This window comes from Sycon ciliatum, chromosome 5 (assembly GCF_964019385.1).
Source record: "Sycon ciliatum chromosome 5, ocSycCili1.1, whole genome shotgun sequence".
NCBI lineage: Eukaryota > Metazoa > Porifera > Calcarea > Leucosolenida > Sycettidae > Sycon > Sycon ciliatum.
Genome location: NC_088647.1, coordinates 37,245,485 through 37,317,573, shown reverse-complemented (window position 1 = coordinate 37,317,573; position 72,089 = coordinate 37,245,485). Strand labels below are relative to the sequence as shown.

Sequence of the window (72,089 nt, the reverse complement as noted above, 5' to 3'; positions counted from 1 at the left end):
CAGGAGCACGTGACCGCTTGTTCAACCATGTTCGATTGGGAATAAAGGAGGAACGCTGCATCGCAGCCTTTTCGGGCCAAAACCAGTCGACTCAGCGTCCAAAAGACTACAACATACGGGCCAATCGCGGTCATCCGTGCTTTTATAAGAACGAAATGGCGCTTTTAGTGACATTTTGCATACAAATCCCCATCTAGTAGGGCGCAGTCACCCAGTTTCGGTGGAAGTGCGCGAGTTCGATTGGGATTCAAGTAGGAAGGGAGCGTCGCAGCTTCCTCGGACCAAGACAATTCGACTCAGCACCCAGAAGACTACAACTGGTGAAAATTTGATTTTAGGGTATACTTCCCCTTTAACAGGCATAAGGCCATGGTAAAAAATAAAGTTGATTCTCAGGTCATGAGCCTGTGAAAATCGGTGCGAGCGAGCGATTTTTTATTTTAATTCCCACAATTTTTTTATTTCCAAAGATAGGGTCACACATGTGTACGTCACACGTTCATAATTAATTTATAATTATTTTATTATTCAGGCCATGGAGTAGAAAAATACCGGTATTTTACTACTCCCGGATTCATGCCTTTCGCATTGACCGTCTTCATGCACGCATATGCATGCATAGAAATAAAAAAATCGTCGGTGCGCCGCCAAAAATCGATGCGCGCGTACTTGAGAATCAAAGGTATTTTTTACCATGGCCTAATATACTTCAACTAGAAAGTATGAACCCTGAAAAGGTGGCAGATACAACATTACACCTTCAAGAAACCGAGCCCATTGGCAACAGAACCAACACAATCAGGCATAAGTGTACCCACCAACCGGACTAGCTGGCACACACACACACACACACACACACACACACACACACACACACACACACACACACACACAAACACACACACAACACACACACAACACACACACAAACACACACACACATACACCAGGTAATCGGAGCGTGTGGAGTGCCACTAACTGGAAAAATGAAGACGGAATACTAATCAGGATGTTACATGTATGTTTGAGTAAAACTTTTATTTTATCTTATTTCAAATTTCTTCCACACAATCAACTTACATGACATGTACTTACTTCCCATCATCTCAGTTTTCTTTTCTATCCATCCATCTGTACTCCATATCACTCCGTATCACTGTTGTAGAAATATTCCTCAATGTGTGTACTAGTCTCCACAGCCATGTGATGACACTTTGGGACATGTCCCTAACACCATAGCACACTCCAGTTGGTAGTTTTACATTTGCCCACATTATCTGTGACCACAACACGAAATGCATAGCGGCAATCAATGGATGAAGTGTTCATTGAAGAGAGAGAGAGAGAGTTTGTAGATACACGTATCTTTCCACTTTTTCAGCAGCTTACCGTCTTCAGCTCACATCCTATACGAGATCTCTCACGCTGGCTTGCACCTTGGCTCTGTTGACTTTGGATGCGACATCGCAGAAAACATTCTACACTACAGGAGCTGCTAATGCAGAGCGTTTTTTCACGCTCGATCCCGGTGCTCCACCTCGTTCCGCCGTTGGTGACACTGACCACGGTCACAAGAGATGTCTCAGTAAGGTAACGAGCACCACAACACTGTCGAGATCAATGAGAAAGAGAAAACACTGAAAACAACAAAGAAGAATCAAAGTCAAGTACCGTACTGGCAATATATGTTGCCGCGTAACGCGTAACGCAGGGGGGTGCGGCGTAACGCGCGACCAGGCTAGTGCGACAAATTTTCGTTGAGTTCGTAACGCGCGTCCGGCGGGGTGCGGCGATCTTTTCATTGCAGTTTGCACTGAACAAGAAAAAATGATGCGGCAAAAGCAAAAAAATGATGCGGCAATAGCAAAAAAGTGATGCGGCAATAGCAAAAAAAAGGACTGCGGCAATATAGAAACCTGTGTAACGCCTACTAACGGCTCCTGTGCGACTTTGCATGTAACGCCCTGCGTGCGGCAAACATGTGCCAATGTAACGCTTCATGGCCTCACTGCGGCAACATATATTGCCAGTACGGTACATCTGATCTATGCGACTTGCATGTGTTGCCACTGGCAACTGGTTCGGTGGAGAGGACGATTTCTTTTGCGATTTTAGTACAGTGTGCATGGACCGTTGCTATGCGCATCGAAGGAACCGTGACCATGGTGACGTCGGACGTCCTGTATTTTTCCGTGGCGCTTGATCTCCAGCCCAGACCACTTGGAGTCGGACTGGGTCTGTCGGTGCCCGGCGGTGGATTCACCATGCATGTAACTCACTCGTTGAGTCAGTGTTGTCACGGACGTGAGGCCTTTGGCTTTGGCTTTGGAGCTGGTCCGAGATAGTTTTTTTTTAGTTTTCTGTCTTGGATTCCTGTCTAACTGATAAGAGTGGTAGTCGTCGGTCTGCAGGCCCCCGCAGAGTTAGGAACTCATTTCGTTGCACGCTAGCTCAGTGACTTCTAGAACCAGTTGAACAATCGCCAAGTAGAAGCCCAGCCACTGTTTGAAACTTTGAACGCGTACTTTGTAATTGTAACTAACGTTCCTTGCGCAGACCATCGCTCACCAATACTCCAGGCATTAGTCCGACTGTCCGTATACGAGTTGAGCGGACACTGCGAGTCTTTTGGACAGTGCTAGCGGATCAAATCGAACTAACTAACTTGAATGAAGTTTAGTCTTCTACATGTCCTGGAGTAGATTCTAGCCTCGTTGTTCTTCCTACACACGCTGTCAAAGTTGATTACCTGTATCAGTATACTGCAGTGTTGAGTGGAGACGAGTGTGAAGGTTAGTACATGGAGCCGGGGACCGACTCATCCATGCAGTGGCGTATGAAGATGTTTTGGTTTGGGGGGGGGGGGGGGGGGCTGACTTGCTGGCAATGACCTTGATGTATGTTGGGCTATGCTAGTACCTATTGTGCGTATGTACCTGTGTACCGGTAATCCTTCTACGGAGATTTGTATGCTTGTGTAAAAGTATGTGACAACACATCATGATATAGGTGCTGCACTACACTGGACATGTACATAATATGACTGTGTGTGGAGCAATCGTGAAAACCCAGTACTGCACTACTACTGGAATCTGGACAAGAATAATGAAAATGCTGTACATGTCGATGTACATGTACGTTGAACACCAGGGATTGCACACAGCCACCACTGGATATGTAGCTCTGACTGACAGCCTGGCCAAAGTTCAAAGGGAAATTTACTGGAAAGCGTAATACCGGTACATCGGTAATGGTGAAAGAGAGTCGACCATAAAAGCAAAACTTACTGGCAAAGGCAGAGAGATACTTGTAAGCTGATGTTCAAGACTTCCCTTATTTTGGCTATTGCAAACAAGAACCTCGGACACTTGAAGGAATCTTCTCCTGCCAGTGATAAGAAGTATTGCAATGTAGTGCCGTATTTCCTCGATTAATAGACCCGGTCTTTTGTTTTTTGAAGAGGGTTGGACCCCCGGTCTCTTATTTGGGCATGGTCCATTATTTGAGCACGGTCCACTATATTTTCATCGGCACATCGCTGGATATGCTGGATTTTTAACACGTCATAATATAGAATATAGAACTTGTGCAACGCTCACTGCTCTTGGAGCATTTCGAGCACTCTTGGCGGGGTTTGCAGCTCTTTATAAAAATGCTTTGCTTTACGGGAACGTATTTCATTGCGAAGAGCTGCGCTTCGGTTCTCTGAGCTGTGCTGATGAGCTCTTACAGAGCGAAACAGTTGCTGTCCACAGACTTGAATATAGAACTTCTATATTATGACGTGTTAAAGGGGAAGTTAAGGCAAAAATTGAAATTTCACCAGTTGTAGTCTTCGGGGTGCTGAGTCGAATGGTCGTGGTCCGAGGAAGCTGAGACGCTCCCTTCCTACTTGAATCCCAATCGAACTCGCGCACTTCCACCGAAACTGGGTGACTGCGCCCTACTAGATGGGGATTTGTATGCAAAATGTCACTAAAAGCGCCATTTCGTTCTTATAAAAGCACGGATGACCGCGATTGGCCCATATGTTGTAGTCTTTGGGACGCTGAGTCGACTGGTTTTGGTCCGAAAAGGCTGCGATGCGGCGTTCCTCCTTTATTCCCAATCGAACATGGTTGAAGAAGCGGTCACGTGCTCCTGCGTACACCAGTCACCTGGTCACCGTGCCTGCAGGGTACAACTTACTAGCCTGTTTGACCTTTTTTGGGTGCAGTCCTGTCACTCGAGTTGAACCCGAGTTGAACCTTGGTGTGAAAGTTGTCACCTGCTGGCGTGGTGACCAGGTGATTTGGGCACCCAGGACCACGTGACCGCTTCTTCAACCATGTTCGATTGGGAATAAAGGAGGAACGCTGCATCGCAGCCTTTTCGGACCAAAACCAGCCGACTCAGCGTCCAAAAGACTACAACATATGGGCCAATCGCGGTCATCCGTGCTTTTATAAGAACGAAATGGCGCTTTTAGTGGCATTTTGCATATAAATCCCCATCTCGTAGGGCGCAGTCACCCAGTTTCGGTGGAAGTGCGCGAGTTCGATTGGGATTCAAGTAGGAAGGGAGCGTCTCAGCTTCCTCGGACCAAGACCATTCGACTCAGCACCCCGAAGACTACAACTGGTGAAATTTTAATTTTTGCCTTAACTTCCCCTTTAAAAATCCACCATTTCCAGCGATGTGCCGATGAAAATATAGTGGACCGTGCTCAAATAATGACTTCTATATTACAAAATTTAATAATGAAAGAATGCACTAGCCACTACAAAAATTGTAGTTGCGCAACCTAAAATCGTGTCCTTTATTGATCCACCACGTGCTTTCTTAGTGCGCATGCGCAAAGCGATGAACTCAAATAAGAGACCGGGTCTCTTATTCGGGCATGGTCTACTATTTTTCCGTGAGGCCTCAAGGAAGGTCTACTATTTGAGCATGGTCTATTATTCGAGCATGGTCCATTAATCGAGGAAATACGGTATGTTCCACTGATAACAGATTTTCCACAATGACTAATGTGACCCTGGTGAATTCTTTAGGAGGTCATTGAATTATGGCTGCAAGCCTCGATCGGGCTCAGTTTCTAATGAAAATGTTGAAATTTATGACCACCGCCCAAGAGTTTGGTGGTCGTATCTTGCAATCTTTGTCTCCGAGAACTACTGTGCTTATAACAGTCAGTCTCGAAATCTTTTCTGGAAAGTGGCTTTCTTCAGAACGCTGCGGTATAGCAATGAGAAGCACTGACTCCGAGTAAAGGAAAGTTCTCTTGCCTTTCCGATTTTGAAGAAAACTGCCCATGAAAAACAACGCTTCATTAGCTGCTACGATGCAAAAACAACCAAGGGATGATCTAGTGAGTGTGCTTCACGCCGGTGACACGCACATTCTTTTAGATCTGAAAAAGTGGAGACTTATGACTGTAGTGATGTCACTTCTCTGCGGTTGATGTCACAGTATAAGAATTAGCAGAGAAGTAGTGTTCTCTGTCCTCCCAGGAACGGGTATGAGGGAGCACGGTGTGGGATAAAAGGAGGTGACGAGTGCAGGGTCGACTTCTTTTGTCTTTGTGCGGAGAGTTGAGTGAGAGTGCCCACCCACCCACCCCAGTGATCATCATGTAATTTCAGAATATATATATCATCGCTTTTATTTTTCTAGAGTTGTGTGGCTGCATAAGGCCACACGTTTTTATTTCTATGTTTCTCGTCACCTGAAAATCGAAAAACGTATGCGAGAGGTGGAAAAAATTAAAATGACCGAAAAATAAAAAAAAGTTTATTAGACCTTTGTTGACACTAAAATCCACCAATACACCATGCAAAATAGCATCCATAGTTAACACCTAGTATGTGCTCTTTAATTCTTGCATTATCCCATTATGACCATGCTTAAAGACGCAGCGTCTTTTCAGAAGTATTTTGATCTTCTTTTCAGCAAACGGCCTCATTGATCTGCATCGCTTGTATTGTAAACCTGTGTTTACTGCTTACTGCTTACTGCTGCTTTATTGTTCCAAATATCAGTTTAGTTTAGTTTAAATATCTCTTATTATTATTATTATTATTTTTCCTCACCCCACACCCCTCTCAGTACTCAGTTATTGGCCCTCTTAAGAGTTGTGTTCATCACTGTTGAGGCTTCCGATGGAAAATAAAAGAATACTACTACTACTATGTGGTAGGAGCTTCTGTCACAATCTGTGCATGTGCAGCTAGATTGCGCACAAAAAATGGCGACCTCGTATCATGTGTCGCGCAGGCCAGGCCACATTATGTCCATGTGCATGAGTGTGCTGGTCCCCACATGCACGGTCAATGCAGCACATGTTTTTATTTTTTCCTCCAGACTCCTGAATCGTATGCGCGCGGGTGACGAGAAACATAGAAATAAAAACGTGTGGCCTAATGGTCTAACGTGTTGGGAGTTTTTTGTTGGACTAAGCAATGGTTTTGTATAGTCCTGACCACGGAACTGTGTGCAAAGACGATAAGTTGGGGCGATGTGCGGTGGTGGCACCCACTGGCAATATGGACGTGTTCAATAGTGGTGTACACGTATGAGTGAATGTGCGGATGTGTGCGAAACGAGTGGAGTGCAGGGTGGAGAGAGAAATGATTATGTACATACATGTACATGAATGACTGCAGGGTCAGCTCTGACTACGATTGATCTGAGTGCATGACCACTGACTGATCTGCACTGCATACATGATACTCACTTGCGTGTTCATCAAGTTTAGGGTCTTTGGCCCCACATCCACCAAAAGGTTAGGGGAGGGGGGGGGGGGGGGCGGGCGGCTGGCTCCCCCTTGCCCCCCGCCCCGATTCCTACACCACTGCCATGATCCGTGGAACATTTGGTTCGAAGCACGATTGTACTGGTAAATGATTTGTATTCTCTCTTCCCTTTTCTCAGACTCAACAGCGCACTTGTGATCATCACGAAGCGCTCTGACTCTACTTTACAACATTGCAAGCAGAGAACTGCGGATGAGCAGTGACGGCGAAAAGTCACCAAGTCGTCGCCAGTTTCAATCCCGGATCAAGACTCAACACACGCTGGTGTGAGTTAGCGCACCCTTCACTTCAGCTGATCACCGCAGCTTAGCGAAAGCTGACGCCGCAGTTCTGTTGGACCGACAGCAGGGTGGCCGACAAAAGCTACTGGACACTGGCGTACGCATGCACAGTATCTTCACTGTTGCCGAGGTGCTGGCTGTACTGCAGAGCAATGGACGTATTTCTGACGCCCAAGTAGACTCTGTCAAGCAATTTGTCAAGGACAATCAATTTTAGTCGTACGTTCTTGTTCTGTTTTGCTGATACCCGTACGCTGCTGCTGCTGCTGGTTATCTAGAGCCTAGAGGTTACGTGAGTGATGTGAGTGATGTCATCACATGTGCTTTTGTATGGAGTGCATGACGTCGTCCCATGTGCTTTGTATGGAGGACATGCTGTGGAAACCAGTGCTGGTTTTGAATTGAGTAGCGAACAGTTTATATTGAGATTTGAACGGCAAACAGTTTGTATTAAGTGGCAAACGGAACAAACAGTGTTACGAAAGTAGCAGCCATGTCACTGTGGCTAAGCAGCAACATCGCACTGCTGTTTCCCAACACAGTGTCCTCCTCCTTGTTTCTTGCTGTCAAGCTGACAACAATGACCTGTGTGTGTGTGTGTGTGCGCGCGCGCGTGCGCGTGTGTTTGTGTGTGTGCATGTGTGTGTATACGTGTCAATAGTAAAACAGAACAAAAAGTAACAAATAAAAAAATATCGGTACATGCCATGATGCCAGTGACCAAAGGAACCATTGCCACTGCACGTAGATCTACTGTGGCAGACGCTGTGACAGGCACTGAAGTCAAGAGACTGGTTTATGGTGAAAATACACATATGAAGAATAATTCTACAATCATCGTGCTCATGTAGATGTACATGTACCTCAGTGACAATACCTGTATGCCTCTCTACGTCTACAGCTAGACCTCATTGTTGTTAGCTCTTGACAGCATGAAACAAGGTGGAGGACACTGTGTTGGGAAACCAGTGACCTTACTACAACCATCCACGGTTGGCAGAGCCCCGGTCCGTTGGAACCATCTGAACCATAAATTGCATAATGGGTGTTGATCCCGGTTCTGACTAGGCGCCGGCGGATTATGCCGGCAGAAAAATTGGCAGAATTCGCTACTTTTTCTGGTAAGTTTCATGCATGTTAGGTATGTGGATAAAGAAATGGAGCAGAATTCGAGGAATTGCCCGCCATTATAGGCGATTCACACGACAGGCAAATCCACGTTTACAGGAAAGTCACCATGGAGATATTCCTGCGGGTGACCAAAATTTGCCCGCGGGAATCAAAAGTGTCCATGGCCTTTTTGCCCGCGGATGCACTCATCTGCGGGCACTTTTACAGTTATGAGGCTGTGAGGTCGTACTATCGTACGGTAGTCTTGAACCCTGGTTGTTTGGCCTTCGTCTTTGGGTACTCATTCCAAATCACCACAGTAACGCCGTATACTCACCGGATACTCGCGGGAGCTCTGGCCGCCACCCGCGGCCGTGTGAACTGCAGCCTCACGTTTCACTTCCTGCGGGCACCTGACAAACGTGGATTTGCCTGTTGTGTGAATCGCATATTAGGGACCTTTCGCATTTGCTACGAAACGAATGCGAAACGAAAGTTTGATTCGGCTCGTAATCGTTTCGTTGAAAACAGATTTCAGGTTTCGCAAGTCGTCATGCAAATGTGCATGGCAACTACGAATACGGCCGCGGGCGCCGGTAGTTTGGCGTACGGGGTTTTACACCCACACGTGCATGGATCATGGAATCAAGGGAAAAATGTGTACCTTGCAAAACATGTGTACCTATCCAAATAAATGTGTACCTGACGGATTCGGAGCGTGCCACGAATGAAGAGGCTTCCATTCGTGAAAACGAGTTCTCCGCAGGGACTCTGACGAATCCTCGAACCCAGGTGACGAATCAGCATTCGTTTCGTATCCGTACGCGGGGTGCGAAAGGTCCCTATGAAAGGGGAAGTTAAGGCAAAAATTAAAATTTCACCAGTTGTAGTCTTCGGGGTGCTGAGTCGAATGGTCTTGGTCCGAGAAAGCTGAGACACTTCCTTCCTACTTGAATCCCAATCGAACTCGCGCACTTCCACCGAAACTGGGTGACTGCGCCCTACTGGATGGAGATTTGTATGCCAAATGTCACTAAAAGCGCCATTTCGTTCTTATAAAAGCAGGGATGACCGCGATTGGCCCATATGTTGTAGTCTTTTGGACGCTGAGTCGACTGGTTTTGGTCGGAAAAGGCTGCGATGCAGCGTTCCTCCTTTATTCCCAATCGAACATGGTTGAACAAGCGGTCACGTGCTGCTGCGTACACCAGTCACCGTGCCTGCAGGGTACAACTATTACTTACTAGCCTGTTTGACCTTTTTTGGGTGCAGTCCTGTCACTCGAGTTGAACTCGAGTTGAACCATGGTGTGAAAGTTGTCGCCTGCTGGCGTGGTGACCAGGTGATTTGGGCACCCAGGAGCACGTGACCGTTTGTTCAACCATGTTCGATTGGGAATAAGAGAGGAACGCTGCATCGCAGCCTTTTCGGACCAAAACCAGTCGACTCAGCGTCCAAAAGACTACAACATATTGGCCAATCGCGGTCATCCGTGCTTTTATAAGAACGAAATGGCGCTTTTAGTGACATTTTGCATACAAATCCCCATCTAGTAGGGCGCAGTCACCCAGTTTCGGTGGAAGTGCGCGAGTTCGAGTGGGATTCAAGTAGGAAGGGAGCGTCTCATCTTTCTCGGACGAAGACCATTCGACTCAGCACCCCGAAGACTACAACTGGTGAAATTTTGATTTTTGCCTTAACTTCCCCTAAGGTTTGTATGGTTCTGCCAATTTCACTGCTTTTCGAGCAGAATCTGCCACCTTTTCGAGCAGAATCCGCCGGTCCCTAGTTCTGACCCTCATTATGCTAGGGGAGTTTAGAGTTACACATGGGACAATGTCATGTAACTCTTGGGTTACCATGGTTACCGGTACGTGTTCTGAGGGTGTAGTCGGAGGCATCTTTATATAATAATAATAATAATATTCGCGGGATCCGCGTCGGCATCGCTTGAATGTTCAGAAACAAACAAACTAGCCTTCGCATCCGCAGGCCACCACTATGCCTATTAACCTTAGTGGCGAATGCAGACCTCACAAGTGAGTCAGGGGAGAGGAGGTTAGTCTCTCAACCAATCGGGCGTGTAACGGCCCATAACCCTGTAAACTGCATCCTTGTTATTCTCACTCCGAGCTGTGAGTACCCAGTTGACCGTGGGTGTCGGCGCAGTTCAGCACGCGTAAAAAGTCTTTTTACACGCTCCCTGCTACCAGCGCGGGTCTTGAACTCGGGACCTCATGATTCGCAGGCAGGCCTGCAAACCAATCGGCCATATGCGTATCTTTATATACAAGTATAAAATGTTTAGTTATGCCTTATGATAAGACTAAGATGGTATAAACTAACGGACTAAGACTAAGTCATGTAGCATAGCGTAGGCCGCATGTTTATTTATTTATTCAAACAGTAGTTTGGAGGCGGTGGGAAAACAGTTTCGTAATAAGTATTCGCATGCAACGACGCAAATCCACACAATTCAGTAGACACTTCTTTTCTATCAAACGTTTTCTTTCCCTTCTCTTCAGGATAGTACAGGGAATGTTGTAAATTTGAAAAAACACATGACTATTATAGAGAATGAAAGAAAGAAAAAAGTCAACACTTCAACATAGGTGTTAAAATGATTAAAGTGTTAAAAACTCAAAAACACACAGCTGCAAGTTGTAGACAAACACGTTGAACACATCAGGGAACACTTGTCACACTTTCACGAGGTGTGACACCAAACAACTGCAACGATAACACATTCTCCTTCTGTACACATAGTTCTGGATCTAGTTTACGAATATACAGAGCTTCTAACACAGCAAGATGTAACTTAGACCTTCCACGAGTCAAAATCGAAAAGATATCATCATTATACAACTTACGACAACTAGCGCTGCCCGACAAATGACGCTTGATGGACGATGTCCGATCACTTAGCTCTGTCACCTTCGACGCCTGCTGTTGTTCTCTTCCGTTGGGCTTGTTTGGTTGGTTGCTCCGGTCCACACCTCCAACGTCCGTTGATTTCATGTCCGTTTTTGTTGATTTCATGGCCGTTTTCGTTTCACTTCTTGGTCTTCCTCGTTTCCTCTTGTTGATCGTTGTTGTCACTTCCATTATCGACGTATTCAAATCCCCAGTACTCCGTCTCTTCACCTTGCTTCTGGTGAATTTTCCGGTGTCTATGAGCTCCAGTGTCACATTGGGTGGTTTTCGAGACGGTCTCCCTCGCTTCCTCACGCTAGTCTGAGATGGGCCAAGCTCCCCGCCCGTCGAGGCGGAGGCGCGCATGCGTACATCTACACTGGACGCAGACAAAGGCGTTCCAGTATCGGACTGCACAGCACAATTTGGAGGACGGCCACGACGAGGACGAGTACCACGAGCGTCAACAGGGACAAGACCTAACGGCACATGTTGACGGATGCGTGCGCCCAGGTGTTGAATCAACGGACGTTGGAGGTGGAGCTGGTCCGAGATAATTTTTTTTGGTTTTGTGTCTAGTACTAGTAGTACTAGTAGTAGTAGGGTGAGTTATTTGTAGGGCTCAAACGGTCACGGTTTTACCCCCAACGGTTAACTGCTAAGCTAACGGTCGGTTTAACGGTTATAACCTATAAGCCACGGCAATCAGTCTTCCAGTCGCAAGAACAAACGCTGGCAAGTCGAGGTACGCCTTCAACGCTACAGGTAAATGGAACAGATTACCTGGAGACGTCCGCTCCAGCACAACTCTGGAGACCTTCAAAGCTGCAGCAGTACCCTACGCAATTGCTCGTTGACTACATGGAACAGTAGCAAATGCCATGTTTGACAATGGATCCGATTTCCAGCTGACTATCATTTCCAGTGCATACACACTTTTTTCTTTCCTTCTTTTTTTCTCCCTCTCTCTCTCTCTCTCTCTCTTTTTTTCTCCCCTCTTAAGATCTTCGCTACCTTGTCATTGGGAAGAAATTCCCGTTTGGATTTTGCGAAGTAAAACAAAGTTAAAAAAAAAAAAAAAAAAAAATCCTGCGGACTCTTTTTTAACCGCATATTATTTTGACTATACTTATTCAAAAAATGTACCCTATTCAGTACAACGCACACATGTATATTCTCTTGCATGCTCATTCATAGTCAATCATACATACTCTCACACGAAGAGACCAGATATGACCGAGTTGACAGCCCAGAAATAATTGGGTACGCGTGCGACAGCCTGCGAAAGTGCATACTTTGCAACGACCTCATACTTGAAAATTTGACTGAAAAGTTACTGCGTAACCGTTATCTTTATCGGTTAACCGTTAATTCTTCGTAACCGGTCTGCAACCGGTTAATCGGACTAACCGTGTGAGCCCTAGGTATTCCGTCAAGGCCTAAACTAAAGGCGTGAAAGCGACCTGACCCTGACCCTGACCTGCTACTAGTACACTGTAAAGTGAGAAACTTTCGCTAGAGATTAAATTTAGCTATTTTCGTGACCATCACACATTCGCAAATACATGTATAAACTATAAATCGCCGCAAACCTCTCCGTACATTGATGGTAGACAGTACAAGATCCGACTGAAGAGATAGAATCACAAAAGTTTCTCATCGTGAACGAGCCCAATTTATGAAAACGCTAAATTTGCGCGCCGCGAAAGTGTGTCGCTTTACAGTACATGGTTGGGTTGAGCTGAGTGCAACCTCGACGACGTCGGGATCGGCTGGATCGGAGGCTGGAGCCGGTTGTCTGGCGCGGCCGCGGCTTCATCGTTTTTTCCGTGGCGCGTGATCATGGTGATCTCGACCACAGAGCTAGAGGCACAGACTGCTCGATCGATCGATCGCCTCACCATGAAGGCATGATCACAGTGCCATCATATCAGTGCCTGAGCTGATGCTACAGCCTAATACAGGTAGTAGATCTACGTGAAGCATTGGCTTTGCCCATGCCCATGCCATGGTCCCTGCCTGGCCTTGGCCTTGGAGCTGGTCCGAGATAGTTTTTTTTGGTTTTGTGTCTAGTAGTAGTAGTAGTACTAGTACTAGTAGTAGATTTATTTATTTTATTTATTTATTTCTGCACCTCGTGGCATGTCAAGACAGCCAATTGAATTGAGGAGAGGGTGAGACCAACCACGGAAGAAGAGAAAAAAAGAAAATTAAGAGCACGTACACAAAGTGGGAAGGGATTAGCAACTTACAAAGCAATGGGATGCTCAGCGAGCTATGCAGCGGAAGTGGTGACTGTGACTTTGTTTACTGGGAGATACTGAAGTGCTGTCTGACGAGGGTACGGAATTTGGGCATATCTGGAGCTTGTCTAACACTGGGAGGCAGTTGGAGCCACGTGGAGTAGGAGGAAAAGAAAGGGGAATTTACGAATAGGGTAGACCTAGCTAGGGGGAGACGAACGCAGCTTCGGGTGGTGCCACCTGAATTGAACCAATTAAGGGACTGTAAATGAGCAGGGTGCTGGTCAAGGAAAATTGAATGCGCCAGGGTGCACTTGGAAGCATCAAGGTAATGTTGCAGAGTGGTAGTGGATGCAGCAGCATACAAGTCTAGATTTGAGGTATAACGATCAGTACGGAATATGATTCGCAGTATACGGCGATGGAGAACTTCTAATTTACCTATGTGGGTTTTGTTAATGGTGGACCAGGCAGGGAAGCCGTACGTGAAGAGGGGAAGAATGTATGATTTATAAAAATTAATCCGGCAATTTTTGGGCAAATGGGACAAGTGACTTGACATTATGCCGACAGATCGGCATACTTTGGACGACACATGATCAGCATGGTGAGACCAGGAGAGGGCGGAATCTATGACAATGCCAAGGTGTTTATGGTGGGGCGCTACAGAGATAGGGTGACCGGGATCATCGGGAAAGTGGAAGATGGGCACTGGATCTGTGGGAGGGGGAAACAGGAGGAGCTCGGTTTTGGTCACATTTGGCTTAAGGTACCAAGTGCTCATCCAGTGAACAATGTCGTTGATACAGGTCTGAACTTTGGGGTACAGGGTGGCGTGAGATGGGGAGGAAGCAAGGACAGTGGTATCATCTGCAAACAAAGAAATATTGGGAATTGAATAGGGGAGGTCATTAACGTATGTGAGGAAGAGCAGGGGACCTAAAATGGAGCCCTGGGGCACTCCGGATGTCACAGACTCGGGGTCAGATAAGGTTCCATTTACTGTGACGCACTGATTTCGGTCCAAGAGGTAGCTAGTTATCCAGGCGAGTAGGGAGCCGGAGACACCATGGGCACGAAGTTTGGCGATCAGGCCCTTGTGCCACACGGTGTCGAAGGCCTTGGAGAGGTCGAAGAAACAGATGCAGGAGACCTGCCGCTGGTCTTTTAGGGAGCAGAGGTCTTGGATTATGCGGGATAATTGCAGGGATGTGTTGTCCTTACGACGGAAGCCAGATTGTGCGGGGTGAAGAAGAGGGGAGATATGGTCGTACAAGCGGTCGTACACTATTCTCTCTAGCAGTTTGGAGACGCAGGACAGGAGGGAGATTGGTCGGTAATTAGACGGGTTGTTCTTGTCGCCTTTATTTTTGTACACTGGAATGACAGTGGCTGACTTCCATCGTGACGGGAATGTGCCGGAGGAGAGGGAAAGGTTAAAAAGAATGGAGAGTGGGCGGGCAATTGAGTAGCTCAGTTTCCTGAGGATCTCATTGGTGATCCTATCAGCTCCGGGGGATTTGTTCAGAGGCAGTCTTGCAATATACTTGTGAACAGTCGATGAGGTGATGATCAGGGAGTACAATGTAGTTGCTGGTGGAGGTAGAGAGGAAATAGTGGGAATAGGAGCATCGGGGTCAACCTGTAAGCCAGCACTAACGAAGTGGCGGTTCAATAAGTTACCAATGGATGCCGGAGAGGTGCTTGTTCGACCATTGGGGCCCACCATCTTCGAAGGTATAACCCGGGCGCTGGTAGGATTTCGCAGTTGACGAATGAGCACAGGGAGGGATGGGAGGCGAGGGTTTGTGGGAGATATCGTGGCACGGAGGTTGCGGATGTAGCAGCGATGGCAGGATCTGGAAAGGCATTTTACATAGTTACGTTGGTGTTTGTATTTGTTGAAATTTGTAGGGGATGGGTATTTCCGGTAGATGCTGTAGAGATCGCTCTTGACTTTAATAGCTGCTTTCAGTGATGGAGTCATCCAGGGGCAGGGTTTGTGGCGTGATTTCTGACGAGGAGGTGAGGATCTTCCTATATATAGGTCCAAGGCACCTTCAAGGATGTCAGTGAATGCGGAGACAGCCGTGTCGATGCAGTGGGAGGCAAGGACCTGAGACCAGGGTACAGCTGCGAGAAAAACATTCATGGCATTCCACATGTTATCCGTGGCACTCAGGACATTGTATTTTTGTGTAGATGGTGGGCTACGGCAGGTGCTGGCTGCTGTGGGGGAAGACTTTGAGGAGGAGAACTCAGCCAGCAGGACGGCATGGTCTGATGCGCCAAGAGGAGCCAGGTGTTGAATGTGGTTGAGTTGGTTAGGGATGTTGCTCGCGATAAGGTCTAGACAGCTGCCAAGTCCATTCGAGCGGAGGTGGGTGGGAAAGGTTACCGATTGGGTCAAATTATAGCATGAGAAGAGGTTGTCAAGACTCAGACCCTGTGCATCCGTTTGGTCAGTTGAGCACCAGCCGGAATACCTACAGTTGAAGTCGCCTGATATCACAAGGGCTTCGGGCTTCCTTTGTGTTGATTGCAGGGCTATTTGGAGGCGGTCGAGAAAAGTCGAGAAGTCATCCGTCGACGGGGAAGGAGCACGGTAGATACAGGCTACTGTTAGGTGGGTTGTTGGCAGGTCAGAAGGTGAGACAAGCTTATGTTCAGCGAGTGTAAGCCGAAGTGCTAGCGCTTCCAAGCCCGGTTGCTGAAAATCCGGTAGCTGATCAATGGAAGTGCACAGACCTTCACGAACTAAGATTAGAACTCCTCCATACCCCCTGTGTGGGTCACGGTTCTGTCTATTTTCTAAAACAGGTCGGTCTCGACGGAAGCATTCATAGTGTGGCACGTGGAAAGCTTGTGTGGGAGTTAGCCAGGTCTCTGTGATGCATACTACGCTGGGTGTGTGATCTTCACAGATTTGAATGAGATCTACTAGTAGTAGTAGTACTAGTAGGGTGAGCTATTTGGGTTCCTGTTACCATGGTTACTTGTTAGTCCGCTGTAGCTGCTGCATGCAGTCAACCTCAGAGTTAGGAACTCGTTTCGTTGCACCCTATATCAGTAATATGGCCTAGCTCAGTAACATCTAGAAACAGAAATAGTTGTACAGTATAGAAGCCCAGCGGCTGAGCCACTGTTTGAAACTTTGAAGGCGTGCTGTGTAAGTATAGCTAACGTTCCTTGCGAAGACACCATCGCTCACAAATACTTCATTCAGCAATGGGGCTGTTAAGGCGGCAGACTACCCAAAAATTCGCTGAAAAATCGAATTTGTAAATTCATATTGAGTGCTACGTCAGTTAAAAGAGCATGAATAGCTGCAAATTCTCTGAAAATTGTGTCCCTATCTGACCAGCCGTTCAAGAGTTATGGCCGAAAATGTGCCCTTGCAAGGAAAGATTTTTTTGTTGCATGCTGTCATTTGTTGGCAGCACTGTATTTGAATGTGAGCAGACCGTGCGCAACTTGTCGTATTATGGAAACACGCGAAAGTGTGCAGAATTTTGCCCCAAGTCCAAAAAAGTCCAAAAAATCACGTTAAAAAACCACGTATTGGGCTGCACGGCGGCGGGCGAAGCCCGCCGCCGTGCAGCAGGACTTTTGCCAGCACCCTCGTGACGTTGCAGATATGTGGCTTGATTATTGTAGTTGACGTTGATTTAGTGACTTTGGCAAGTTTGAGTCGTGTCAAGAAGTCAGGTAGGATTCAGTACTAGGCAGTAGTGAAACGTGAGTGGCAGTCTTTGCCGGTTTCTGAGGGCATCCTGGATTTGGTGTGCAGCGCTGTGGAAATGGCTTGCTGTGGAGGTCCCAGCACTGGATGTTGTATCAAAGGTACGACCTCGTAGCACACCCTAAACCTAAAAAATTCAAAAATTGACTTGGGTCTGTGGGAGTCCGCGAGAGAACGCCCACTCGTTCCGTTGTGACAGATTCCAGGGCCACGTTGAGGGGCCCTACCCCACCACCCATGGCTGCTTCTGGACTTGTTTTAGGTTTGGGTCCCGCGCACGGACAGAATGGGCACGAAAATGTGAAAAAATGTAAATGCATTTGTTTGACTCCTGGGTGGCTCGCACACCGTGGCACTATGCCGGAAATTTGAGTTTTTCCGGCCTGGAAAGCCTGTCAGTGAGGCGCAAGAACTTGTAAATCATGTCCTGAGGGCCAGCATAGTGGCAGGAGTGTGTGGTCAAAATTTCACTCAAATCCACTGAGAAACACCAAAGTTACGGTCAATTGAATGCCATATGAAATTTATGGGTAGGCTGCCCCCTTAAGTGATGACGTCACAGTTCCTTCGATACGCATAGCAACGATCCCACTGGGGACAAACAAAACTGTCAAAAGTATCGTCGTCTCCACCGAACCAGTTGTCAGTGGCAACATATAGGAATCGTGTACATTTCTTCGTTTCTTCTTTGCTGTTTTCAGTGAGTGTTTTGTTTTCTCTTTGTCCTTTATCTCGACGATGTTGTCGTGCTCATTACCTTACTGAGACGTCTCTTGTGACTGTAGCCAGTGTCACGGAGGATTTTATTGGCGTGACAAGGTAGATCGCCGAGATCGAGCGTGAAAAACGCTCTGCATTAGTAGCTCCTGTAGAATGTTTTCTGGGTTGGCGTATCCATGGTCAACAAAACCAAGATGCAAGACAGCATGAGAGATCGTGTAAACGATGTGAACTCCAAAAGGTAAGCTCCTGCACAAGTGGAAAGATATGGGTATTTACAAACTCTCTCTTCATCCATCGATTGCCGCTATGCATTGCATTTTGTCTTCACAGATAATCTGGCCAAATTTATTGTAACTAGAGAGTGCAATCGTGCTTGGGGCCCACCCCAATGTCATCACATGGCTGTGGTGACTAGTCTATATCTGGGAGAATTTTTCCTCGACTGATACGGAGTGCAGGTGCATCGATTGTGAGAAATGCGAACATGTGAAGTAAGTAATTAGTTGTGTCGAAGAAATGTGCAATCAAATAAAATTTACTTTACACTCAAACATACACTGTAGATGTACATGTAACATCATGATAATGATTACATCTTCATTGTCCCGTAACTGGTACACCATACGCACCGAACACATGGTGTGTGTGTGTGCGCGCAAGCGCGCATGTACATGCACAGACTCTCATGCGTGGCCGAGTCGGCCAGATGAACAGACCATGCATTTGCACGAGGTGTCCGTAATGTCATTGGAACGCTGTACTTTATGACTTTATTCCAAAAGAGTATGTCTTGCCCCTGACGAATGGAGTTGTGTCTGTGCTCAGCGGGTATCGGGCTATGACGCAACACTGCAATCAGCGCTGCAATTAAAAGAGCACTGCATGCATTATTTTGACTAACTTCCTTCGCGTTTACTTGGTTGAGCCCGTGGTTTCATTTCTGTGTTCTGTCATGATTGGCCTCTGGAAATAATCAGAGTGGATGTCATTTTGCCATATATGTGTGCCCTGTGCGACAGGCTCAAGGCTAGATGCACTTCACATTCGGCGGGCGATCTCAGCGTCTGGGACCTGATGAAGTCTTGGTTGGATGATTATTCAAGCCTGATACTACTCGACACACCAATGTTCATGTCTATGTAATTTTTTCAGAGCTGCACTATTTACGTGTTGATGCTTACTTCGGTGTTAGCGTGTTTCCCCCGGATTGTTTCTATCATCATGATCGTGTGTTCTTGGGCTGAGCGAGCACATGCACAAGTGTGCAGCTATAACCCTGTGTATCTTTGGTTACACTTTGTTCTGCAATGCATGTACCTTGTAACATTATGTGCTTGCACTGCTTTTTCTGGCCTGCGTATTTCAGGACTATTCAGTGCATTACTTAGACCCAGGTTTGTTCGGGTGCCGGATTATCTCTTGTTGCGTCGCTCTGTATTTGTATTCATCAATTTTTGGGCTTGAGAATTGAGCTATTGTGTGGTTCTCAATATGAAAACATCATGCTGGTGCTCTGTGTTTCGATTATCGACTGTCGGAGCAGTCATGCATTTATTAGCAGAACGGTCAATACTGTAGTCTTTTCACGTGTTTGTCTTTTTGTGTTTTCGCCGGGGGTACATGTATTAGCGGTAACGTTGCACACAGAACTGCAGTGTTGCATCACTGGACGACCCTGCCTCTGCATCTGACTTAATTTCCCCAGGATCTGGTGCAGTTACACCAGACAGCCACTTCCTGTAAACACGCAAACAGCAAAAGAAGAGATCCCGCAAATCAGGAAAAACCATTGTGGAAAATATAGATCATACAACATTCAATAATCTGGAGTAATTACAGTGAGACAAACACTTCAAACAGTGCTCTCTCTCTCTCTCTGTCTCCATCCTTCCAAAAATACCCTATGACAATTCCCTAGAATTATTTTATTTTATATTCTTAGGACATCATTCTGAACACAATAAATTCTTCCATGGGTCTTCAATCACCACGGAGGGCGAAAATATATCTAAGTCATACAGTTTACGGGAGGTGCGAGCTGTCATGGATATAGAGGCTGATATTGTGCCAGCGTGAGGGCAGAGACAGAAAGAAGACACTGATTTCTTGAACAACTCACCTATATTATAATCGAATCCACAAGGAGCGCTCATACTTTGATCCATCAGGTCGCGAAACATCTTCAAAGCACTCTCAAACACGGAGTTTTACTGTGGGCAGACAATTTCGCAGCCATCATGAAGGCACTCGACGACTACAGGAGTTTTGTAGAGGAAAGAACAAGGAGTAAAGAGCGACAACAATCGCTTGAAGAAAAAGCAAAGAAAAACTGCTGTCTCTCCAGTCATTTAGATGCTGTTGCCCTTGACATCTGGTTCCATCCAAAGGACGCGACTTTTGTTTGTCCCCAGTGCTCTCCGTTGCTATGCGTATCGAAGGAGCCGTGACGTCACACTTAACAGCCCCATTCGTCCCACCGTCCGAGTCAGTTGAGTGGAAACTTGAGCTAGCGCACCCTTCACTTCAGCTGATCACCGCGGCTTAGCGAAAGCTGACTGAGTTAGCCCCTCTGCCAGCCTCAGTAGCACGGTGAGTTTCAGAGATGCTTCATGTCTCGCTGCTAAAACATGCATGCTGGTTTACTCTACTAGGAGAGTTCCAAACATATCCAGGGGCGTAGACGTTGGGGGTGGGGTGAGGGGTGATTTGAGTGCCAAAGCACTCAAATTTCCGATCTTGATTGGAGAGACACCATTGTACACTGTCCGTTCATCACACGTGCAACTCTGCAGAACGAACACTGACTGTTTAGCTGTCCACAATATTCTCAATTGGATCAATTCAATTGCATCCACAAGGCCGTAGATGCATGTAAGCACACAATGCTGCTGTACAGTATAACAGGGTTCTAGCCAGGTCAATATACATGTAGTAGGGGGGCGGGCAGGGGAAAAAGTTACCCCGTGACCCATTTTTTCCATTGAACAAAAATTGTCTTGCCATGCAAAATGCAACATACAGGGTGAACCCCGACTTCACCCCTCACAAATGTGCCTTTATGAACCCTCTAGTAGTGACTATCGACTGTATTTTCGTTGAATGGCGTGAAAAAACACAAAAATCGGAAAATGAGTAGGGGCGGCACTTTTTCACAGGGGGGCGATCAAACGGAGTAGGGGGGGGGGGCGCTGCGCCCCCCTACCCCCCTTTGGCTAGAACCCTGGTATAAGTAGTAGTCGACATGTGGTGCCTTCCTGCTGATCATGCACATGCGGCAAGTTGGCAACGACGCATGACCTATCCGCACGGCACAGCGTGAGCTTAGAAAGTAAGAAGACTTACTGCCTAGTAATATCACTATAGCCGGTAATAGTGTACACATAGTGCTATTTGTGTTCCAATATCGCTTTAGCCGGCATACATGTACTAGTATCCTTATACCTGGTCACTCCATAGCCGATGCTGACTGTACTAATCTTATCCATATTGCCCGATAGCACACTGCGTCAGATAACTATGCAGCAAAAGAGCTTTGGAGCTTTGGAGCGGATATACACTGAAGCAAAGTAGGTTTCAACAGTATGGCACTAGTCACAATGAGGGGAGTTACGAGGACGGTTGGGACACATAAAATAAAATAAATTAATGATGATTTTAATATGGCAATAAGTAGGACGAGCTGAAGCGACATGTGGACTACTTTATTAACAATGTAAGCGATGGAGACGATGCAAGAAACAACCTAAAGGGTAAGGAAAAATACATGTAAGAAGAAAAAGGGCAATGGAAAAAAAATGATTCGAACAAGTTTTCGTACAACACTCTTCAGGAATCACCGTTGTACTGAAGAGTGTTGTACGAAAACTTGTTCGAATCATCTTTTTTTTTTCCATTGCCCTTTTTCTTCTTACATGTATTTTTCCTTACCCTTTAGGTTGTTTCTTGCATCGTCTCCATCGCTTACATTGTTAATAAAGTAGTCCACATGTCGCTTCAGCTCGTCCTACTTATTGCCATATTAAAATTATTGTCTCCTCGTCGAATTTTTAATGATGATTGTTAGTGATTTATGCATGGTGGAAAATCACCACCAATGGCGATGATATTGCTTTCACAACAATGGCAGTAGAAGCAGTGACACAGCCTTATTGCTCCAAGTAGGATTTAGAAGAGAGATAAAATAAAGAAATAAAAAATACCGGTACATGCCATGATGCCAGTGACCATGGGAACCATTGACACTGCACGTAGATCTACTGTGAGAGACGCTGTGACAGGCACTGAAGTCAAGAGACTGGTTTATGGTGAAAATACACATATGAAGAATAATTCTACAATCATCGTGCTCATGTAGATGTACATGTACCTCAGTGACAATACCTGTATGCCTCTCTACGTCTACAGCTAGACGTCATTGTTGTTAGCTCTTGACAGCATGAAACAAGGTGGAGGACACTGTGTTCAGAAATAAGGTGATCTTACTACCCAGGTCCGTTAGCACCATCTGAACCATATGGGTGTTGAACCCGGTTCTGACCTCATTACTATTAATTACTATTATTATTATTAGTGAAGAGATTATTATTACGCACACACTCATGGCCAAGGCCAATCAAGGAGGAGGTGAGGGCGATTATAGCCGGCCATGGCAAAAAAAAAGAAAAAAAAGAAAAACAAGTACAAATCATGCTAGGGGAGTTAAGAGCTACACAGGTACAATGTCATAATATTACTACTTGTATAGTAGAGTAAACTTTTGGGTTACCATGGTTACCGGTACGTGTTCTGAGGGCAGGGTCCAGCGGATAATGCTCCGAAAATGTTCGTATACCGTATTTTTCCGGTTGTAAGTCGACCTTTTACGACTTAAAATCGAAGGAGAAAGGGCGGGGGTCGACTTACAACCGGGATTCGACTTATAACCGGGAACTATCAGTATCTTACAAAAAAATGACCTGCACTGCATGCACGAGTGCACCATGTCTACACATTTTGCCAGTTTATTGGCCTTTTTCAAGGATTGGGACGTTATATCCTCCAATAAGGAATGTTTACATGATTTGTTGTTGTGTTAGTAGCAGGGAGTGGTTAGTAGTGCTTCTTTGGGTGAAAACTTTAAAACGCAGAATTGAGACCTCCAGATAGGGGGGTCGACTTATAACCGGGGTCGACTTACAACCGGTAAAATACGGTAATGCTAGCCATAATGCTCTAAAAACTGCTTTATAATGCTGATTATAATGCTTCAGCAAGGGATATAATGCTCTTGGTTTGGGACAAAAATGGAAGAAAGCCTGCACATTGTCAAATTTCAAGGAAATTACTAGCCTGTTTGACCTTTTTTGGGTGCACTCCTGTCACTCGAGTTGAACTCGAGTTGAACCTTGGTGTGAAAGTTGTCGCCTGCTGGCGTGGTGACCAGGTGATTTGGGCACCCAGGAGCATGTGACCCGGCTTGTTCAACCATGTTCGTTTGGGAATAAAGGAGGAACGCTGCATCGCAGCCTTTTCGGACCAAAACCAGTCGACTCAGCGTCCAAAAGAGTACAACATATGGACCAATCGCGGTCATCCGTGCTTTTATAAGAACGAAATGGCGCTTTTAGTGACATTTTGCATACAAATCCCCATCTAGCAGGGCGCAGTCACCCAGTTTCGGTGGAAGTGCGCGAGTTCGATTGGGATTCAAGTAGGAAGGAAGTGTCTCAGCTTTCTCGGACCAAGACCATTCGACTCAGCACCCCGAAGACTACAACTGGTGAAATTTTGATTTTTGCCTTAACTTCCCCTTTACGTTATGCCTTTTAAAAGATCTGGCGTCACAGGTCATCAGTAATAATAATAATAATAAATAATACCACAGCACGCGTAATAATATAATTATGTGGGTATAATTATACGTTCCGCTTCTGTCCTATCTCCTATGATCAAATTCCATTATCAAGGTAATTATTAACACGGCGCACTGATGACCTGTGACGCCAGATCATGGATTGTCGGCCAGATTTCTCCATGTAGGCTTGTCCAGAGCGATGGCCCTCACATTCCCCAGCTGACTGCTGCGCTTCAAGTCGATGTTCCTCCTCTGTAAGTCGCTTGTGATGCGCGTCGCAATGGATGTCCTTGGACGTCCACGCCCAGCCTTGGCATCTCTCGCAAAATAGCCCGTCAGCGCGATCCATGGCGGCGCATCCCTGTCCATACGGAGAATATGGCCGGTTAGCTGCCATCTTCTCCTGTCCACGATGTCAGATAGTGGTTCCGTGTTGCACCTCTCATACAGCTCAGTATTTGATATCCTGGCTGGGTAGACTATGCCAATGAGCCGTCGGAGCTGCTTCCGGTGGAAAACGTTAAGCGATTCTGCTTGTGCTGCCGTGAGCCCCCATGCGCCGCAGTTATACAAAAGAACGGGCAGAACCAGGGCATTATACAGGCGGATGCGCCTCTGCTCACTGACCTTCCCACGCCTCAGCCAGAGGCTATACATCCTGCCGTATGCACTCGAAGCGAGGTCTTTCCTCCGCTCCAGGTCCTCACTGTCGCCAATGAGGGACCCTAGCTGCCTGCTGGACCGCCAGGAGTCTGAAGTTGATGTCAGATGCAAGAATTCGGTCTTGGTCTCGTTTACTGTAAGGGACCAATCCCCGAGTTCTGCGCTAATGATGGGGAGGCTTCGCTTCAGCCACTCCTCACTGGTTGAGTACAATGTCACATCATCGGCGTAACCTGTTTCTCCGGGTATGTGACGGTCGGCGAAAGGGCGTTCGGGAAGGTTTGCTCTCACTTGGCGCAGTGCTGCCTCCAGGTAACAAATAAAAAGAACAGGGCTCAAGCCATCTCCCTGGGGGGTGCCGATGGTGCTGAGAAACGGATTGGCAGTTGCCTTTCCTACTTTCACTGATATTTGTGTGTGGAACAGTAGGTGCTGGATCATGCGCACTTCATCGGGGCCAGTCACTAATGCCATGACGTCTAACAGTTTGGTGCGATCGATCGTGTCGAACGCACGGGACATGTCAATCCCCAGCATGTGGCATTCCCAGTTGTATCGAGTCGCCTTGGCCGCAATCCATCGCTGTGTCCATACCACATCTGTTGTACTTCGGCCTTGTCTGAAGCCAGATTGAGTTGGACCAACATAACGAGCAACGTCCTTTGCGATTCGGCAGAGCACTACAAGGGAGAAAACTTTTCGGATGGTGTTCAGGAGGACAATGGGACGCAGGCTAGTCACGGGTCCTCTAGGTTTTTTTGGTTTTTGTAAAGGAATCAGTGTGCCAAGTCCGATGAACGATGACATGTCGGCACCCTCTGCTACGCTTTGGTTGATGATGTCTGCCGCTACGATGGATAGCTGTGATGTTCCATACTTCAGTAATTCTCCAGGGACTTTGTCCGGCCCACAAGCCTTTCCGTTTTTGAGTCGTTTCATCGCTGTTTCCGCCTCCGCTGGAGACACTGCCACACTTAGCCGGTGAGGGACTGGCTTCTGGATAGCAGCTGATTGATCTCTACAGGTCATCAGTGCGCCGTGTTAATAATTATCTTGATAATGGAATTTGATCATAGGAGATAGGACAGAAGCGGAACGTATAATTATACCCACATAATTGTATTATTACGCGTGCTGTGGTGTTATTATTATTTTAAAAGATGATACGTCATGTAACATAGCATAGGCCTGACGATCAGGGACTAGTCGTCAAATACCGTATTTTCCCCATTAAACGTACACGTCTCCATTACTAGTACGTCCCCAATTGTAGTACATGTTGGGTGTGGATCGAAAATATAAAAGGACACGTCTCTAATAATAGTACATGCCGGAATGATATGATGGGCACTAGTGGGGTACAGATACCAGGGTCCACCTTACTTCGTTTTTCTTACCCGTTCATCGTCATTCTGTGTGTCTTTGTACACTGATTCTTACCATGGTTGGGTGTATTTACAGCCTTACAGCATCATTATCGCGGGTTGTTTGCCACTCAACCCAGGTAATCAATCTTCCCAGAAATAATAAAAGTACACGTCTCCAATACTAGTACAGTCTCCTAGGCTATAGTAGCCCTCATCGAAACGTGGAATCAGCTCCCACCTACCCTTCTGCAGTCTCCCCCTTCTCGCAGAGGCATGCACACGTTCAAGAAAAACGTCAACGACCACTTGCGGCGCAGCAAGTGGGAGTGGGCCACAGACAGGCTATGATCTCTGCCAACACACCAGCCTAATTATACTGACCGCACTCCAGCTCCCTTCTACCCCTCTTTGATCCCCTTCGCTCAGCCTTAAAACCCGATTATCAGTTCACTCCATCTTCCTACGGTGCACTGCTTTTACTATTGTTTTGTCCTATCCCAATCTCAAATTCTCCCCATTATCGTTTGCAAAGCCAGTGCTCCCCTCTTGGATGCACATGTTTCTTCTCTCCTATGTATCGGCGCACAGGAGTAACAATGATTCCGAGACCTTTGGTCGGAGGAGTTACTTTTGCCCCGCCCCCACTTCCATCCAATATGCCACCGCCCCCGCTGTGCAGCATCTGATGGTACTGTGGTATTCAGTAAAAAAAAAAAAAAAAAAAAATAGTAGTACAGGTCTGACCACCTTTGAAAAAATATACGTACTGTACATTTATTGGGGAAAATACGGTACTCCTATAATGGATGTTTTGGCGACGACTGCAGAGTGCAGATCTACATGAGGTAGGAAGGCGTGAAAACGCCCTGACATGACCCTGGATCGGCTGACCTGAGTGCTACTGCAACCTCGATGACGTCGGCTGGCGGCTGGAGACGGCCGTCTGGAGCGGCCGCGGCTTCATCGTTTTTTCCGTTGTGCGTGATCTCGACCACAGACTGCCATGCTACCCCGGCCCCCCGATCGTCGACAGGCTTGGCCGTAATTGGCCATTCCTAATCGTAGTGCCGCTCATGTGACTAACGCGGGACGGGTGGGTCGACTGGGTCGACCTACGCTACGTGACATGAGCGGCACTACTACAAATGTACGATTGTAGGATTAGGAATGGCCCGCCTAGCCAGTCGACGATCGCGGGGTAGCATGGCAGTCTGTGTGGTCGAGATCACGCGCCACGGAAAAAACGATGAATACAGCCAGTATGCTAAATGTACGCCATGACATCTACACGGCCCCGGGCTTCAATCGATTTGTCTCTTGCCTTGGAGCTGGTCCGAGATAGTTTTTTAGTTATCTGTCTTGGTCCGCTCTTGTAATCCACCAGTCCGGTGTACAGTAGATCCTCCCGACCGAGAAGTATCAACGTTTCAACGGTTTGTCAAGAAGGGAAAATCGAAGACAGGCGTAGTTACCAGCGTAAGAGTACTAGTCGCCCATCTTCAGTCCACCGCAGAATTAGGAACTCGTTTCGCTGCATGCTAGGCTAGGCCAGTACAAGTACTTGAAGTAGCTAAGACCCAGTGACTTCTAGACTAGAACCAGTTTTTTTTTTTTTGTTTTTTCGATAGCGAGGAAAATGTTATCAACTCCAAAGCACGAAAAAGGCCAAAAACTAAACCAAGAACATATGCAATAACATGTTATTTATAAAGACAGGACAAGTGAATAATTAGTCAGTCCATTGTTCATGATGATCTCCGACGGTTACGTCGGCAAGCGAGCCTCCGCCACTGCCAAAGCAGCGTGGGCTCCGCAGGAGGGTGCAAATTTCAAACCAAAATTTAAACGCCTACAACCGCGAATGCACATGATACAGGATTTCAGAAGGCTGAAGGAAATCCTGCATCTAACAAATGCCATAACATGAGAGTAATGCTCACCCCTCTTCTCCGCCAACAGATGAGCAATTCGTTTGTACAGTGCTGTTGATGCTGGACCCATTCCGCCACTGGCTGACATGACCGCCGGAACAAAGGAGGCTTGCTCAACCTGCCTCACCCGCTCCTCATAGTGCCTTCTCTTTTCTTTTTCATGTCGCTGATACACAATAGTATGTGGTGCAGATCGATTTGAGCGTGAGTGAGGATTAAAAACCCGTATATCAATAAGTGTACGCTCAAAACGACTGCCCCACAAACCATTGGCAGCGACATCCAACCGGGCACGGTCTTCCACATTTGCGGTCCGGTAGCGAAGACGCTCCCCCGTCAGCGGTTGCAGCAAGGGCTCGATGGACACACTGGTGCACACCTCGTCCAGCAGCCGGGCCGTGACGTCCCGAATACCATTGTGTCTAATGGAGGGAAACCCTCCATAGGGGCACGACAGGGAATGCGCGACAGTTGCCTCTTGGCCGCAAGAGCAGTGTGACGGTACCCTGGCCGGTGTCCATCCGTAACGGAGGCAGAGTCCGTCCCAAAACTCTCCCTTTGTTAAATTAAAATGATATTTCTTAAGTGGACGGCACGTCAGCCAGCTCGACGACCCTTTCTCCTTCGCGACGTCTATGACATGTCGTAGCGACTCCGACGCACTGCCCGATATCGCGTCGAATTCCAGTTTCTGATGACGTCGAGAAGATGCCTTGGCGTCTCTCTTGGCCGATCTGATTAACACTACCGAGTCACCGATGGAGCCATCCCCTGACAAGATTCTCCGAGACAAAGGGTTGGTCATCCGAACCGACGAGTCGTATTGTTGGCATAGGGACACAGGGTTAATCAAACCGAGCCCACCCAGACGACACGGCAAAGCCATAAGCCGTCGGAGGGTGTCGCCTGGGGTGCACGGCAAGTTAAGGCGGGAATCAGTTCAGACTTCACAATGTCCTCCAGCGGTTGGAACATGAGTTCGGGTACCTTCATGGTACGACAGAGGAACGCCCATCTACCCCTGAGGCCCGTCACATACGCAGAATACGCAGCCTGCGGCTGGGTTTGTGCAAATACTGCTAGCTTCTTCAGTTCCCCCATCCATTCGTCCACCTTTGTTTTGATATAGCTTTGAAGAAAGCTGTCCCTTCCGATTGCTGCGCCAAGATATCGTGATCCCTCGTCCGTTATCATTACACCAGTGTCTCGAAACAATTCAGTCGCCTCCAGGTAACACCTTTCCTTGACGACAAGGACCGATTTCTTTGGGTTTACGTAATATCCATATGCCGGTCCTCTCTTGTCCATTATGTCCCACCATAGACGGAGTCTGCGAAGACGAGCAGCAGCGGATGAATCGTCCGCGAACCATGACTGCACCGCACCCGCCTCATCCGCCAAACGTATCAAGGGCATTATTCCCAACGCGTACATGTACATTGCAAGGGGATCACCCTGTGTTGTCCCTTCTTGCGACAGGATACTTTCACCGTCCACGTAGAGATGAGCTGGATCACGGTAGGTATTAATAAGAACGGTAGCAAGTGATGGACACAAGTGCCGAACATTTCTTAAGCAAGTCTGTCGATTTAGTCTGTTGAACGCATTACTTGCATCCAGTTTGTAGAAGCCCAGCCACTGTTTGAAAACGTTGAAGGCGTGCTCTGTAAGTGTAGCTAACGTTCCTTGCGCAGACCATCGCTCACCAATACGTTTTAAGACTCAACACACGCTGGTGTGAGCTAGCGCACCCTTCACTTCAGCTGATCACCGCGGCTTAGCGAAAGCTGACTGAGAGTTAGCCCCTCTGCCAGCGTCAGTAGCACGGTGAGTTTCAGAGATGCTTCATGTCTCGCTGCTAAAACATGCATGCTGGTTTATTCTAGGAGAGTTTCTGGATTCATTCCAAACATATCCAGGGGCGTAGACGTTGGGGGGGGGGGGGGCTGAGGGGTGATTTGAGTGCCAAAACACTCAAATTTCCGATCTTGGTTGGAGAGACAGCATTGTACACTGTGCGTTCATCACACACGTGCAACTCTGCAGAACGAACACTGTCTGTTTACCTGTCCACAATATTCTCAATTGCATCAATTCAATTGCATCCACATTGACTCGATTGCATCCACAAGGCCGTAGATGCATGTAAGCACAGAATGATGTACAGTATAAGTAGTAGTCGACATGCGGTGCCTTCCTGCTGAACATGCACATGCGGCAAGTTGGCAACGACGCATGACCTGTCCGCACCGCACAGCGTGAGCTTAGAAAGTAAGGAGACTTACTGCCTAGTAATATCACTATGGCCGTTAATAGCATACACATAGTGCAATTTGTGTTCCGATATCGTTTTACAGTCCATTCATAAAAAAATGGGTCCTGGCTCTGGCGAGCTCCCGTATTTGGCGATTTTTCGTGATTTCATCGTACACAGTGCAGTGCTGCGAACTTTGAAATTTGAAAAAGGGTCCAAAAAGGGTGCCTGAACTGGGGTTCGAACCGCAGAATGCACTGTTGCAGGCGGGGTCAAACGGCCTGGATTTTGATGGTTTTTCCCAATTCAGTGCTTTTGGGGCAAAACCTGGCCGAAATCCTATTCTTGCTATGGCTTGCTTTTTGGACAAAAAAACTTCAGAAACATAATTGGAAGAGGATTCCATATGGGATTGCAGAAAAAAATTCTAAAAAAACTCAACGTTTGACCCATTTATGGCCAAAAGCTAGAAGTTCATTTTTTTCTGAATGGACTGTAGTCGATATACAGTCATGTACTAGTATAGTTATACCTGGTCTTATACCTGGTCTTATACCTGGTCTTATACCTGGTCTTAGGGCCGTTTCACACGAGGTACAAAATCGCGTACATGTCACGTTTCCGGTTATGTTCCCTAGGAGATGGAGCACTTTTGGCGCGAAATGTGAAACGCATCGTGTACGTTTTCAGCAAAACCAGGAGGGGTGTAGAAAGCAGGATATACCCAGCGTTCTACTGACAAACTTCGTTTTCCTTGCATTGTGATCTGTCGTCGTGTTTGCTTTTTTTGCTTCTGTTTGCTTTCATTGCTGGTTGCTGGTTGTGCCTTCCGTTTCGGGCAATGCCTCGCCAAATATTCTCTGATGACCTGGAGGCTAGACTTATTGAGTTGTGGGCCGACTATCAAAAGTCAAAAAGTGGCCAGATGGTGAAGCGTATTGTGAGGGAAAGGGAGATCGCCGAGAAACTCAATGCTTTTGCCAAAGAGAGCAATTTGGACATCGAGATCACCCCCTTGATTGTCCACAACAAGGTGGACAATTTGAAGGCAAAGGCGAGGGACTTGTACCGAAGATTTCGGAGATAGACTGCGACTGGTAGTCAAGCTGACAAGACACCTGAGTGGACTCGATCAAATTGAGGAAATCAAACCTTCCGCTCAGGATGGTTGAATCCAGAGAAAAACTTGAAATTACACTTTGAACAAGCGAGGGCAATGCAGTCCTTCTACACCTCGCCATCCTTTGCAACCTCTCTCGTCCGTTCATCTTTCTCTCCTTGTGGCGATCAAAGAAAACGAGAATCAGGGAGAGAACGTCTCCTTGCCAAACTAATAATAATTATTATTATTTTGTGTTCAAAACTCCCGCGTTCGCGTGCGGATTCCGTATTTTACGACTTCTGTGCGAGGCAGGTCAAAGCTGCCATGGCAACTTCTGCTTGAAAAGCATGTTGCGACACTCGTGTGAAATCACGCGCTGTGTACTGTGCCTAGAACGCCTATTCGTGAAAAGCCATGTATACCTCTTGTGAAACGGCCCTTATACCTGGTCTTATACCTGGTCTTATACCTGGTCTTATACCTGGTCTTATACCTGGTCTTATACCTGGTCTTATACCTGGTCTTATACCTGGTCTTAGACTAAGGCTGTACTCACACTACTTGAAAAACCGCATACAAGTGACTTACGTGTGAATGTTGCCACGGTGACGGTTGCGAAAATGAAAAAAGCCCTTGAAAGCCGCTTGAAAGGTTTCAGCGGAAACCGAACCCTCTTCTACGAGGTTTTTTGCTTTCAAGCCGTTTGGAAAGCTGTGTGAGGTCAGGAGGCCGGAGTACTATTGTACGTTGAAAGGCTCCGGAATATTTTTTCATGCTTTGTTTCCTCGTGGTCGTACTGCTCCTGTACATATACTTGTAGTTTCCTTTTTTGCCTGTCATTTCTGAATTCTGTGGTGTTTTTCCGAGTATTTTCCGTCTTCTTTCTTCTAGTAGCTTCCCGTTGTTTTGATTGCCGTTTCTGTCGCATTTCTTTTGTACCATTGCTTTTGTACCGACATCATGCCTCGCGTAGTATTTTCTGACGACTTGGAGAAGAAGCTCATCAAGCTTTGGAGAGAAACCTCTTCATCCGTCGACGTCGACGATGTCCTACTTCTTCGCGAGGCATGGCGAAAGAAATCCACGATCCAAGCAAGATATATCTGTTTCCATTTTTCTCATGAATTGAAAATTTCAAATAAGTTCATCGAGCGCAAAAAAATTGAAGGAACGCAGCCTCGGGATTTGCAAAACTACCACATGACAATCATGTTTCTCCATGGTAATTTGCTGACAAAAATGTTTCAAGTCGTCACTGGAGTGCAGTGTGCTTGGAAACTCTTTTTCAAGTACTTTTGTCTAGTTTTGAACGCGACATTCGCGTCAAACTTTCAAGTAGTGTGAGTACAGCCTTAGGGCCGTTTCACACGAGGTATACATGGCTTTTCTGTCCCTCCAGGAACTTGCGATTCCGCGGCCGCGTTGTTTTCCGCGATTTGAACAAAAGTCCGTGATATCCGCGATATTTGAAAAATCATCCGCGTTATTGTAGAAAACTGTCCTTGATACTTGAAAAGCACCGCGATATTTCGAAAAGCAACCGCGATATTCGGGTCTTTCTTCGATGTTGTTTAGTTCTTCAAGCTCATCAGTAGTTTACTTGTGAGATCGACACCAGAATGTCGAAGTTTCTGAGCAAATCAGCGGCTGACAAGTCACAAAATAAGGCTCGCGTCGAGTGTTGTCCGAGGATGGAGGAAAGCTGTCTTGCAGTTGAACACAGTCAGCGCAGCACACGTACGTTCTGTTTTGTCATGCATGATTTATGCTGTACGACCCGTACATCGTACAGCACTACAGTACAAGTACCAAAATCGGCCGCAATTTCCGCATTTTTACCACAATAATCCCGCAATATTTGACAAAATCCGCAATATTCCCCGCAATTTGTGGCATTTTACCTCGCAACTTTTTCCGCGATATTTCCGAAATGTCTCCGCAAGTTTCTGGAGGGACAGGCTTTTCACGAATGGACGTTCTAGGCACAGTACACAGCGCGTGATTTCACACGAGTGTCGCAACATGCTTTTCAAGCAGCAGTTGCCATGGCAGCTTTGACCTGCCTCGCACAGAAGTCGTAAAATACGGAATCCGCACGCGAACGCGGGAGTTTTGAACACAAAATAATAATAATTATTATTAGTTTGGCAAGGAGATGTTCTCTCCCTGATTCTCGTTTTCTTTGATCGCCACAAGGAGAGAAAGATGAACGGACGAGAGAGGTTGCAAAGGATGGCGAGGCGTAGAAGGACTGCATTGCCCTCGCTTGTTCAAAGTGTAATTTCAAGTTTTTCTCTGGATTCAACCATCCTGAGCGGAACGCAGCATTGAGTTTCTCGGCGATCTCCCTTTCCCTAACAATACGCTTCACCATCTGGCCACTTTTTGACTTTTGATAGTCGGCCCACAACTCAATAAGTCTAGCCTCCAGGTCATCAGAGAATATTTGGCGAGGCATTGTCCGAAACGGAAGGCACAACCAGCAACCAGCAATGAAAGCAAACAGTGTCGCCGTGCGACTACTACTGTGACCCTGATCTAACAATACTCATGCCAGTTACACTACAAACAATCCACTCATGACATCTTGCTCTAAAAGGCGAGCTGCCTGCAAACTTGGATTCACACAAGAGCCATAAGAACACGAGGTCAATCTTGGTGATCATAAAAAGGAGAGCCTGATTAGGAACGCGCATGCCTAATTTATACGGGTCAAGATCGCGCATGCCTAATATGCGCGCGTACCATACTGCGCATGCCTATAGCCATTCAGAATATGGAAGGAGCGCGGCAAGGTCAGAAAAAGTAGGCTCTAGCACTACAAATTTATGTCTAAGTGATAATTATGGAAATTACGATCGCGTTCGCGACATTCCGGCCAGCGAGAAGAAATGAAGAATGATACTCAGTAAACATATTTACACAATGAACTGAATGTCAAGAAAGGAACATGCAATGTAAATAGCTCCGAATACTGTCAGCCTTGAAATTCATGAATACAAATCTGTGCCGAAAATGATCTACGGTACCTAAACGACGTACTGGTGGGAGAGCTGTATCAAACTTGACTCAATGATACCGTTACTATACTGACTGACTGCATGATATATTGACACTAGTTACATCTTCAGATCCACTTACTGTTCATGCATCTGAATACTCATCTTGAAAGTTCACCTTCGGAAATAAGGCAATCTACTTTTAAACTACTCCAATAAAACATGTATGCTGCAGTATATGTAGCAAAGGAGGTTCGCATAAGCAGCATGTTCATAACAAAGATCAGAAGGCAATCGTGTTCATGCTGTGTATGTACAGTGTATAGGTGTGTGGGTGTATGTGTGTATGCATGTGTGAGTTTGTGGGTGTACAAGTGTTCAGACCATCATAGCATAGCTTACTATCCAGTGCACTCATTCTTGTTACTAAACTGCTCCGTCTCGTATAAGCTCACCTAGCTGTTCTTGAAACCGAGCTGCTGCGTGCCGCTTGGGCCGAGTCATGCTGGTGGTATCACTACTGGATGCGCTCTCAGTTGCCGGTACTGGTTCGGGTTCACTACTCACCTGTGCTGGTGTTGATGGACATTCCAGCGGGTAAAGATGACATAGTGACCGTCTGACTGTCCTACCAGTGGGGAGCTGAATGGTGGCGGATCTTGTCTCACCATCTGAAGATTCGTGCAGTTTCACAATGCGGCCGATTGGCCAGCTAACTCGGGGCAGTGTTTCCTCGCGGATGATGACAACTGTGTCAACTGCTGGCTCGTCAGTGGCACGAATACGTCCTTGTCGTAGCTGGTAATCGCCACGCTCTCTCAGTGTTGCTAGATACTCGTCTTGCCATAATTGCCAGAAGCGATTCAGCTGCTGCTGACATACATTGAACTTCTGGAGAAGTAAATCACCCGAGGCGTTGACACAGAAATCTGGATCATTCGTATCTAACTGCTCACCCGGCAGTGTTAGAGTGTTGTTGAGGCACAAGAAGTGCGCTGGTGTGAGGATAAACCCATTGAAATCTTCACCCACATACGTGAGAGGCCTACTGTTCAGAATTCCCTCTACTTCTGTCAGCAGTGTGCAAAGTTCCTCGGCCTTTAGAATTCGTTTACCGAGGGATTTCCTGAGCATTCGCTTTACGGACTGGACGAGGCGTTCATACACCCCTCCCATCCATGGTGATAGTTGAACGATAAACCGCCATTCAATACCCATAGTGGCAAGTGTCGAGAATACATTCGCATTGGTATTAATGGATTTCCACAATTGCTCCATTGTGACGTCTGCCAATTTAAACTGTTTAGCATTATCAGACACGATTGTAGCCGGTGTACCGCGGCGAGCGACGAATCGCTTAAACGCCATTAGAAAGCTGTCAGTAGTCATATCTAGTACAAGCTCTAAGTGCAATGCCCGTGTTGCCAGACAAGTGAACAGTACCACCCAAACTTTCTTGTTTTCTCCATTGGCTTTAACAGTCAGGGGCCCAAAGTAATCAATGCCAGTCCTGACAAATGGTGCGCTGCGGGTTACCCGTTCTTTGGGGAGAGGTGCGAACTTGGGCATTGCAAAGGGGCCACCCTCAAACCGTTTGCATACCTTGCACTGATTAACTACATTCGTGACCTCTTTTCTACCTCGTGTCACCCAGAAGCGTTTACGTAATTCCACAAGCGTGTGACTAGCGCCAGCGTGGAGAACTCTCTGGTGTACATCAGAAATGATCAATCTCGTCAGCGCACTCTTTCCGCAGAGGAGAATCGGGAATTTAGCATTTGATGGCAGTTCTGCATTCTTCATCCTGCCTCTGCACTTGATTAGGCCATCTTCTTCATCAATAAAGAGACCCAACTTGAACATCAAGTCGCTCTTGGTTTTCTTGTTGTTCTTGATGGCTTCCAGTTCTGCTGGGTAATCATTGGCTTGCGCATGTTTCAGCCAAAGCATTTCCGCGGTCTGAAGTTCGTCAACCGATAAGTATGGTGATGTTGGACGAGACTTTCTTGCTGACTTTATGAAACGCTGTACCCATGCTGTAACCCTGATCACTTTCGCGAAGGATGATGATTTCTCAATATGAATACCAGCCGGTGGGGGGTTGCTCGCCTGTTGCTCCGCAGGACCCTCCCCCGACAAAGCGGCGTGAAGGACTTCTTCTTGACAAGAATCAGTATCCGGTGCCCATTGTACATCCGCCAACCACTCGGGACCTGTCCACCACAGATTACTCTTGAGGAGGGTTGCAGTCGTGGTGCCTCTTGAGAGTTGATCGGCAGGATTGCTTCTTGTGTTCACATAACAGAATTGCACGTCTTCATTGCGGCTGATTTCTGCGACCCTATGTGCTACGAACGTCGGCAGATCCTTGCCCTTCCCTTTCACCCATCCTAGCACACATTGAGAATCTGACCACAAGTACGTAGTGAGCTGAAGAGGGAGTTCTTTCCGTAAGAAGTTGATCATTCGAGCACCTAGCGTGGCTGCGAGTAACTCCAACCTCGGTATTGTTGTTTCCTTTAACGGTGCCACACGAGACTTGGCAAAGAGTAAGCGAACAGACACGTTCGTCGAGATAGTGCGTAGATACGCCACAGCTCCGTAGCCTGCCTTTGATGCGTCACAGAAAACATGGAGCTCATACCTTGGTTCAACGTTGGAAGTGAAACTCGCAAGTCTTGGTATTCTGGTTTGGCTGGCTGTGGATAAGTCATGAGCTATCTCATGCCACTCTGTAAGAATAGCTGCTGGCAAGACATCGTCCCAATTGCACTTCAGTTTCCAGATCTCCTGAAGTAGAACCTTCGCGCGGAATACGATTGGCGAATAGATTCCCAGTGGATCGTAGAACGATGATAACACGCTCAGCATGTGTCGCTTCGTCTGAACGTTTTTTAGTTCAGCTGGGTTTGGAGTGAGCCCTAGCACATCCAAGTTTGTGTCCCACTCCATACCAAGGACCTTGACGAGTTGAGCGATTGCGCGATCGCTCTCGGGGATCTGCTGCTTGAGGGACTCGGAGTTTGTCGCCCACTCCCGTAGATTCATTGATGCATGAGCGAAGATGCCCTTGACTTCTCGATAGTACTCTACTGCGTCTTCTACGCTTTCCGCTCCGCCGAGGACATTGTCGACGTAAGTGTTATTCTCTACAGCCTGCGATTGCGTGTTCTCTGAAGAACTGATGTGGTGTCGTATGGTGGCACCAAGCAAGAATGGACTTGCGATTACGCCAAAGGGGATGCGGCAGAATCTGTAGATGACGATGTTGTCACCTCTGGGAGGCTTGCTGGGGTCTCGAACCCAAAGAAAGCGTGTGACATTGCGGTCACGGACATGTAAGCCGACTTGCAAGAATGCCTTCTCAATATCGCTGCTCATTGCTATGGGATTCAAACGAAAGCGAAGGAGGATGCCGCAAAGGTCTGGCAGCAGCACTGGGCCTCTGTGGATGCACTCGTTAAGTGACTTGTTGCCTTCCTTCGTCTTGGCAGATGCGTCGTACACTACGCGTATCTTCGTTGTCGTGCTGCTCGGCTTGACTACACAGTGGTGTGGTATGTAGTGATGTACGCTGCTCTCTGCGTTGTTGTCAGTGTGACTGCCATTGTTGTTGTCACTGCGTAGTTCGCTGCTAGAGTCGTTGACTTCTTCAATTACACCCATTTCCATTTGTCCCAGTATCGTTTCGTGATACTTCGTGAGTACTTCTGGTGTTTTTTCCATTCTGTGCATGAGAGATTTCAATCTACCTTTGGCCAAATCAAAGTTCTCTGGTAGGCAAGTTTCTGGGTCTAATTTCCATGGCCATGACACTACATAACGACCATTAATGAACTCAACATTTGCATTGAAGTTGTCGTACGCTAGGGTGTCATCTGTGACTCCATTATCTTCATCTATGCCAATCTGCTCTAGCTTCCAGAATTTCTGTAGGTCGAAATCTGGATGTTGTACTTCGCTTTCAACAGACGTGCACATTGCATGGATATCTGGCCTTGAATCATGTTGGTCTGCTTTACCCGTCGGGATGAAACCCAGTTTCGTGTCAAGCATTACAATCCCATTTCCCAACTTCAAATGCTCCAGACCCACAAATTCAAAGTACTGGTCGCTCCCAATTAGTATGTCAATCGGAGCCTGGGTGCTTTCGGTGCCAAGGGGCTCAGCTAGTGGCAATTTTGCAATGGCTGGATGTTTCGACAAATCTAACGGAGCCATATTCATTGGACAAGAGATGTGGTCAGTGATATTTGCAGATATCGGTTGGAAGGATCCATCACGCAATTTGACTTGTAACTCTACCCTGGGGTAAGTGCGAGTAGTTCTGGTCTTGGAACCAAACCCGGCTACTGCCAAAACATCTTGACCAATTGGTTTACTGTGTAGTGAGGTAGTGACATTTCTGTGCACAAATGAACGGGACGACCCAGTGTCGAACAAGATGCGTGCGTTGCAAGTGTGGTCACCATTCTGGATTTCTGCCATTGCTGTTTGCATTAGTACCACATTGCTCTGGGAGTAAACTTCATTTGTTGCATGTACGTCAGCTACAGGCGGCACTAGCTCTGCATTGCAAGATTGAACATTGGTTGGCTTTGCACTTTTGAATTCTCGTGCCTTTGGATCTAGCCTGGATTGTGGATCAAATTTCTTCATGCATAATGACCGGTGATGCCCGCGTTTCCCACAATGGTAGCATGTACGTGCACCAGCTCTGCAATCTGCTGCACTATGTCCTTTCCTCAGACATACGAAACATTCATTTGTGATTTTCTCTTTCCGTTTCTCATACGTTGGATATGTTGGGCATTCATCCGTGTAGTGTGACCCTCCACAATACCAACATTTCGGGCCTTTGTGCGTGGTCTGATTCATTAGTAAGGAACTGGTGGCCATACCCTCTTGGTTTGTTTCCCTGTGTACCCGCCCATTAGAAGGTGTGAAGTGTACAGATGCCATGTGATCACTTGCTTCAAGGATATCAATTAATGCACCCAAGACCGTAAGTAGTTTGCCCACAGACCAATTATCACCGGTTTTTCTTTTCTCCATATCAATGATTATCGGTTTTGGCAGTTTTGACATCAGTAGCGGTACGATTATCTCTTGCTGGATGTCTGAACCAGCTGATTTCAGACATCGCAAGTGCGCCTCTGCTTCATTTTGGAACTTACGCAACGCTACTGATGTGTTCACTGGTGGCTTAATGGCAACAAGCTTGTGATACGTCATGTTGGCAATTACTTGTGGCTTTCCAAATCGCTCTTTTAGGAGCCCTAATGCTGCTGCATAATTCTTGCCCGTTAAGGTAATGCCCGTTATGGTATCTAGTGCTGCATCGCTCAGGTGATTTCTCAAGTACACTAATTTTTCCACATTGGACAGCTTGGTATTATTGTGAATAGTGGATTCAAACATGTCAATGAATTCTGGGTACTGCAACACATTGCCATTGAACACAGGTATTTTTAGGACAGGAAGCTTCGTTGAACTTGATACTGTGACTGGAGTGCCATTGGCGGCACCTTGTTCTGAGACAAACTGGTTTAATAGCTTCGCTGTTTCTGCCTGTGTTTTCGTGTTGGCTTCCATGACCTTCGTCAGATCTATGATCTCCACTGGTGATGCTGTTTTACACTGTGCTGACTTTCCTCGTAACTGTGCCAATAGATCATTGCATTCCGTAATTAATTCCACAACCACATCGACATACTGCTCATCGTATTTCTTTTTCTCTTTATCACCCTTTTTTGTAGCCTCAAAGTCGTATACCACATTAGCAAACAAGTCGAACAATTCCTCGCCTTTCTTTATCGTAGAAGCAAATACAGTAATCAGACTACTTATCTCGTCCGGAGTTGGAGTGCCAGACAGCAATGTATTGGCCTCAGCGGAGCGCTGGTTCAAGAACTTCACGTGGGCCTGCAGCACCTTCCGTTTCGTCTTCGCCTGGGCGTTGATGGAGTCTGGTTCTGCCATATCTGCTCTCGGTCTCACACCATATCCGGCATCAGTATTGGTTTCGGCACCAAAAATGTCGCCGTGCGACTACTACTGTGACCCTGATCTAACAATACTCATGCCAGTTGCACTACAAACAATCCACTCATGACATCTTGCTCTAAAAGGCGAGCTGCCTGCAAACTTGGATTCACACAAGAGCCATAAGAACACGAGGTCAATCTTGGTGATCATAAAAAGGAGAGCCTGATTAGGAACGCGCATGCCTAATTTATACGGGTCAAGATCGCGCATGCCTAATATGCGCGCGTACCATACTGCGCATGCCTATAGCCATTCAGAATATGGAAGGAGCGCGGCAAGGTCAGAAAAAGTAGGCTCTAGCACTACAAATTTATGTCTAAGTGATAATTATGGAAATTACGATCGCGTTCGCGACAAACAGAAGCAAAAAAGCAAACACGACGACAGATCACAATGCAAGGAAAACGAAGTTTGTCAGTAGAACGCTGGGTATATCCTGCTTTCTACACCCCTCCTGGTTTTGCTGAAAACGTACACGATGCGTTTCACATTTCGCGCCAAAAGTGCTCCATCTCCTAGGGAACATAACCGGAAACGTGACATGTACGCGATTTTGTACCTCGTGTGAAACGGCCCTTATACCTGGTCTTATACCTGGTCTTATACCTGGTCTTATACCTGGTCTTATACCTGGTCTTATACCTGGTCTTATACCTGGTCTTATACCTGGTCTTATACCTGGTCTTATACCTGGTCTTATACCTGGTCTTATACCTGGTCACTCCATAGCCGATGCTGACTGTACTAATCTTATCCATATTGCCCGATAGCACACTGCGTCAGATAACTATGCAACAAAAGAGCTTTGGAGCGGATATACATTGAAGCAAAGTAGGTTTCAACAGTACGGCACTAGTCACAATGAGGGGAGTTACGAGGACGGTTGGGACACATAAATGATGATTGTTAATGATTCATGCATGGTTGAAATCACCACCAATGGCGATGATATTGCTTTCACAACAATGACAGTAGAAGCAGTGACACAGCCTTACTGCTCCAAGTAGGATTTAGAAGAGATAAAAATAAAGAAATAAAAAAATACCGGTACATGCCATGATGCCAGTGACCATGGGAACCATTGACACTACACGTAGATCTACTGTGAGAGACGCTGTGACAGGCACTGAAGTCAAGAGACTGGTTTATGGTGAAAATACACATATGAAGAATAATTCTACAATCATCGTGCTCATGTAGATGTACATGTACCTCAGTGACAATACCTGTATGCCTCTCTACGTCTACAGCTAGACGTCATTGTTGTTAGCTATTGACAGCATGAAACAAGGTGGAGGACACTGTGTTCGGAAACCAGTGACCTTACTACCCAGGTCCGTTGGGACCATCTGAACCATATGGGTGTTGAACCCGGTTCTGACCCTCATTACTATTCATTACTATTATTATTATTATTATTATTAGTGAAGAAATTATTATTACGCACACACTCATGGCCAAGGCCAATCAAGGAGGAGGTGAGGGCGATTATAGCCGGCCATGGCAAAAAAAAGAAAAAAAGAAAAACAAGTACAAATCATGCTAGGGGAGTTTAGAGCTACACAGGTACAATGTCATAATATTACTACTTGTACAGTATAGTAAACTTTTGGGTTACCATGGTTACCGGTACGTGTTCTGAGGGCAGGGTCCAGCGGATAATACTCCGAAAATGTTCGTATAATGCTAGCCATAATGCTCCAAAAACTGCATTATATTTATAATGCTGATTATAATGCTTCAGCAAGGGATATAATGCTCTTGGTTTGGGACAAAAATGGAAGAAAGCCTGCACATTGTCAAACTTCCAGGAAATTACTAGCCTGTTTGACCATTTTTGGGTGCACTCCTGTCACTCGAGTTGAACTCGAGTTGACCCTTGGTGTGAAAATTGTCGCCTGCTGGCGTGGTGACCAGGTGATTTGGGCACCCAGGAGCATGTGACCGCTTGTTCAACCATGTTCGATTGGGAATAAAGGAGGAACGCTGCATCGCAGCCTTTTCGGACCAAAACCAGTTGACTCAGCGTCCAAAAGACTACAACATATGGACCAATCGCGGTCATCCGTGCTTTTATAAGAACGAAATGGCGCTTTTAGTGACATTTGGCATACAAATCTCCATCTAGGAGGGCGCAGTCACCCAGTTTCGGTGGAAGTGCGCGAGTTCGATTGGGATTCAAGTAGGAAGGGAGCGTCTCAGCTTTCTCGGACCAAGACCATTCGACTCAGCACCCCGAAGACTACAACTGGTGAAATTTTAATTTTTGCCTTAACTTCCCCTTTAAACGTACACGTCTCCATTACTAGTACGTCCCCAATTGTAGTACATGTTGGGCGTGGATCGAAAATATAAAAGGACACGTCTCTAATAATAGTACATGCCGGAATGATATGATGGGCATTAGTGGGGTACAGATACCAGGGTCCACCTTACTTCGTTTTTCTTACCCGTTCATCATCTGTGTGTCTTTGTACACTCATTCTTACCATGGTTGGGTGTATTTACAGCCTTACAGCATCATTATCACGGGTTGTTTGCCACTCAACCCAGGTAATCAATCTTCCCAGAAATAATAAAAGTACACATCTCCAATACTAGTACAGTCTCCTAGGCTATAGACTAGTACAGGTCTGACCACCTTTGAAAAAATTTACGTACTGTACATTTATTGGGGAAAATACGTATCTAATATTGACTGAGTACGAGGTCAATATAGGAAATAAAAGCCGAGTAAAAGACCGAGGCGAAGCCGAGGTCTTTTACGAGGTTTTTATTTCCTATACTGACCAAGTACGAAGTCAATATTAGATTTATCACGACAAACAGTCCGTATTTCAAATTCCAGAACGATAACCTCATTAATCCCGGTTTTATGATTGCACAACCGTTGCACCACCACCTACTCATGCAGTGACAATGCTGCACTAGGCACCGTTCAACTGCGCCACCCCTAAGCAGTCAAAATATAAGCAGTCAATAGACTCAATATAGCCCTAAGGAGTGAAATATGCAGGAATATTTGACTGCTTAGGTATGGCAAAAATCTATGTGAGTCAATACTAAGGGAGTGATAAGGTACTATTGGATGTTTTGGCGACGACTGCAGAGTGCAGATCTACATGAGGTAGGAAGGCGTGAAAACGCCCTGACATGACCCTGGATCGGCTGACCTGAGCTGAGTGCTACTGCAACCTCGATGACGTCGGCTGGAGGCTGGAGACGGCCGTCTGGAGCGGCCGCGGCTTTATCGTTTTTTCCGTTGCGCGTGATCTCGACCACAGACTGCCATGCTACCCCCCCCCCCCCCCCCCGATCGTCGACAGGCTTGGCCGTAATTGGCCATTCCTAATCGTAGTGCCGCTCATGTGACTAACGCGGGACGGGTGGGTCCGACTGGGTCGACCTACGCTACGTGACATGAGCGGCACTACTACAATGTAGGATTAGGAATGGCCCGCCAAGCCTGTCGACGATCGCTGGGTAGCATGGCAGTCTGTGTGGTCGAGATCACGCGCCACGGAAAAAAACGATGAGTACAGTCAGAAGGCTACATGTACGCCATGACATCTACACGGCCCCGGGCTTCAATCGATTTGTCTCTTGCCTTGCAGCTGGTCCGAGATAGTTTTTTAGTTATCTGTCTTGGTCCGCTCTTGAAAAAGTTGTAATCGACCAGTCCGGTGTACAGTAGATGCTCCCGACCGAGAAGGAGCAAGTATCAACGTTTCACCGGTTTGTCAAGAAGGGAAAATCGAAGACAGGCGTAGTTACCAGCGTAAGAGTACTAGTCGCCCATCTTCAGTCCACCGCAGGAGCTCGTTTCGCTGCATACTAGGCTAGGCCAGTACAAGTACTTGAAGTAGCTAACCCAGTGACTTCTAGACTAGAACCAGTTTGTAGAAGCCCAGCCCCTGTTTGAAAACGTTGAAGGCGTGCTGTGTAAGTGTAGCTAACGTTCCTTGCGCAGACCATCGCTCACCAATACGTTAAGACTCAACACACGCTGGTGTGAGCTAGCGCACCCTTCACTTCCCGCTGATCACCGCGGCTTAGCGAAAGCTGACTGAGAGTTAGCCCCTCTGCCAGCCTTAGTAGCACGGTGAGTTTCAGAGTTTCAGAGATGCTTCATGTCTCGCTGCTAAAACATGCATGCTGGTTTTCTCTACTAGGGTAGTTCTGGATTTCATTCCAAACATATCCAGGGGCGTAGACGTTGGGGGGGGGGGGGGGGTGAGGGGTGAGGGGTGGTTTGAGTGCCAAAGCACTCAAATTTCCGATCTTGGTTGGAGAGACAGCATTGTACACTGTGCGTTCATCACACGTGCAACTCTGCAGAACGTACAGTGACTGTTTACCTATCCACAATATTTCCAAATGTAGCGTATTTTCCGGAGTATAAGCCACACTTTGAACGCTCAAAATTCACCCAAAAATGGGAGTGCGGCTTGTACTCCGATGATCAAATTAACAGTGATAGATAGGGTAAACGAGAGAGCTTGGAAGCTCAGGGCCCTGCGCTATGCTTTGTTGCCTAGCTCATCGTGCATGTTGTTAGAACTGATGGAAATGCTTTTTCCTTTGATTAGCTACATCATTGTATTGCAAAAGCGTTTCAATAAGATAATGAAGTAACGTGTTCTGCATACCTATGGGACCGGCGCTGACTCTGCCGATCACGGGCGTTCTGGAGTCCACGGGATGTCTGTCCTGTTGTTTCCTGGGACCGGCGCTGGCTCTGCCGATCACGGGCGTTCTTCTTCTTCTTATTATTATACTGACGGCAACTAACATCCATTCTGATTGCATTTACTCGTCTCCCTACTTCGTATTTCTTTCCAGAAAATCTCCCCATACAGCAGGGAGTCGTTTACATAATATGACTCCCTGTTATACATCTACATGACTGTATATACGTTATAATTATTATGCTATCGGCCTACATGCGATTGCCGGGCTGGTCGACAGGCAGCCCAGCCAGCCTGCTAGTGGGATCTCGGCCTCGCACACAAATCCACACAAAATGTTACTGCACTGAATGCATCCCCCCGATACACTTCGCATATATACTCATTCTTTTGATGGTACGGGACAGGTACGGGATAGCGCCAGGCATGTCGATGGCACAAACAAACAAAAATATTGTAGCCAGCTGTCTTTGCTGGTACGGTACAGTACGGGACAGATACGGGATAGCGCCAGGCGTGACACAAACAAACAAACACCAAATTAAAGCTGTGTGGACCCTGGCTAGCACCAGACGTTACTGAAGTAACGTCTTCTGCATAGCTACGGGAATAAGTACCCTTAGCATTGAGACGCTAACGGTAAAAGTGAACATTGAATTTTGCGTCAAATGGACTTTATGCGTTAGCAATCTGACGCTACTTCAACAGAGACTTCTGTGTGTTGGTGCTGTGAGAGTGTACCACAAAGACCCGGCTTATACTGCAGTGGCGCTTATGCTCCGGATAATAGCGTACTGGTCGGTGTTTTCAAAATGGTCAAAGAAATTTCTGAGAGTGTGTAGATGTACAGTAGGTAGAAGTAGGCTAGTACCTGTCTGCAGTGGAGCGGTGTCAATACATGATTGCAATGTTTTGTGACAGGGAGTAGTAATATAGTAGTATTTTACTACTCTCTGCTTTGTGCATACTGTACAAGTAGGCTAGTACCTGTCTGCAGTGGAGTGGTGTTAATACATGATTGTAATGTTTTGTGACAGGGAGTAGTAATATAGTAGTATTTTACTACTCTCTGCTTTGTGCATACTGTACAAGTAGGCTAGTACCTGTCTGCAGTGGAGTGGTGTCAATACATGATTGTAATGTTTTGTGACAGGGAGTAGTAATATAGTAGTATTTTACTACTCTCTGCTTTGTGCATACTGTACAAGTAGGCTAGTACCTGTCTGCAGTGGAGTGGTGTCAATACATGATTGTAATGTTTTGTGACTGGGAGTAGTAATATAGTAGTATTTTACTACTCTCTGCTTTGTGCATACTGTTTATCCACACAAGCAGCAACAAAACTGGATTCTCCACAGCACCACAAGATATATGTGTTGAGGAACACATCAAGTAAAGTAGTAAATGTACTACTTACAAGTTTGAGCAGGCCAATTGGAGTTATAAAATTGGACTTTGATGTATGTGCATGTGAGTGTGTGTGTGTGGGGGGGGGGGGGGGGTTGGGGCTTAGAATGTGAAGATCCTTTGTTTGAAAGACGTTCCTGCTCCATTTTTCTTTCTTTCTTCAGATACTAATTTCAGTGCGACGGCCGGCCGTGTGCAAGTACTGCTGGTACTATGGTCTGACCCTAACTGTCAACATTGCTAGCAAAGAACTGACGTGCAGTGAATGAAGCCTGATTGTCAATTCTTGTAAGTTTCAGTCCTGGATCAACAGTTGCTGAACCACAGCACAAACACACAACACAGGCACGGTTAGCAAGCACACCATTCCACTGATCACCAACTAGCGATTACCTTAGCCATCCTCTATGACAGTGAGTTTGTCAACTGTGTGGCATGCTGGACAGCTAAGTTCATGAGTCAAACAGTTTGCTTGAGATCGAGACTGTAGATGTGTTCAGGCGGTAACTAGATGCTAATTTAGACCAGAGACAGTTGTTGAAGGGGAAAGGATGTGTTGCACTGCAAGACCGGAGACAGTTGTTGAAGGGGAAAGGATGTGTTGTACTGCAAGACCGGAGACAGTTGTTGAAGGGGAAAGGATGTGTTGTACTGGAAGACCGGAGACAATTGGTTGGCATGGCAATGCAGAATTTTCCCTAAAAGGATTAGGTACTGAAGTATTTTTTACAGTGCTATGCAAGATAAAAAGTTTGAACTCTTATCAAGCTGTGCAGGACTTTAAATAGATGCTACAGGCTCAGTTCATACCAGTGGTGTACCCAAGGGGGGGGGGGGGGTGCTTTGGGTGCCCAAGTACCCCCTCAAAATGTTCGACATAGACCAACGTTCATGATGTACCCACAGGGGCATATCAACAGGTCCGGCGGCCGCCGATGTTTCTCCAAAAAAAAAGAAGAAAAAATGGCAACAAGCTCGTTTTCAACCATGCGGAGGGTCAAGTCCCACACAGTACAACCGGCCAGGAAAGGCTCAAACACATGACTCCTGATGTTCCTGAATGTCCACAAGAAACTGCTGGATGTCTAGTGCCTGAAGAGTGAATTTGAATGTGGAAGTGAGCATCAGCTCTCCCAATTCAGACAGTTTTAAAACCTCAAGTCTTTCATGATACCACAGTATTTGTTCATATCAATTCTTTTACAAGTAAAATCACCCTCTTCATTCAGTAGAGACAGAGTCGAGTGAGCTGTATTCCCGGTGCCAATAGGCGGGCTCATCACCCCTGTACGGCAACTTCCCCATGCCTAACCCCCAAAACAAAGTGAATACTGTTGTAGTCATACTGGGCGGAGTTAAAAATTAAAAAATTCCGACCTGTACAAGCTAAAAATCCGCCGGACCATTGGAAATCTGCTTCCTACGCCCCTGACCCATGCCACTAAAACTATCATAACTTTGCCACCATTAGTCCGATTTTTTTGCCTTTCACTCGCTGTCACTAGTTGATCATAGTTTAAAACCGTGTTACATGTACTTAAATGTGCCAGGACGGAGGGCTATCCATATCGTCAGGGCCTCGACTTGTTCTATTCCGATTTTCCAGAAACACTCCGATCAGTTGTTCCGACAAACCGACCGAAACGATTGTTCACAAAAGTGTACTAATTTGTTGTTTCGGGCCATTGAAATCCTAAAAAGGTTACGGCTTCTAAAAGGGTCGCTGTCCCTTCGACTCCCTGCCATTGAACACCTGCTTCTGATTTCTGCCAACAGAAAAGTGGTAGCCCTCTGCTACTATCCTGTTTGTGAAGCTACCACTGTCCATTACACCTGCTTCCTCTATTACCTGATTCTATTTCTCCATACCAGAAGCAAGAGTAAATAAGCTCATGGGAGCTTATTTACTCTTGCCAGAAGTTGTAATGGTAGTTTTACCTTCTCGCCCATTCAATAAGTTAAGTATGTTGTTACTACACGTAGACTACCTCTAATTCGAATACGGTATAATTCAAACATTCCGTGTAATTCGAATTTTTTCGTCGTGCCCATCTTCTGCAAGTCACTTAAAGTCAATTTTTTCATGAAAATAAATAAACACAAGCGCAACCTCAACAGTACAGGAAGAAAAGAGCAAAAAATGGCTGTGAACACAGTCGAGAGAGCAAAAAGGGCTGTGAAAACAGTCTAATACGGAGCCTCTGGAGGGAGTTCGAAAATGCCATGGCTGTGAACACAGTCTAGTACCGATTTTAATGATTCTCAAAAGAACCTAACCGATGCTGCTCATGGTAACCGCAAATCGGGCCGAGTCGTTTGCATCTGAGGATACTCGGTGCCGATGGCCTCGCAGACTGGCACCAGCAGCACGGATGAGGGCTAAGCTTAGCTTGCATCGGATGTACGAGATTGTGGCAGAGTACCGCTCCTGCTTCTTGTCGGCTGAGCTGCTCGCCGCCTTCTGCATGAGTGGGAGGAGCTCAATGGCATGCATGGGCATTGCCATCGGGTCTCCCTGGGTGGTGCCCTCCTCAGAAAGAAGACAGTCCCTATCGACGAACAACCGTGCGGGATGCCGGTAGGTGTTGGTGACGGCACCCGCGATGGCCGGACAGAGGTGACGGATGTTGTGCAAGAACACACTGCGGTTCAGCCTGTTGAACGCATTGCTTGCGTCTGCCAGGAGGACTGCTTCGGTCTCTTGCTCGTTCCACAGGTGCCGCATTGCGTGTATTGCTGCTCCCACTCCACATTCTTGGCCGCCACACAGCTGAAGCGACCCGACCGCCTGTTGGATCTGCCCTCCGATGATGGTGAGGATGGCTTTGCCTACTATCCTTCTGAGGACTTCACATATGCCAATTGGCCGCAGCCCGGACTTCTTATCCAGCGGCACCAAGTGGCATGCTGTGAATGGCTTGAGGGAGATTAAGTTGACGATTCCGGTGGCGATGCGCTTAGCGCAGGCGGCGATGCTATCACAAATCTGGTCCGAGGACGCTCCAAACGAGGTGCACAAACGTTTCCAGCTGGTAGAGTCCATGGCGGATGGGCCCGCTGCTCCATTTGTCCGTAGCACCGATTCCCGAATGATGTCTCTGTTCAGAGCTTCGAACAGCACCGGGTGCGGCAGTTTGGGGCAGGGGCCGATGATGAGGGCATCTGCATGCATGGGTTCCGCCGGCAGTTGCTTCTCTTTCAGCGTTTGCCTCACGGTTTTACCATCAGTGGAGGAGTCCAGATTTAGCAGCCCACCCAAAGGCGTTGCTGTCAGGGACTGGAAATCTGCACCCCGTTCACCATTTCTGATGAGGGTAGCGAAACTTCGCGCATCATCTGGACTTTGGACCCGTTTCCCGCCACGTTCCTTGGTTAGTTGGCGTTGGATGGTACGTGCCTCCCGGACAAGTTCATCGATGTTTCCCTCGTTCCACAGCTGCATTCGTCGGTTCAGACATTCCACATGCACCTTGCGTGTCAAGCAGTTGACCGGTTGTTGCAGTAGAAGACTGTGGCAGACCATTATTGCCTTCAAGGCTATGCCTTCTCCCGTTGCGTTTGTTCAGAACGTGTTGAGGTAGCGAGCGCTCAAGTCCACCACTGACCTGCCATGTGCACCCGATGGGATGGAGAACAGGTTAGGCCGGAAGTGTACGATTTCCTCGTACGCTGCAGATATGATCTGCCCTGTGTCCTCGGGGCTCAGCTCACCGAGTCTGAGTCGTTGGTCAGCTGGCGGGATTGGCGGTGTTGCAGCCCCCTGCCCACTAGCTGTGCCGTGCTCATTTGTGGGTTCCGGCTCGCTGTTGCTATTGAGCTGCGAGGAGCTCAGGCTCGCCAGGAGGGCGACCTCTTGTGCAGTTGGTTATCGGTCTTGCAGTGGAGCATTGGCATACGCCCCTGTCTACTACTATACACTGTGTGTAAGTTGATAACCTGTATCAGTATAGTAGAGTGTTAAGTAAAGACACATGTAAAGCCATTACAGTGTAGTTAGTGACTAAGAATGAGCATAGGCTGCTCATCCATGATTCATGATACATTCTCTTCTGAATATTATCAGTACTTTAAAACCTGCCTTCTATTCTCTCTTTCCTTCTTTCAGACACCACAACAAACGTGTGCACCTTACACACTGTACCGGCAGATGTAAAGGTTGCGACAGCGTAGCAAGAAAGGAACTGATCACTGCAGTGAATGAGGCATTGTCAACTCTTGTATGTTGGAGTGACCTGGATCACTAGCCAAGCTGAGTTTCTGGTAATCACATAATCCAGCTGTTCAACGCCTAGCAGCTGCTTTCATCTCCCGATGATAGCGGTGAGTTGTATTGCAGAGCCATGACTTCCATTGCTAGCTTCTGTATTCCTGGGAAAGTGTTCAATGAAAACTGGGCATACCGGTTTGAAGAAACAACAGCACCAGCAGTGGCCTATCTCAAATTCAGTTGTGTACTCGTGTGTGTGTCCGTGTGTGTGTGTTTGTGTGTCCGTGTGTGTGTTTTTGTGTGTGTGTGTGTGTGTGTGTGTGTGTGTGTGCGTGTGTGTGTGCATGTGCGTGTGTGTGTGTGTTTGTGTGTCTGTGTGTGTGTGCAGAAAACTACACAGACCATGACTGCAATGAAGAGTGTATGAAGCGTGCTACAATAACCAGTTTATCATCGTCCTGAAAGTACTTCAAAATGTCTAACAGTAAGTCAGACCAGCAGTCCACCATAATTGAATGTGCAGTATCTTAGCAACAAGCCTTTGGTTACATGCGATTACAAGAGCAAACAAGAAACAAAATTTAATTTCCTATCTAAAGTAGACAGGCTATAGAATGCAGATGCCTTATAGAGAACCAAACCCATCATAAAATATTTGTTGCTTACATCCGTTGAGCCGCTGTACGCAATTTCAAATGGCAAGCCGAAATCCGATGATGGCCGAGCCCTGGCAGTAGCAGTGCTCCTTACATCCCGAAAAGCTGCCTCGAGATATCACCACAAATAGAACAGGGGACCTGCCAACTTGGCTTTTCATTTGACTGTATTTGACTACCATCCCGCAGAGCCGTCCATAAACAAAACATCCATCAAATGTTTCACTTTGCAAACCTGCAAGAAAACATGGCTCCATACTTAAAGTACAGTTTTCCAGGGAGGTCGCTCCACATCAGTCGAGCTTGAGTATGCTAAGGAAGGGATGGCGGGGGGGGGGGGGGGGTGGGAGGTTACAATCATGATGTTGAGGTGTCCAAACATGACCCGGTTGTCATGGTGATTGGTTGTCCAGGATACTGTCTCAAAATTGCTGATGATTATCTGTCCATGCTGTTTCGATTGGTTCGACATTCCTGTATATTTGTTTTGTCTTTTCGTGTTCTTTAGACGGACCATTTGATGATCCCAAGTTCATTTCCTATATCTTACCCTGGATTTATGAATTGGATGCAACGAGCTTTCGACATTCTATGCAGCACAAAGGTGCGTTCACAAGAAGAAAACAAATTGAGACATTGGAGCATCTGGAGAACAACAAAGAAGCGCATAATTCTCACATCATCAGTCTTATAAGTCCTGGGCGCATAGGTGCTTATAAACTACTCTGCAATGCAATCCATGACTTGGGTCCATTGTATGATGAATTGTACCAAGAAATGCTTCTCCTGTTGCCCGTTGACCAGCCACCAACGGCCAAGACATCATCTCATGAGACAGGTAATTGATATGTCCGGAATGGGGATGGTCACAAGAATGGTCTTGGGATGTGGATGTACCACATACAGTGTGATGCAGTAGTTGATATGTCCAGAATGGGGAGGGTTTCAAGAATGGTCTTGGGGGTGTGGGTATACCACTTACAGTCTGAACGTCCCCAATTTAAACATTGCCATCAATCAAACTTCTGCTGTGAAGGGAAATTTTAGTTTTGTACCTTACCAGCAGAATTAAACTCATTACACCAAAGTATAGTCTACAGTACATTCAGAAAAAGATGATATCCTAGCTTTTGGCCAGAAATGGGTCAAATTTTGAGTTTTTTCTCAATTTTTTTGCAATCCCCATGGAATCCTCTTCCAATTGTGTTTTTGAAGTCTATTTCTCCAAAAAGCAAGCCATAACAAGAATAGGATTTCGGCCGGGTTTTGCCCCCAAAGCACTGAATTGGGGAAAACCATGAAAATCCAACCCGTGCACTCCACTTGCAGAACAGTGCATTTGAGGTTCAAACCCCAGTTGAGGTACCTTTTTTGGACCCTTTTCAAGTTTCGAATCTCGCATCACTGGCGAAATCACCAAGCACGAGTGCTCTCCGGGTCCAGCGCTCATCTTTTTCTGAATGGACTGTAGCTAAAAGCGAACTGTACCCCTCTTGCGGCCGCGATACACAACAGAAGGCCAGCTGTGTAGTAGGAGAGAATACTTTGTTCTTTCTCCAAGGAGACGTCTGGGCAACTGACGTATGACAACTGACAAGTGAATATTATCCAGGAAAGTGGTGCACTCATCAGGGCAAACGTGGTGCGCTTATCAGCACAAAATGTGCACGGGTAAGCGATACAATGCTGTGCCAATGGGGACCAGTGCGAGAAGTGTGTACAGAGCGGGTGACTATAAAGCCTAGTTCACATTTGACGGGGCACGACGGGACAGGACGTAAGGATCGACTGGAAGCGACGAGACAGTCTGACGGCGTCCAATGTGAACACAAGGAACGGGAACGCCGCCGTACTGCCATACAGATCGGGAAGCGACGGGAAGAGTTGGATCGATCCAACTTTTCATACCGTAGACGGGCGTAGACAGGTATGCAAGTGTACAAAACAGCTGCATTTTGAGTGTGAACAGGAGACGGCGTTGTGCGCCGACTACTCCCGATTCGTACTTTGGAAATTTTTAGCATTTCGAACCCTGTGCTTCCCATGATAACTCGCAGAATGGCTAACACGACTTGAGTTGAATTTTTGCAAGATACGGTCTGGTGTCACTTATGGTATTTTGGGATAGTTCAAGAGCGTGACAGACGAACTGTTTTATCATTCCCTGGAGCTTCTAATTTGAATGGCACACCTTTCGATGCTACTTTTTTGGTGTTCATGAAATACAGGTATTGTGAACTTGATTCCGCTTCATTCAAAAAGAAATAATTGAAAAGAAATACCGAAAATGAGAAAATAGGGCCAAAGGTCACCCTGTCATGGGCCGTGCCTTATGACTAGCGTCGTTCGCTGCTGAACGACGTAACAACTGCAGCATGTCGTGTCGTACGAATCGTCCAAGATTTTACAGCTCATCCCAGCCTTCCCGACAGGCCTTACGTCCCGTACCGTCAGCGTTCCGTCGAATGTGAACTAGGCTTTATGCATGTGAGTACACACCTGTTTGCAAAAGCGCAGCAGCGTGTACCACGATTCAGCAGCGTGTACCACGATTTAGCAGCGTGTACCACTATTCAGCAGCGTGTACCACGATTCAGCAGCATGTACCACGATTCAGCAGCGTGTACAACTCTATCCCCCACCGAAAAAGACATCCTCTCCTGAGGCTGAAAGCAAAACAAATGAAGCCCAAAATATTGAGGAAGACAGATTGAAGAAGACAGAAAGACGAAAGAAATGAATGTGAATGAGCATAAAAATGCGAGAATAAACCACAACATGTATGACCACAATTGTTGGACACGTGACGAGTAGCCGCACGCTGGACTCCGCGACGCTGCCGGGAGCGGTGAGACCGACGGCACTCACGGACCGAGAAGACAGTGGCAGCAGAACTGGGTATCCAGGCATCTTGCAGCACAGGACGCACACTGGACGGTTGACCGAAAAACCACAACACAGCCGATGGGGTTACGAAAACTCACAGAGAGACAAAGACGCACACAGAAAGAAACATGGACTGACACAAACATCTCAACCATTGCCAAAAATCAGAAAAGAAAACCACACGAAGGAATGGAAGAACAGCAAGGAAGAACACATCGACTGAAACAGAAGCAATTGATCAGTGAGGACACCAGATACCACGCAAACAAATCGGTTACCGATATGCATGAAAGATACTAAAGAAAAAATCACACAGCGCTACCCTGAATAGCCCCAGGTATCCACCCTGACAACCACAGGGATCCACCCTGACAAACACATGGATAACACCATAATAACACATATAACATATAGTACATCCGCTCGCAAAACAAAAAAAACAAAACCGTCAGGCACTTACAGTAAGTATCGTTTATAAAGTGACCGGATATAATGATATACCGGTTATAGTGATAGAACACGTCAAAATCAAAATCAAATCTGAAAAAATACAGCTAAAATATCGCTATATACACTATTATCGGCTATACCGATATATCGCTTATTGTGATGGCCTTCAGGAAGCAAACCATATCAAATGTACAGGAAAATATCGCATATAATGATCAAGAGTGATCTTTCTGCATGCTCTTGTCCGTTTCTGGCTGTGTTGCCTCTCACGATGATGTTGCCAACTCACGTACACAGCCACTCACATGAGTCATGTCTATTTCTGGCTCTACGCAACTCGTTGGACGCCGAGTAGATCTACGATCTACGTGAGCACGGATCCAGCTCAGGCTTTTTTTGGAGAACACGCTGAAGAAGCAGCCATGCCACATGATGTATCGAAGTTCTAGTACATGTACATATGTACAGTCTGTACTCGTACTGCACTGCCATGCACTGCTCTGTGTCATGCACCGGTACACAGTCCGCGGAGCATGCATGCACTTTGAGCATGCTTTTTCCAGCGTGTACGCATCATTTCATGTGCAGTCATGTGCCATGTGTCGGTCAAACATGCAAATCGGCTATAGTGATGCACCGGATATAGTGATACATTTTCGAAAATCAAAGGGGCACGTTATATCCGATATTTACTGTATTGTGACGCACATGTGACAACCAGCAACACCCAGAACCCACAACACCCGCAAGGCAAACCGATACAAATAAGAGCATGATCCCTCCAGCCCACCAGGCAGACCGTGGTTCACCAAGATCGGACGCTCGCCCACCCAGGTGAACTGAAGAGACCCACATGCCGGAACACAATACAAAATAAGACGCTCACGAAAAAATTTCAACCTGGATCTAGAACGAGAATCCTAGATGCATTTTCGCACCTCCCACCAAACGAGAATCTAGCAGCTTTGCTACATTTTCGGCAGTGCATGCCTGAGCACCACAGTGCTCCACACAGAACATGGAGAACAGTTTTTCAAGAAAACCCTGCCCTGTTTATTGTGTTGGACATTGTGAAATGCAGCTGTGGAGTATCGATGAGTGATACTGGCAAACTTTGAAATTATTTTACAACAAAGCTGTACACAGCGTCAATCGAGATTACTCACTTATTTGTTTCTTTTGTTGACGCCTTTCAGTTCAGTTCTTATGTAAAGAGTACAATCAGTGGTTCACACACGCACACACACGCACACACACACACACACACACACACACACACACACACACACACACACACACACACACACACACACACACACACACACACACACACACACACACACACACGCACGCACACACACACACACACACACGCAAGCACACACACACACACACACACACACACACACACACACACACACACATACACACACACGCACACACACACGCACACACACACACACACACACACACACACACACGCACACACACACACATACACACACACACACACACACACACACATACACACACACACACACGCACACACACACACACGCACGCACACACACACACACACGCACACACACACACACACACACACACACACACATACGCCTGTCCTGTCCTGTCCTGTCCTGTAGAGCCACTACCACTAGGGTCACGTGGGCCCCGGAGGGGCAGCAGAGAGAGCGAAAGAGCACGCCACCCGATGGCGCTCCAGATGCGAGACTAGTCGGAACCGGCGAGAGCAGATACACATATGCGGGAACTTGTCCCGTTCTCTGGCCATTGGACGGTGGCATTGCGTTGAACAGCGATGGCGGTTGCGTCCCTGGGTTGAGCGAAAACAACGATTGCAGGTGTCTCAGTGAGCATTGCAGCACCTCCGAGCGGTAGTGTCACCGGTGACAACAGCAGCTGGTTTTGTCGGTACTGGGCACGCGGTAGAAGCGGAGCAACGATGCACACCCACAAGCCTCCGCGGCTCCGGAACCAACGATGACACCGAGGGCACTGACGTGCACCTCTCTGCTCCAAAACCGGCTTCTGCCGTTCAGCCGTGCACTTGTGCCTAGCGAGGTCACCCTGACGTGCGAAGTGCCGGGCGCATGTGAAACAAGTCACCGGTGAGGGTACGAGGGGATCCGGGGCATCCCAGGTGTAAGCCAACCTCCAGTCTGGGCGAGAGTCACAGGCCACTCTGTACCAGTCCGCTTCAAGGTCCTTTACAGCGCAGTCTTTCCACCGCCGACGTGGGCCATGTGCCGGGCGACGAGATGGCAGGGTGCCGAACAGCAACTGTTTGGGCAATTGCACGTCGTCCATGCGGGCGACATGGCCTAGCCACTCGAGGCGCCGATGCTGAACCTTGGTGACGATGGTTTCAGAGTCACCCCACTACTCAAGCAGCTGGTTGTGTGATAATTATGTGGTCATCCCAGCAACGATGGCGTGTGATACCCAATATGGACCGCGCGCATCGCATGTGGAAAACAGACATGCGACGGAGGTCCTGCTTCAGCGGCGTCCAGCACTCGGACCCATGCAGGAGCAGAGACAGGACACATGCATTAAACACACAGCGTTTAATATGAAGATCTAAGTTCTTGTTCCTGAAAACTGATTGCTGCAGAGCACCACAAGCCCGGGACGCACTTGCCACCCGAGCGCTGATATCCTGCGAAGATCGGCCGCCACAGTGGATGATACACCCCAGGTACTTGAACTCCGGCACACACTCAATGTCCACACCGGCAAGCTGTATGGGTGCCTGGTCCGCAGCCGTGACGCCAGCTCCCGCAACCAAGAACTTGGTTTTGGTCGCGCTCACGGTGAGGCCAAACTCCGAAGCGGTCAAGTTGAACAGATCCAAGGCAATCTCAGCACCAGCACGCGATGTTGCAAACAAAGAGGAATCGTCCGCGAACTGTGCCTCTAGGGCGGTGGCAGCGGTGTCAGCCCGGCGTGCCTTGCGATATAGTTGACCCTCACCATAGTGGTAGCTGAACTGGAAACCAACGCCAGGAATACCTCTGACCCTCTGTTGCCACTTGGTGACTACTGCCCACATGAAGATGTTGAAGAGGACAGGAGCCATAGTGCAGCCTTGCCGCAAGCCGTTGGTGACGCTAAACAGACCCACACCTGTGCCACTCACGCGCAATACTGCATACATCTCACGGTGGAAAGATCGGATGACTGCAAGCAGGGGGGGGGGGGACACCAGCACGGGAGAGCACCTGCCAGAGGCACTCACGGGGCACGGAGTCGTAGGCCTTCTTCAGGTCAATGAAGACGAAGAAACCCTTGGCTGTATGCTCGATGGTCTTCTCGAGCAGCTGACGTACGCTGAACACCATGTCCGTGCAGGATCTGCCTCGCCGAAAGCCGCATTGTGATTCCGGGAGGAAGCTGCTGGCCAGGCCCTGGAGTCTCGTCTGAATGAGACACGCCAGGACCTTGCCGACAACATCGAGCAGCGCGATGCCACGCCAGTTGTCGAATCGGGTCAGGTCCCCTTTTTTCGGAATTGGTACCAGGGTAGCGTCTACTCACTCCTGCGGCACTTGGCTGGCACGCCACACATCTCCGAATAGCTCCACAAGCTTGTTGTTCAGCGACTCACCCCCTGCCTTCACCATCTTCGGCAAGACGCCCGAGGCTCCAGCAGCCGTGCCATTCTTCAAGCGAGCAACGGCGCGGCACACTTCGCGCAGCGTGGGAGGTTCAGCAAGGTCTTCGGCAAGCGGTAGTTGAGGGACACCATTCAGCGCGTTCGGTGTCCAAGTGCTCATGACGTTGAGCACTCCAGAGAAGTGCCTTCCCCAGCGCTGTCCCTGCAACGCGGTGACGTGCATATATTTCCGTTCTCGTCAACGATCGCTGCTGTTCGTACTGGTTGAAGGCCGCGCCCAGCAGACTGGAGGTCATGGATACATTTCCACACGACAGCGCCATTGAAACGGGCGTCGGTGGCCGCCCGAGCTTTAGATTTGATCCAGTCCACTCTGGCCATATCGATTGCTGCGCGTGCGTTCGAGCGGGCTGCCTTAAGCTCCTGATGAAACGGAGTGTCTCGCTGCTGGCCCCGGCAAAGCCAATCCTCGTAGGCCGAATTCCGCGTGTCCAGTAGGTGTTGGATGTTTGGCAGGGCTTCCTGGAACCAGTCCGGCTGACGCCGTTTGGTGATTCCAAGGGCTGTGGATGCAGCAGTGTCAAGGGTGGACTTGATAGAGGACCATTTCTCACTAATGTTGGCATTCTCAAGCCAGTTGCGGTCGATCTCCTCCTTGATCACTGCCTGGTATATATCGGTAGGCGTAGGATCTTCAGGGGAAGACGTGCGACAGTCCTTTAGCTGTGCAACGTCAAACCGGCGCCGAACACTATCCTTGCTCTGCGCCCCGTGCCGCACCGGCGATGGAAGCTGCAAAGCCATATATAGCAGTTGGTGGTCGCTGCCGCATTCAGCACTCCGGATGACGGCCACGTCGGTGCATAGATGGCAGTCGTCTTGCCGCACAAGTATGTATATGCAGTGCCACTGCAGCGTGCCACGGTGCTGCCAGGTCTGTTTGAAAATGTTCCGTTTAGGGAACCAGGTGTTGCATATACACAGTTGATTGGAAGCAGCAAATGACAGTAGCTCAGCTCCTGATGCATTCATGGTGTTATACCCGTGAGTGCCTCGCACATCGGACCACTCATCGCCCCTTTGGCCTGAACCAACCCGTGCGTTGAAATCGCCAACTACGACACAACAATCAGATGGTGGAACGTCGTACAAGACACTTTGGACATCGTCAAAGAATTTTTCTTTCACGGTGCGACTAGCTGCGTAAGTCGGGTCGTAGGCACAAACCAGAGTGAAACTCTTAGCTGACCCATCAACGAGGGCGAACTGCAGGCGGGCAGATACAACGCGAGAACTCACCGCCTTCCAGACGCAGCCACCAGCTCTCCACGCGCTCGCAGCGCAACGATCCAAAACAATTGCGACTCCTTCTCCTCGGCGGCGAGAGTCGACTGTGCCAGGAGATGGACGGCCAGAGCTGAGGATAGTGAAACCATCCACGACGTAGCTCTCCTGTCCAAACCAGTGAGTCTCCTGCAGGCCTGCTGCGGCGATATCAAACCTCCGTAGTTCCGCCACACCCCGATTTATTTTTTTGTTTTCAACTACTCGGCCAGAAACGCTTGCCGTCTCAATGGCTCCGTCTCGCTCCACCAGGGACCTGACATTCCAGCATCCAAAGCGCAACAGATGGCATCTCCTTCTCTCTCTCCTCTCTTCAACAAATTTCATGGCGCGTGATGGAATCCACTCGGGGGCTTGTCAAACCTCCGCGAGTGGCGATGAAGGGCGCAGTCAAAGGTGACGGCATCAAACGCCGTCCCGTCATTTAGCTGTGTCGGTCCCCTCGTCGAAAGCGCTTTGCTGGCCTCCGGCTTGGAGAGAGTATACTGAAAGGTTTTGACCAGAGAAAACTGGAGCTCGAAAAAGGCAAACCGTCCCCCACGAGTACAAGGACACACACACACACACACACACACACACACACATACACACACACACACACACACACACACACACACACACACACATACACACACACACACACACACACACTATCTACATTTAGGAATATACTTGTCAACATATCATCACAGTACATCTGTACAATGATATACCATCAAACAATTTGTTCTTTTTCCTCTTTCCTGTCCTGTGTTTCACCACAGTTGATGTTGCTACTATGCGTGCAGGCAGCAACACAGCTAACGATGGCACAGTGACATGTAATATACTGTTAGTGAATGATGATGGAGCAGACAATGGTGGGCACATTCAACGTCTTAAACAACATCTGCACAGAGTGAATAAAAATCTGTGCGAGACGACCGCTGATCATTCAGATCTAACTAGCTTGTCCGGCGATGTCAAGGATTGCTTCGTGCCCATGCAGGCTCTGACGGAGAAAGATGCTCTGCAGCTGACGTATCGTGCGCAACGACCTGCAACTCGCCGTGTCACTGGAAGACAGCCAATATCTGACCGTGCAACAGGCGTTGCTATCCCAGGAGCTAGACAAGATAAGAGTGACAAAGTGGAAGGAGGAAGGCAGTTTGTTCTGTCCAGCGCTAAGCAGCTCTTGTCTGATCCCCATTATTATGAAGGTGTAACTAGCGCTGGCAAAAGTGGTGCTGGTGTTGGTGGTGGTGATGACACAGTTGACACAGACATTCTGGAAAGTTGCATCGTAATTGGGAACGCTGGGCAGGGAAAGACAACACTGAGCAAACGAGTCATCGCCGACATCATGGAGACAAAGACTGGGAATCTGGCAAAGATTGAATTCATTTTCTACGTGCCATGCCGTGATTTGACACGTATACAGTCAACAGATTGGTGTGTATTTCTTGGTTTGGACCAGTTGCGCATCAGTACACAGGACCAATCTTCACTGCTCAATTACCTCTCTGAGCATTCCGACCAGGTATTGATCATTATTGATGGCATCGACGAACTTGGCAGTGGTGGGTTTGGCAAAGGATCAGCAGCCCAAGCTGTAATATTGAGGAGCAGCAGCAGTAACTATTCACTACTACCTGATGCGATTGTAATCGCAACTAGCCGACCATCTGATAAAGCGTATCAGCACATACAGCATTTCCGCTTACGTTTTCGACTCCTCGGCTTCTCGGCAGACCAGCTCTTTGCGTACTGCTCACGACGGCTCGGAGAGGAGGTTGCGAAGCAGTGCATGGCAGAGCTCTCGCAGCCGACCAACTGTCTGCTGAAGGAAGCCATTCGACAATCTCCACTCCTATGTGCTCTGCTCGTTCAGCAATATCCCATCAACAACTCTCTACCCTCCAGTGTGACACTTTTCTACGACCACTACTTACGCTCCTCAGTCGCAAAGCTGGAAAAGCGACGAGGAAAGTTTGGTCAAGTACGGCTTGCACATGACGTCATCAGTCACTGCAGTGGTGGCCGGCACTTCAGTTGTGGTGATCTTGTCAGTATCCCCGTGGTAATAGAACATCATTTGGAGCGCTATGTGAAGGAGACAAGCAACAATGATGAGGAGTGTGATCACCATGCTGTGGAGCTAGTCAAGGCATTGCACAATCTCTACACAATGTGTCTTGCAACATATCAAAGGGGCATGGCTACGTTTACATCCACGCTGTCAACCCTCCACCAGTCCATTTGTCAAGATCTCGGCTTACTGCTCAACCCTGGTATGCATCCGTCGTTCGTCGGTTCCACTCAGACTGTGTCCTTGACTCACTTGACACTGCAAGAGTGGTGTGCATCGAGATGCATCATTTCTTCTGACTCGTGCGCAGACATCATCCGCAGCTGCATCAACACTGTCGGCACAGACTTGAACACACTTGTCTTCTGGCAGTTTGTCTTTGGAGCACTGAAGCCAGACATTCTATTTTCATCATTGTTGGCTCTACAGTCTGAAAACAGCATCAGTGATCATACTGTCAAGAGCAAGAAGAAGATGCTTCTGTTCATGATGAGAAGTTTGATGGAAAACAGCATTTCACTCCAACATACCCACACTCAGGGAAATCCCAATCAGGACACTGACATAGTCACCCATAGCTGCTATGCTCTGTCAGCCAGCCTCCTGGCAGGTGATGGAATTGATGTTAGTGGAATCCACCTTGAAGTTGTTGATGTGATGGCTTTACATACTGTTTTGGAGCTTGTAGGCCATGTAAAGTCTCTGGATCTCAGCGGTTGTTATCTGTCAAGTGACGGTGTCTCTTGGCTGTCTGATCAACTGGATAAATGCGTCAAGGTGACTTTGTATGATGCCAATCTCACTGCAGAACCATTGGCAAGAATATCAAGCACACTGTCTACATCAGAACAGCGTACCCTCCAGATTCTTGACATTAGCAACACAAAGTTGACCAGTGGATCTGAAGATGGAGCAGCACTTGCTGGATGTGTAAAACACCCAAGTCTACTGCACCTGTACGCAGGCGGGACTCAGCTAGGCAATGATGGTTTGGCAGCATTTGTGAGCAACTTGGCTCCGTGTGATCATCTCACACATCTATCACTGGGAAGGTGCAGTCTGGATAGTGGATGTGGATCTGACCTGGCAACACTGGTTACAAAGTTACCACACCTTAAAGCTCTATGGCTGAGTGACAACTCACTCTCCAACAGTGACGTGTCATGTGTACTATCCAGTCTCCATTCTCATGATACCATACGGCATCTCTTGTTTGCCAACACCAGACTGACTGATGAGCTAGCCGCTAGTGTGGTTGACTTTCTGCAAGCTCGTCGCGGTCGTGAGCACACTGGGAGCGCAAAACTACCAACGTGCATTTTGTATCTGAACAGCACTGGTGTAACAATCCGTCTTCTACAGGAAGTGGCTACGTCTAGTCAATGTGGTGGTGACGTAATCGACATTGGCAACCGCTATGCTACTGGTACTTCAGTACGGTCTAAGTCAATTGAAAAGCTTGTCTATCAATGTTATGGTGACTTAGAAGGCAAGTGCGACGACTCCATGATGTCATCACTTGGTCAGTACCTTGCAACCAACACTGACCTAGACCTACTGGACATAGCCGAGAGTAATATCACCGATGCTGGAGCAACTGCTCTGGCAACATCTGGCCTTGCTCACAACAAAGTGCTGAAATACCTTCGTCTGACCAGCAATAGGATACAGCTATCTGGTGTTGTGAGTATACTACAAGCAGTGACATCACCACAATCACAATGTCATGTCAGTGCATTGGGTCTGGAGGACAACCCAGTGTTTCATGATATACAGCCCAGTCATGCTGATTTCAAACTGCTATGCCAGCGTCTCTCTGGATTCCACCTGCTGCGCTTCATTTCATTTGCCAAGACGGGCATGAGTGATGAAGTTGGTGAAAGTATCCTACGCTCTCTCCATCACCATGCGCCTATTACAAAAAAATGGATGGATATGGCACACAATGAGATTGGTGATGCCACAGTGCATGCCCTGGTGGATATGATGAGGAAGAACACAAGCTTGAGATTGATCAGCCTCGAGTACTGCAAGATCACCGATGATAGCATTCAAGCCATGCTGCAGTCACCAGACATCATGAGGATGGAGGGTGTACACTTGTACGGGAACCCATGCTCTATGGACAAGCTTCGACCTCCATTGTACAATTCCGTGCTACGGTATAGCAAGTCTACTGTCCTGGAGTTCATCTCGGATTGATTGCAGGAAGACGTTGCACAACATCAGCATATTCCCAGGTATGTGTTGTACAGTGTTGATCAGTGTATGAAATACGGGTACACCTGTTTGTTGATGAATAATGATGATCAGACAGACACTACACTAGTCACCCTAGCCAGACTCTCAATCTACAGATGTGTGTACTTGACCAGTACCATAAAGTCTGCAGCAAACGTCCACCTCAGCTGGTCTGTACCAGGGAGTAGTAAAATAACAGTATTTTACTACATCCTGGTCTGTACCAGGGAGTAGTAAAACGCCATGCACACTATCACTTCTGCGATGCGATGAGCGTCGAGCAAAAGTCTTTTTCGAATCGCACGAAGAGTCTTTGATGCACAATGCATGGCACATCGTTGCAGGGCATGCACAGTCCAAAACTGTACGCGAGCTGTCACGTGCGCCCGCCGTGTAGAAAGTGATGCACATTGCTCGTCGCTTGTCGCAGAAGTTGAACTAGGCTCAACTTTCCGCAATGCGACCTGCGACGGAGGTGCGATTCAAAATCTTGCAGAAAAACATTTTGATCGCATCGCTCGTCGCTCATCGCGTCGCATAAGTGATATTGTGCATCGCGCTTTAGCCAGTTAGTTGTAGAATGCCAGTAGCGTCGGTCAGTGTCGTGTAATGTTATCGCATGAGCTGATTGTTCAGTAACATGTAGGCTTTGCACAGCAAAGTCTAGTTAGCCCTGGCACACGCGCAATATTGGCATATTGCTGTGAGTGTGTGTCACGTGACTGTCCCTGCACGATTTACAAGCTGGCAAAATTGTACAGACATCCTGTTAGTGTTATGGTGTCATATCGGAAGACGTGTCTTCTTCAAGCTCTTGAATTGTCGGGATGTGAAGGAGCGTTCCTTTGCAGTTGATTTCTTCATGTGTCAAAATGCAGTTTTAGCTTTTAACCCAGGCCCACGGGTAGACGCGCAGGTCTGCGGGCATACCTCTGCATACGCACAGGCGCAAGGGCATGCACATGCGCACACACACACACACACACACACACACACACACACACACACACACACACACACACCTGTCCTGTCCTGTCCTGTTGAGCCACTGCCATGAAGGTCACGTGGGCCCCGGAGGGGCAGCTGAGAGAGAGGAGGAGCACACAGCCCGGTGACGATCCAGGTGATGCGGTAAGCGAAATCGGCGGGAGCAGGCGCAAACACACGTGAAACCCTGACGGTCCTGAACGGTCGGACGACTACAAGTCCGCGAGCATCGATGACGGGCGCGGCCACGTGTAGACGCAAAGCAGCGGTCACAAGCCTGGCAGTGAGCGACGCAGCACAGCGGAGAAGCAGGCAGCGGCAGGGGCGCACCGACTGCTGACTGGGGGTAAGTACACTTGTGCCTTGCCAGACCTCCACGGGACTTCAGCCAACGGCCACACTCTCCACACTGGCATGCACCTTTCTGCTCCGCAACCGGCTTCGCACGCTCAGCCTTACATTTGTGGCGTGTGCGATCACTGGGGCGCGTAAACTGTCGGTCGCAGGTGTAGCAGGTGACGGGAGGGGTATGCTGGGCATCTACCGGTGCTGAGTACGCCGAGCGCCAGGTGGAACGCGACTCGCATTCAGCTCGCCATTCCCCCTCGAGGCCGCGAGAACGAAGGTCAGACATGATACAATCCTTCCAGCGCCGACGAGGGCCATGAGCTGGGCGACGCGACGGAAGCGTGCCAAAGAGAACTTGCTTCGGCAGCCGGTGGTCCTCCATCCGAGCAACATGCCCGAGTCATTCAAGGCGGCGGTGCTCCACCTTCGTGCGGATGGTGTCGGGATCACCCCACCTCACACGTAGTTGGTGATTGGTGATGTGGTCATCCCAGCATTCTTGGCGAGACACTCCCATGATTGAGCGGATGCATCGGTGGTGGAAGACAGAGAGCCGCTGCAAATCCCGTTGAAGAGGCGTCCAACACTCCGAACCGTACAGCAAGAGCGACAAGACACAGGCGTTGAACACACACCTCTTGATGTGGAGGTCCAGGTGCTTGTTGCCAAAGATGGACTTTTGCAAAGCGCCACACGCTCGGGAGGCATTCGCAATGCGGGAGTCAACATCGCAGGATGAACGGCACACACACACATACACATACACACACATACACATACACACACATACACGCGCACACACACGCACGCACACACACACTGTACTGTACTGTACTTGTTGCTCACTGCCAAAACTGGTCACGTGAGTCCCCCCCCCGGGAGAGGGGAGAGAGACTCAAAAGGAATCTTGGAAAGATGACTCAATTGGTTATTGAACCGCCCAACGGCCGACACCCCTGAAATCCCCAAAACTCTGGGTGGACTTGAAAATGATCCCACTTATGGGCTCACCACACCTCAGTAAGTGGGTGAGGACAAGGTGCAGAAAAAGGATTGACGGTATCAGGGTATCCGTCCCGGGATCCAACTGCAGTTACCCCTGCCCCCAGTGAAGGTAATACTTGCTACTAGTGTGAGTGGCTAAATCAGAGTGGATCTGATAAAAGCTTCACTAGCACCATTGATTACACAAGAGTTAATCTAGCCAGAAGCAGTCCATGGTTAACAGGTATGTATACTTCAAATAGAAAGTATACGAACCCTGGAACCAACAAAGGTGGCAGGTACAACATTACACCTTCAAGCAGCCGAGCCTGTTGGCAACAGACCCAACACAATCAGGCATAAGTGTAGCTACCAACTGAACTAGCTGGCACACACACACACACACACACACACACACACACACACACACACACACACACACACACACACATTCATGTGCATAAACATAATTGCAGACACTCCTACGTCCCGTCTGTGCGTACAACGGTGTACTCACGCACACACTCACAAGCACTGAACACATAGGTTTGGGAGTTGCCATGACTTCATTTTGATTAAATATATTAAATATAATAGTATGTGATGATAGACCAGTTCCAAGACAGCAAACGATAATATTTGCGTCATATCATCACATTCGGTCGTCAGTAATTCGCACCGCCCACCGCCGGCAGACGCACGAATCGCCCACCATCATATTGTATGTGTGTGGTGTGACGCCTCATGCCAGGCAGTTGTGTGAGTTCTTGGCCAATGAGGGCTAGCCTGCAGCTGCCCACCGTGGGCCGGTGACATAAGCGGCTGGGGAGGTCAACAGCCAAGCCACTGAGGGCTAAGTAATCCTGCCCGCTGTGGACCGTTAGCATACTGCCCACCGAGGGCGGACGAATGGCCGACATGGCCAGAAACCTGCACGCTGCGGGCGCATGAACGGCCGCCCAGGCCAACAGCTTACCCATCGAGGGTTAAAGCATACTGCCCAACTGAGGGTGCGAGAGAAGCGTATAGCCCTACCGAGAGCGCATGATTATAGCCCGACCGAGAGCGCATGATTATAGCCCGACCGAGAGCGCATGATTATAGCCCGACCGAGAGCGCATGATTATAGCCCGACAGAGAGCGCATGATTATAGCCCGACCGAGAGCGCATGATTATAGCCGGACCGAGGGCGCATGATTATAGCCCGACCGAGAGCGCATGATTATAGCCCGACCGAGAGCGCATGATTATAGCCCGACCGAGAGCGCATGATTATAGCCCGACCGAGAGCGCATGATTATAGCCCGACCGAGAGCGCATGATTATAGCCCGATCGAGAGCGCATGATTATAGCCCGACCGAGAGCGCATGATTATAGCCCGAGAGAGAGCGCATGATTATAGCCCGACCGAGAGCGCATGATTATAGCCCGACCGAGGGCGCATGATTATAGCCCGACCGAGAGCGCATCATTATAGCCCGACCCAGAGCGCATGATTATAGCCCGACAGAGAGCGCATGACTATAGCCCGACAGAGAGCGCATGATTATAGCCCGACCGAGAGCGCATGATTATAGCCCGACCGAGAGCGCATGATTATAGCCCAACCAAGAGCGCATGATTAAAGCCCGATCGAGAGCGCATGATTATAGCCCGACAGAGAGCGCATGATTATAGCCCGACCGAGAGCGCATGATTATAGCCCGATCGAGAGCGCATGATTATAGCCCGACCGAGACCGCACGATTATAGCCCGACAGAGAGCGCATGATTATAGCCTGACCGAGAGCGCATGATTATAGCCCGACAGAGAGCGCATGATTATAGCCCGACCGAGAGCGCATGATTATAGCCGGACCGAGGGCGCATGATTATAGCCCGACCGAGAGCGCATGATTATAGCCCGACCGAGAGCGCATGATTATAGCCCGACCGAGAGCGCATGATTATAGCCCGACCGAGAGCGCATGATTATAGCCCGACCGAGAGCGCATGATTATAGCCCGATTGAGAGCGCATGATTATAGCCCGACCGAGAGCGCATGATTATAGCCCGAGAGAGAGCGCATGATTATAGCCCGACCGAGAGCGCATGATTATAGCCCGACCGAGGGCGCATGATTATAGCCCGACCGAGAGCGCATCATTATAGCCCGACCGAGAGCGCATGATTATAGCCCGACAGAGAGCGCATGATTATAGCCCGACAGAGAGCGCATGATTATAGCCCGACCGAGAGCGCATGATTATAGCCCGACCGAGAGCGCATGATTATAGCCCAACCGAGAGCGCATGATTAAAGCCCGATCGAGAGCGCATCATTATAGCCCGACAGAGAGCGCATCATTATAGCCTGACCGAGAGCGCATGATTATAGCCCGACCGAGGGCGCATGATTATAGCCCGACCGAGAGCGCATGATTATAGCCCAACCGAGAGCGCATGATTATAGCCCGACAGAGAGCGCATGATTATAGCCCGACAGAGAGCGCATGATTATAGCCCGACAGAGAGCGCATGATTATAGCCCGACCGAGAGCGCATGATTATAGCCCAATCGAGAGCGCATCATTATAGCCAGACAGAGAGCGCATGATTATAGCCCGACCGAGAGCGCATGATTATAGCCCGATCGAGAGCGCATGATTATAGCCCGACCGAGAGCGCATGATTATAGCCCATACTGCCCGCTAGGGCCGACCTCATACTGCCCAGCGAGGGCAAACAAACGACCACCGACGCCAAGAACTCGCACAACTGCCTGGCATGAGGCGTCACACCACACACATACAATATTATGGTGGGCCGTTTGTGCGTCTGCCCCCGGTGGGCAGTGTGAATTACTGACGACCGAATGTGATGATATGACGCAAATATTATCGTTTGCTTTCTTGGAACTGGTCTATCATCACTTTGCTGAAGTAATCAAAATGAAGTCATGGCAACTCCCAACTTATGTGCTGATTGCTTGTGAGTGCGTGCGCGAGTACGTCGTTGTACGCACAGACGGGGCGTTGGAGTGTCTGCAATTATGTTTGTGTACATGAATGTGTGTGTGTGTGTGTGCGTGCGCATGCGCTTGCACATGTGCATATGCAGAGGTATGCCCGGAGACCTGGGTGTTTACACGTGGGCCTGGGTTAATGGTGGTGTTAGTGGATATCATAGCGTAACTTGTAGTTCCTTGGTCATTTTTCTTTTCTATTTTCTATATGCAGGTCATTTCTTTGTGTGTTGAATTTGTATACGAGAATGACCGTACTGCCTACGAACTGCCTGTCTTTCCAGAAGGCCAACATTTTTGTGCGATTTGTGTGCATGTGTGTGTGTGTGTGCGTACGTGTGTTTGTGCATGCATCATTGTGTGCATCGTGTGTGTGTGTATGTGTGTGTGTTTGTGCGTGTGTGTGTGTGTGTGTGTGTGTGTGTGTGTGTGTGTGTGTGTGTGTGTGTGTGTGTGTGTGTGCATGCATGTATAATGTCTTCTTTAAAAACATTCTATCACTTCCAGCCGTTGCTGAAGGAGTAGGCAAGGACAGAGCTGACGTAATGTTCAAGTTTGATCTACCAACCAACAGTCAATGATTGCACAACTTCCACTGAATGGTGTGTGTGTGTGTGTGTGTGTGTGTGTGTGTGTGTGTGTGTGTGTGTGTGCGCGTGCATGTGTGTAGGCGTGCAGCACACATCACACTGAGTATTGAATTCACTTGAGTAGAATGTAATTTGTGTGTGTACTGTTTTCAATGATTGTATTGTGTAGCATGCATGACTCTGCTGAAGAAACAGTTCAATCATCAGTTTTCTGCTTATTCTAGGATTTACGGATATAATTCCTCACAGTCAAGTATACACACAAGAATACATGATGTTACTGGTAGTGCAACTGCTGATGTTGCAGACAATACTTCTGTTCATACTGTTGCACACTACGTAGCTCTCCGCAGTCACGATTCTTCTGTTGGTTTTGTTGATGTGGTTATTGTCACCAGCAAGTGCTGAGTACACTGTACAATAGTCTTATAGATATGTATATACAGTATAATTATACTGATGGTGTTCACTGATCTTCTGCTTCTGCTCTGATAGTCGATTGCTGATGTACGTGTTTGTCAATATTGACACCAATGCCACCATTTAATCAAATACATTCATTGTTGCTGGTGGTACGTTTGCTGGTGGTACGCTTGATCACCTGTAGCCGGTACTGTAAAACCGGAAAGTTTAAAACCACCAAAAAGTTTACCTTTTTTTGTAATTTTGGCATGATTACGTGCAGAAAGTTTAACGATGGCTACCTGGCTGCCCATCTGTATGCGCATCTTTACACAGACATCTAGCGATAACGTTTTTTGTCAAATAACGAAAAATCAATTTAAAAAATTGGTCGTTAAAACGTTAGACTTTGTGACTCGTTAGACTTTCCGGTTTTACAATACTGTGCTGGTCCGAATGACTGTGACCAAGAGTTTATCTAGTCTTGCTGTGACCAAGAATTTATCTAGTCTTGCTGTGACCAGACGTGCGGTAACTCCAGTGCTCTCAGTCCACACTGCATTTGCGGCCTTGCTGCATCACCTCATCACACATGATAAACCTGTAATGTATTTCCTTGATCTCAAGCTTGCAGTCACGGTCTGCACTGCACCCCGGGCACCATTCCACGGAGAGGGCATTATTACCCCCAATAGAGGGCACCATTCCAGAGAGGGCATTATTACCCCCCAATAGAGTGCACCATTCCAGAGAGGGCATTATTACCCCCAGTACAGCGCACCATTCCAGAGAGGTCATTATTTTATTACCCCCAGTACACATAGTACATTGCACCATGTAACTTTGCGGATATCTACTGCATGTAGATGATGTCAAACTTACACTGTACTGTTGGGTTAGAAAGAACTGGGGGGTGAGCCTGGTAGTAGCCTAGAGCATTCCTATTTTCATGTACTATGGTTTATGCACAGTTGAGTTACTGTCTATACATTGGTATGCTGTGCCAGGGTGAAATTCCAGCCTGCATGTCCGTTTTTCACATAACCCAACCGTTCTTCAGCACCCCACAGTACAGCTGTGTGTACTCTTGATGATGTAACCATGCACTGGTCATGTGACTATAGATATTCAGACAGACCGTACACATATACACACACGAGTGCAGTGTAGCTGGCTCAAACGTGCAGCGACGTACAAAACAACAGTAAATAGATCATAGAGTGTTGATTGCTGTTGCAGGCAAGAACAAAAAGGATAGATTCAATAGATTGGAAAGCTTTCAGTATGACAGCACGCAAGCCGGGGTGACGGGGAAATCACTGATCATGGTAAACTCACGTCATCTCAATAAAAATGATACGTATACGACGGCGGAGGCAGCAGGCGATGGAAAGTAACCCTGTAGAGGGGACGGCTCGATACCGGGACGTTTTGACAGCCAAATTTGTATGGACCCAAACCGATCATCAGCGTTGATTTTTCACTCGAAATATGTTTGTGGAAGGAAACTGGCATGTTGAAGTTTGCTCTGGGGCCAGAGTCAATCGAACTGAGCCACTCCTTTGTGTCGACCCATTGCCTCCAAGTTGCCCAATTTTTCGCTTCAAAAAAGTTCAAATCAGAGGTGGCTCCAAACCGGACACGTTTTAGAGTGCACGTCAAATTCACTCTGGGTCTGAAATTAGGTAATTGCTATCGCTCCACGACGGCCAGTACAGAGTAACAATAAGCCTTGTGTGTGCTTCCATTAGTTTTGATTGGTATGCAGTGCTTTATTGGCGAGAGGCGAGCCGCTGTTTACCTGCGACAAGAAGTTGATTTTTCGAAAGTCGTAAAACTCAAGTCGCAGAGCGAAGCAACACGTCAAAAACTCACCTGCTTGATATGGCGCTTCTGGTCATCGCAGTGCCATGAAATTTTGGCTCGGAGTATAACACATCGTAGTCTCACTGTGACATGTGTTTTCTAATCAAAATACCAAGAGAGAAAGTGAATATTGAGTCCGTTCCGTTTTGCAACCGGTGTCCTATTTGAAACCGTCCCCTCTACATGATTCACTACGTGTACTATGCTGAAGATGCTGAGAACAAAACCACACAACACACGCCAACCACACCACGATGGTGTATGCAGAGCAGTAAAACTGAACATGGGAGGGAGATAAAGTGTGTACTGTGTTGCCATG

The 72,089-nt window shown here is 47.7% G+C and overlaps 2 protein-coding genes and 2 long non-coding RNA genes across 5 annotated transcripts in view; 2 read left to right on the top strand and 2 right to left on the bottom strand.

Moving 5' to 3' along the window:
* LOC135818570 (uncharacterized) overlaps positions 1-1,657 on the bottom strand; it is an 8,178-nt gene extending 6,521 nt beyond the window's left edge. Inside the window, exons 1-2 of one of the 2 annotated variants that reach the window (XR_010553700.1) lie at positions 1,390-1,657; positions 1,081-1,277 (exon numbers count right to left, since the gene is read on the bottom strand). This is a non-coding gene — a long non-coding RNA (uncharacterized LOC135818570). The remainder of the gene's footprint in view (positions 1-1,080; positions 1,278-1,389) is intronic. The other variant, XR_010553699.1, reaches the window with a different exon arrangement.
* Positions 1,658-17,772: 16,115 nt separating this feature from the next.
* Positions 17,773-19,204, top strand: LOC135816756 (uncharacterized). Its single transcript, XR_010553491.1, has 3 exons — positions 17,773-18,044; positions 18,137-18,297; positions 18,826-19,204. It is a non-coding gene; the product is annotated as an uncharacterized LOC135816756 (long non-coding RNA).
* A 15,177-nt stretch (positions 19,205-34,381) lies between these two features.
* LOC135817053 (uncharacterized) lies at positions 34,382-39,937 on the bottom strand. The gene is made up of 2 exons (XM_065330153.1): positions 39,133-39,937; positions 34,382-38,163 (listed from the first exon to the last, which is right to left on the bottom strand). The coding sequence occupies exons 1-2, from the start codon at positions 39,935-39,937 to the stop codon at positions 34,382-34,384; spliced, it is 4,587 nt and encodes a 1,528-aa protein (XP_065186225.1).
* Positions 39,938-60,260: 20,323 nt separating this feature from the next.
* Positions 60,261-70,530, top strand: LOC135817052 (uncharacterized). Its single transcript, XM_065330152.1, has 2 exons — positions 60,261-64,920; positions 69,420-70,530. The coding sequence occupies exon 1, from the start codon at positions 60,261-60,263 to the stop codon at positions 63,546-63,548; it is 3,288 nt and encodes a 1,095-aa protein (XP_065186224.1). The 3' UTR covers positions 63,549-64,920; positions 69,420-70,530.
* The last annotated feature ends 1,559 nt before the right edge of the window (positions 70,531-72,089 follow it).

What these genes read in the sequence shown, in the direction of transcription:
- LOC135817053 (XM_065330153.1), bottom strand. Translation starts at nt 39,937, where the DNA reads ATGGCAGAACCAGACTCCATCAACGCCCAGGCGAAGACGAAACGGAAG. An exon ending in GAACACATCAGTAGCGTTGC is followed by an intron (nt 38,164 to 39,132) that starts GTAAGTTCCAAA and finishes TGGCTCCGTTAG; the next exon opens with ATTTGTCGAAACATCCAGCC.
- LOC135817052 (XM_065330152.1), top strand. Translation starts at nt 60,261, where the DNA reads ATGCAGGCTCTGACGGAGAAAGATGCTCTGCAGCTGACGTATCGTGCG.